Source organism: Mustela lutreola, chromosome 2, assembly GCF_030435805.1.
Source record: "Mustela lutreola isolate mMusLut2 chromosome 2, mMusLut2.pri, whole genome shotgun sequence".
NCBI classification, from domain to species: Eukaryota; Metazoa; Chordata; class Mammalia; order Carnivora; family Mustelidae; genus Mustela; species Mustela lutreola.
The window spans coordinates 130,780,325-130,840,420 of NC_081291.1; the positions used below are offsets into that span (position 1 = coordinate 130,780,325).

The 60,096-nt window shown below is 41.1% G+C and overlaps 2 protein-coding genes and 1 non-coding gene across 3 annotated transcripts; 1 reads left to right on the forward strand and 2 right to left on the reverse strand.

Moving 5' to 3' along the window:
• Positions 1–284: 284 nt before the first annotated feature.
• Positions 285–357, reverse strand: TRNAV-AAC (transfer RNA valine (anticodon AAC)). The gene has a single exon. It is a non-coding gene; the product is annotated as a tRNA-Val (tRNA).
• Positions 358–1,990: 1,633 nt separating this feature from the next.
• On the forward strand, positions 1,991–4,172 carry ACTRT3 (actin related protein T3). The gene is made up of 2 exons (XM_059165230.1): positions 1,991–2,314; positions 3,072–4,172. The coding sequence occupies exons 1-2, from the start codon at positions 2,115–2,117 to the stop codon at positions 3,988–3,990; spliced, it is 1,119 nt and encodes a 372-aa protein (XP_059021213.1). The 5' UTR covers positions 1,991–2,114; the 3' UTR covers positions 3,991–4,172.
• A 15,978-nt stretch (positions 4,173–20,150) lies between these two features.
• Positions 20,151–21,453, reverse strand: LOC131824887 (heterogeneous nuclear ribonucleoprotein A1). The gene has a single exon (XM_059163527.1). It carries the CDS (start codon positions 21,393–21,395, stop codon positions 20,433–20,435), a length of 963 nt encoding a protein of 320 aa, XP_059019510.1. The 5' UTR covers positions 21,396–21,453; the 3' UTR covers positions 20,151–20,432.
• Between the last annotated feature and the right edge of the window lie 38,643 nt (positions 21,454–60,096).

A 60,096-nucleotide genomic window follows, 5' to 3' on the forward strand; every position in this document is an offset into this window, starting at 1 on the left:
GCTAACAGTTTTTAACACCGTGTTTGCGCTCCTCTCTAGGTTGTACATTACATTATTTATCAGTAGTTGTTTGGGAGTTGAAATTTTTTTTTTCTAATTTTGAAACATTTCTGCGTCTCCAGTGGTCAGTGAAAACATTTGCTGAATAAAATAACCAAGGTGAAAGTTCAAATTTATACTGTTCCACAAGTTTGTATTTAGATTGTCTTTTAGAAAGCTAGATTGGTAAAAGTGACACGGCCCTGTTTGAGGAAACCTGGTAGTAAAGAAAAATGTGCAGCATTTGTTTCCGCCCGGTTTCGAACCGGGGACCTTTCGCGTGTTAGGCGAACGTGATAACCACTACACTACGGAAACCTCGCTGGCTTCTCAGCTTCAGAATGGCCTAGATATGGATGTAGTTCCATGGACTTCCCGGCACTTAAAGCAGTACTAAGGTAGCTTTTATAGAAAAAAATACAAACAAACAGAAAAGGAAAAATGACTACACTTTTAATTGTGTGATGCTGAAAGTATTTTGAAAGTTGGAATTTGCGTGCGATACCCCCCCTCCGCGCCCCCCCCCCCCCCCGCCCCCGGCCCCTAGGGACGGACCGCTGCAGAAACCTAGCACTGGCTCCTTGCACTTCCTTTTGGTACACTCTCTTCTGTGGGAAAGAAATGTTTTATTTGGCATTCTCTCCCCGCCACGCAGTGCTGAGAAGCCCGGGGCAAGTGCGGGGCTTCGTTGGAGTCCCCCTTCTTGCAGTGGTCTGCAGCAGCAAATGCCACCTCTGTTACTTAGTAACTTGACCCTTCCAGCCTCTGGTGGAAGGACGGGCTTTTTTGAATTTCCTCCCCTGCTCTCATAGACCAACCAGAGGTCCGAACTTGCCTACTTTAAAATTCTCCACACAGTGTGTAGAATTAAGGGGATAAAAAAAATCAAACACCAAGATGCACGTTTTGGCACGCAGTGTACTTAAATTATTCTAATCTTGCACTTCACATGACCGAGGGAATATCGCTTTTCTTGTAAACAGGCAGGCACGTCCTTATGCCTAAAAATCAAGTATTTTTAGGAAATGAGAATGACCTTACATATCACACAAGGGATAACCAGCTGAGATTCTTAAAAATCAATCAATCAATCAAAAGAAAAAAAAAAAAAGCAAGACTCTACCATTTTGGTTTTGAGTACATTTTGCTTAGAAACTGCAGGAAAGAAACACAACAAAGTATTTGCCCATCATATAGAAACAATAATAAAAGTATATAAAACCCACTTTTTTTTTCTTTCAAGATTTTATTTAAATTCAAGTTAGTTTACATATATTATAGTATCAGTTTCAGGGGCAGAATTTAGTGATTCATCTGTTGCACATAACACCCAGTGCTCATTATATCACGTGCCCTTAATGCCCATCACCCAATTATCCCATCCCTCCCCCGCCCAGCACCTCTCAGTTTGTTTCCTATATTTAAGAGTCTTAAGGTTTGCTTCCCTGTCTTTACCTTATTTCATTTTTCCTTCCCTTCCCCTTTGTTCATCTGTATAAAACCCACGTTAAATCACAGCATTTTTTTCCTTTTTCTTTTCATAAGTTAAGGAGGGTTTCAGAAGCTTCTTCTGAAATTCAGCTTCTTCGACAACTTTCCCCTGTTTCTCTCCACCTTTTCCTACTTTCAAGGGCACATTCCAGAGCTTTCCATGGACAGATGCCTATTAGGCGGAATTTAAAGCCTTTGGAAAAGAAAATTGTTTTCATGGCCCACCCAGGTATTAGAGAAAGCCACTTGTAAAGGGCTAGATTTGTATCTTCAGGGAAGAAAGTTGGGTTTTCCTGATACTGGCATCTCTGGATTCCAGGGGGTGGCAAGTGACCCAGCCCCTGTGAGAGGCAATCGGTGGGCAGTACTTTGGAGAGTCAATGGGCCAGGCCTCTCCCTGCCCCCTGCGCGCCCTGGCCAGGGCGCAGGCCTAGTGGGGCAGGCCGGGGCCTTTGTGACGCGACGTTCCTGGCGGTGGGTCTGTTAACTCTGTCCAGGGCCTGTGCCCCCGCACTTTCCGCCCCACTGGCGCAGCCCACAGGCAGGGTGGCCGGTGTGGCCAGGCGACAGGAGGCAGCGGCGGCATGAGCTACTACCAGCTACCAGTGGTGATCGACAACGGCTCAGGAATGATCAAGGCGGGCCTGGCTGGCTCGCGGGAACCCCAGTTTGTATACCCGAATATTATCGGCCGAGCCAAAGGCCAGAACTGGGAGGCCAAGAGCGCGCTAGAACTGTGTGTGGGCGATGAGGCGCAGGAAAGAAGACACTCACTGTCCATCAGGTATGGCCTTCTCCCAGCAGGCAGGACCCACTAGGGGCAGGGGGAATCCAGATGAGGGGCTCAAAGTTGCCAGGATATGGAAACGAGGAACAGGAAAGTTTCAGCCCGCTGGTGCAGGCCACAAATCTCCAAGGGGTGCTAAACATCCAAGAGTGAACATCACTTGCTCTTGGTATCTAAACAGATGTATTCAAATGTATAAAGTTATTCATAAAATATAAGTTCATTAAGAATATCACTTAATTCATAGTACCCTCATCATGTGGGTTTCTTTAATTAATTGATTTTAAAACTATACTATTATGTAAAGATTCCCTGATTTTTTAAAAATGATTTTTGTGGGGGCGCCTGGGTGTCTCAGATGTTAAGCATCTGCCTCCCACTGGGGTCATGATCCTGGTCCGGGGATCAGCCCTTCATCGGGCTCCCTGATCCCAGGGAAGCCTGCTTCTCGCTCTCCCACTCCCCATGCTGTGTTCTCTCTCTGGCTGTGTCTCTCTCTGCCAAATAAATAAAATCTTTAAAAAAAAAATAAAGGATTATTTGTCTTCTAAAGGTGGGAAAAATGGAAATCAACAAAAATTGCGGAGGAAGAGAGTAGCTATGCTAACTGTTGCTGGCAGTTACCTTTTCTGCCTGGCTGTCACTGCCCTAGAAAAATTAAAAGCTGTCATTGTAAAAAAACAAAAACAAAAACAAACAACAAAAAACAAAAGAGCAAAACCTGCTGCCATTTATCTTATTGCTTTTCCTACAGCTATCCAGTGGAGCGTGGTCTGGTTACTTCCTGGGGAGACATGGAAATCATGTGGAAGCATATCTATGATCATAATCTGAAGCTAAAGGCCTGTGATGGCCCAGTCTTGATTACCGAGCCAGCACTGAACCCACTGGTGAACCGGCAACAGATCACTGAAGTGTTTTTTGAGCATTTGCAGGTTCCTGCCTTCTATATGTGCATCCAAGGGGTGCTTGCTCTCTTTGCCGCTGGCTTCACAACTGGCTTTGTGTTGAATTCAGGTGCTGGGGTGACCCAGTGTGTGCCCATCTTCGAGGGTTACTGTCTGCCTCATGGCGTCCAGCAGCTAGATCTGGCAGGCCTTGACCTCACCAACTACCTCATGATGCTGTTGAAGGACCATGGCATCATGTTGCTTAGTACTGCAGACAGAAAGATTGTTGCAGACATTAAGGAAACCTCTTGTTATGTGGTAATGAACTATGAAGAGGAAATGGCCAAGAATCCTGAGTTTGTAGAGAAAGTTTACCACCTGCCTGATGGAAAGATGATCAAGCTCCAGGACCAGCTCTTTCATTGTCCAGAGGCCCTCTTCTCTCCACATCTTATGAACCTTGATACCCCTGGCATCGATAAGTTGTGTTTCAGCAGCATAATGAAATGCGATACGGACCTGAGGAATTCGTTTTTCTCTAATATTGTCCTTGCTGGGGGATCAACCTCTTTCCCTGGTTTGGACAAGCGGCTAGTTAAAGATATAGCAAATATGGTACCTGCCAATACGCCAGTGCAGGTTACAGCTCCCCCAGAAAGGAAACTGTCAGTGTGGATGGGAGGCTCTATTCTTGCATCCCTGTCTGCCTTCCAGGACATGTGGATCACCGAGGCCGAGTTTAAAGAAGTTGGACCCAACATAGTACATCAAAGGTGCTTCTGAATACAGATGAAATGGTTAGAAAAAAATGTTTTGAGTATTTGTGACAGAAAACTGTATATTATAAGTACCTGGGGGAACAGGAAGTATTTGAATTATTGGACTGTCCATGTCTCTTGCATTTCTATGTTGGGGGAAAATAATGGTAAAGTAAACCATTGAGTAGAGCCAAATTAAATGCTAGAGGAAACTATTCTTGACCTTGGAGATCTTGTACTTCCTTTGGAAAAAGAACAATTTGTAGTACAACATGTGTGCCAAATGAGTGATATAGATTTAAGTTTGTTAAGGTTTATGGAAAGAAGGTTGTTGTGAGGAAAGATTTTATAGCAAAGGTATGCCATCATGAATGGAGTGGCATTAGAATGGGTGTGTGGTAGAGGAAGAGGAAGAGGGCAGATATCCAGAAAAGCATAATGGAAAAGAGCCAGGGTCTCTGGACGAGAATGAACAAAGCATATTCAAAACACGCTTACCAGACTGGTGGTAGTGAAACGAAGGTCTCACAGGGAACAGGCTAAGAACAAGTCTTTGTGTTAAATGTCCCATAGACAGAGGGGAATAATTAAAGACAAAAAGCAGGAGACACAGGAAATTAAGATGAATGTGGTTGTAGTTTGGAAGATAAATTGGACTGGGAAGGCCCTGGAGATTTGATCAGTTAATTTATTAATCTAGATATAAAGTAGTCAAGTTTTATACTCAAGATTATAGGCAATAGGAATTAAAAAGAAGAAATTGCAAAAAACTGACAAGTCTTGGTGTCAAATTAGATATGAATGGTAGAAGAAAGGTGTAAAATGACCTGTATTCCTGATAATGACGGCACTATTAACATAAGTATTTCATATCTGCTCTATACACTGCACTGTGCTAAGTGCAATGAATGCTCAATTAGGAGTCAGAGCCTTTCCTTAAGAAGCCAGCAGTCTAGTATTAGAGGTGAAATTTTTACCTTAATTATAGTAATACTGGATAGAAGTGATTTAATGTTCTCAGAGAAATATGAAATGCTCTGGGGCTCAACGGAGGGAAATACCTTGAAGGCTCAAGGTAGACTTTTCTAGTAGACTTAGGTTTGGGGCTGGGCTTGAAAGACAGCTGGAACTGAAACCCAATGCAATGCCCTTTCCTCAGAATTTAGGGACAGCCTATATGGATTTCGGTCCAGGCTCTACCACCTACCAACTGCACCACAATTTGAAGATCAATTTCTTCATCCATAAAGTGGGGCTGCTGATCTCTGTCCGTCTCACAGGGTCGTTGTGGGGTTCAAATGGGATAATGTCCCTAGAGATATTTTCAAAATACAATAAAAGGTTTTCTTGGTTATAGAATTAGATAACTTAGAGGTCCAACTTAGATGCTACTTCCTCCACGCAGCCAAAATTCATTTTGTACTCCAGCATATTGCATTACTTGTACTTCTATTGACCACTTAATTTATGCAACCTTACTTGGTTTGCTTGTCTTTCTCCTGCACTAGCTATGTTCTTAGAAGTTAGGGATTGCAGAATTTCCCTTTTCATCTCTATCTCCCTCCCTGATGCTCTCTATGGTGCACTCCCGGTAAGTATGTAGAGATTTAGAACTGACCAGAAGCATACTCTGGGCAGTGGGAACGTTAGTGCAAAGGCTCCAAGGTGTAAAAACAATGGGCACATTGTACAAGTAGCAGTAAGTAGACCTGAGTCAAGCATTTGTGAAGAGATGCATTTTGTTCCTTGGTACTTCTCTCCCACTTTAGTGATTGTAGGCAAACCTAGATTGGATAAAGTGTGGAAAATAATTCTCTGAGGGCAGTTTGAACAGTTGATGCTGCACTCACTAGATTCAAAATCACTGTAGAGAGCATGAACTCACTTTTCACTTTAGAATTCTTAAAGTGCTTTTTTTTTTTCTAAAAGAAAATAAGGCTACCTAATTATCTGACTTCAACTTTGACATCCCAGAGAGATGGGCAAGACAAGTCTTATTACCATTTTACAAATTAAGAAATTGAGATTTAAACAGGTTAGTAGTTTAGACTTAAGTTTAAAGTGATCCCAAAGTAGCTTGCTACATTAGGCAGGCCAACGATCCTTAAGCATGGTCTCAGGTAGTTAACCCAACCACCAATCTGGACTATTCTGTACTGACTTCAGCCTCTAACATGGGGTCATAGATGATCCTTCTCAAATAATCTAGGGATAGAGAATAAAGTTAGAAAATCACGTTTGTATTTTCCCCGCCCTTACAATCTTTGGAAACCGATGCCCCTAACATTTAGCTTTTCTCTCAGATTGACGTGTCCACAGCGACAGCTCCCCAGAATTCACCCAATGCAACATGAATTCAACAATCAGGATCTGCCAGTTGTATGTAAAACAGTATTACACCGGCTATTATGGAAACCCGCTACAACTTATGGTGGATTGTTCTTTTTTAAACTAGTCACAATATTAAAGCAAAGTCAACGACTGAGAAGCTTTTATTCGTAATAAAAGGTAGATTCCATCCTGAATGTTAAAATTAAGAACGAAGTAGTTATACTTAATAAAACCCACTCTTTGTTCAAGGAGAAGTTGGAAGAGCGGCATTCTAATGAGAGAGGAGCAGGGTAGGAACTCCAAGGCGGTCCAAGGAGCTGCGCCAATATTCTGGTTTAGTCAAGGCTGTCCGAGAATCTATTTTCTTAAAGATCTCTAACAAATGTGAGTTACGAATCCCTGTTCTGTTTCCCCGGCCCTAAAATTTTTCTGTGAACTCCACTTTTTAAGATGGTTGAGCGCACCGTGTCCGGTCCGTAGGGGATGGAAAACGGAGCCGGGATTTACTGCAACTTTCCACTTCTGAAGCACGGACGGGAAAAAACACACAACACGCTCCCTAAGGAACGTGGAGGAGGGGCGCGAGGGTCCGCATGGCAGGAAATAGAACTTGGCGGGGGATGGGGGGGGGGAGTGCCGAGGCCGGCTCCGGCTCTCGCGAGAGCCGAGACAGGGGCTCCGGCCAATCGGCGCGGGCCGCGGCCGCTCCCTTTATAGGGAGACGCGGCCGGGTGCAGTTCGGGTTGCGGAGGGTGGGCTCGGGAGGGGTGGCGGTCATTTTCTGTCTAACCCTAACTGAAACGGGCGTAGGCGCTGCGCTTTTGTTCCCCGCACGCTGTTTTTCTCGCTGACTTTCAGCGGGCGGAAAAGCCTTGGCCTACTGCCACACACCATCCAGTTTGGAGCAAACAAAAAATGTCAGCGGCTGGCCTGCTCGCCCCTCCCGGGAGCCTGCGGTGACTCGCCCGCTTAGCCCCCGCATCCCGCCTGGAGGCCGCGGTCGGCCCGGGGCTTCTCCGGAGGCACCCATTGCCGTCGCGAAGAGTTGGGCTCTGTCAGCCGCGGGACCCTTGGGGGCCAAGGGCGAGGCTCTGGCCGCAGGGAGAGAAACGGAGCGGGTCCCCTCGCGCGGTGCGCTTCCCTGAGCTGTGGGACTTGCACCCGGGACTAGGCTCACACACACGCCGCCTGCAGAGGGTCTGCTGGAGGCCCGCAGTCGACTTTCCCACGGGAAGGGGTTGTGGGCACTCCTTTTGTGCGCTTCGGTCTCCCTTTCCCCATCAGTGGTGGGCCTGTGGATCCCCAGACCTGCGGGCTGGTGGACCAGGATGCGTGCAGATTGGTAGAAAGATAGGTGGAAGGGCATTGAGCCAAGCAGCTAGCTAGCCATTCTTTTGCAGGATTTTTGTCTTAATGCCCCACATCAGGTTTTGTTGCGCATTTATATTTCACGTATTTTCTGCTCTGCGGATTTTGAACTTTCTGCCATAATAAAAGTAGATTTCTCTGTGTCCTCAATCGGGTGCGAGATTTTTAAACATTTCGTAAGCATTTGTTAACTAAAACTAGTGTGTTGTCAAAACATGAAAATTGCGTTCATAAATGGTGGTTGCGTTTGACTTTTCTTCTGCCTCTGGATGCGAAGTGTTAGGTGGTGACAAACAAAGAAGTTTACAAAGAAATACATTCCCTGCCCCCACTGAATCTGGTGGTCTTCCAGAAAAAATAAGCTGGTGGCCCACTAGGTTAAAAGAAACCACCTACAGGCCCTTTTGCCCACTCATCCCCAAAAGCTAATTCCTAATTCCAGGTTTACGTACTGGATTCTTACCAAATCTGTGCCTTCACCTCCTTAAGAGGGCTATTCTGTGGTCAGTTACTGGGAGAGATAATAGCCAGTGGCGTGCTGGCTTACAAAGGCAAATGATCCGGGTGATACCCATCTCAAATCTGACATGACAATGGGAACAGTAAGTCAGGAGGACCAGGTCAGCAAATTTGTAAATGTGTATGTCAGCCCATTACCCAAAATAGGACCCTCGGTGTTGTCTAACACAGTTTTTAACCCTATTAAAGGAAAAATGAGAAATGGGATATGGGAAAAAACTGAAATTCACTGTTGCTGGTAATGTTCTCTAAGTAAAATGAAAAAAAATTCCCCAGTCAGCATAGTTTTGTGGAAAGGACACAAGGTGAGTAACCAAGTGAAGTCTAGTTCTGATTTTTTAGATTCTTGAAGTACCTAAGCATCACTAAGTTTCCTTTTACTCAGAAGTTGATCTTTGAAGTCCCTTGAAGTTTGTCTGGGTTCCTTGAACTAAAAATAAGTCTTTTGTTCCTGCTCCCTCTAGTGGTACTTTAGCTTCTCCACATCCATAAAATTGGTGGTATTATGAGGCCTGAGGCAAGGATGGCCATCTACTGGGAATGTTTTTAGCTCATTTTTAAAAAAGAAAATGTAATTGAATAAATATAATTAAAAAATAAGTCCACAGCTGTTTTTTTTTTTTTGTTGTTGTTGTTGTTGTTGTTCTCATATTTAAAGTCCTCCCTCTGGCTAGTATCTTGTAAACATTCCAAAGGAAAGGTCTTCTTAGTATTATAAACACTTGACTTATTTATTCTATTTTGGCAAAATGATTCTCTTAAGTTTCATAGTTTTGGAGTAAGAAGCAGCCATCAAGTTCATTCAATAAGAAAATTTACATGGAAACCTTTTGTAGATAATTATGGCAAATGTAACTTAACTGCTACAGATTTAAATCCCTCTAGCAGATAAAGAAACTGGTGCTTAAATGGGTTTAGGTGACTTGCCTAATTAATTATTTGCAGAGTTGGGACCAGCAACAAGACCTCCCAACTTAAAGTTCAGTCTTCTGTTTAATATGTGGCATCTTACTGCTGCATTGGTTTGGCTGGGAGGAATGACTAGCATTAACTCCACCATCATTTGCTGGTTTAAAATAAAATAGCATCCTTAATGGTTAGTTGCCTGTGAGCTTAGTTTCCATCCCCACCCCCACTCCCTCCATGGTGTCTTTGATGTGATTTTGTGCTGTAAAGTCCCTTGTGTGTGTCACTATTTTACAAGTACAGTTATCTGTATCATTTATGGTACTTAGGTTCTGTAAAGTCATCATAAACACTGAATTAGGGAATACTGAACCATTTCTGTCAGGGAAAATAAAGAATTTAGTTTCTGTGAGCCTCTGGTCACAACATCTTCATTAACTGATTAATACATAATCTTGTTTTATGTGTGTTTCTGTTTGAAGAACTGTATTAGTATACTCTATATTGTTGACTTACTATTTTTAATATATTATTTAATATATGTTGTTAATTCATTAACACTCAACTCATGTTAACACTATAATCATGCCTGTACAAAGCTTATCTGGCACACTATTTTCTCTTTAGGTCATACCAGAGTTTTCTTGTACTTGGGAACACAGGATAGCACTTGAACACTATGCTTGAGGGTCGTTTTAAATGGCAAAATCATTAAGAAAAAAGCACAAAAATCCAAAAATAGTGCCACTAAATAGAACACAAAAAGGGAAGTTAGTTACAGTGTTCTTTTGGAACAAGAATGTATAGTGTCACTTTGGCCTCAGTGGGGAACCTTCATAATCAGGTGACTCAAATTTTTCACTGCCCTGCACATGTTTGTGATGACTGATTCTGGCATTACAAATTTTAGTGAGTAGATGAATTCCAAATAGGAAATTCACAAATACTGAGATCAACTCAAGGGCTGTTTGTGACACCTGTACCTGAGAGAGATTAGAAGTGTCCCCATGGCCACTGAAGTAGATGGGACTTGTTTCACGCCTTTTATGTTCTTTAAACAAGTGATTTACAAAGGGAGAAGGAGTATGTAAAGTTTGAAAATAACGACACTTGTCCCACTTACTTTCATTGAATGATGTTGAATTTCAAAGAATAAAGGAGGATGTGAGAATTTTATGCTCATGAAGGAAGCTATAGCTTTGAAAATACTGAGAAACCTAGGTTTTGGTTTGTTTTTAGAATGAGAGTCTTCTTTTGTAAGTTCCTGGGTGGGCTATTGTTGACTCTGAAAATGACGCAATATTATATTTAGCTTGTCCTGGTTCTGCAGTCAAAAATGTCATGCTAGCCTGGCTCAAGACATAGGAGACACGTACATGGTACAGGCATGCATATGTGTGCACATGTGCCCAGCCTCATAGAAAGTGTAGAGGAGGAGAAGTTTGCAGTGGAGAATGAAATGAGGTAATTGTCATTCCTTCGTGATTTATTCCTTGAAGTTAATTTGTGTGATGCAGTAAAAACAGCCAGGCCTAGGCCAGAGTTTGCGAATTTAAATGTTTGCATGAAGGAAACAAAGGAGCGATTCACTCCAATAAGAAAACAGAGAGGAGGGAGATGGCAGGAAGCATGAGTCCCTTCTAAAGGGGGCAGCAGCTTTATGGGAATGGAGGCAGAAAGTTGCCGAGATGTTAGGGGAGGACGACACATTTAGTATTTTATGTGAACACAGATTTTTAAATGTTGGTAGCTTGTGTGAAATAGAATTTAAATATTGCATGGGTTTCTAAGTAATTTGGCTAGTCTTTGTTTCTGAGTTGTGGGGAGAAGCTTTTATACCCTTGGAATTCCCCGAGTGGTAGGAGTGCCTTTCTTGTTCATGGCGGGCCCCTCACAGTTTGTGAGGTGGCTAATAGTATGAGGTGACTCAGTCCGGGGCTGTTCATGCCAGGAAGAACAAACATGGGGTTATCAGTCCAGCCTCCTGGGAAGGGGGGAGGGGTAGGCTGGGTGGGCAGAGACTGATACATGATTTAGCTGATCATACTGATATAATGAAACCCCAGTAGAAACTCTGGACACATTGATACTTGAATGAACTTTCCTGATTTGTAATAATCTGTCTTGTCACATAGCAATGAGTTGGGAGAATAAGTCCCTGAGGACCCAGGAGAGGACAATGGAAACTCCACATCTGGGACCCTCCCAGACCTCACTCTATGCATCTTTCCTTCTTACTGGTCCCAATTTGAATTCCTTTGCTACGATAAGACTGTAATTATAAGTATTGAATTTTCCTGAGTTCTGGGAGTTATCCTACCAAATTTTCAGACTTGAAAACCCCTAAATTTGTAGCCAGCAGCTTAGAAGGGAAGGTGGCCTGGGACCCTCAAACTTGTCGCTTGTATCTGATGTAAAGGCAGACTTGTGGAGGACTGTGCCTTTTTAACCTGTGAAGTCTGGCCAAACTTGGGTCGTTGGTGTCAGAAGTCATTGCAATGGGCCATTCGAAAAGCCTTTTGAGGTAAAATCTCTCCCATCATAGGCTAATTTATGTCCTTTGGCCTAGGCAAATTCCCCAGTACCAGAGGTCAGTTAGGTATTCCCTAGAAGTGTAGGGGTTTGGGCCATCCCACCAGTTCAAGGTCTACCCAGGATAATTGAATTTGAGAAGAAGTTTTGCTGTTGGTATCTATTATAGGCCCTTGGGTATATTGCTGGAGACAGAAATTTCAAAATTAAACTTAAATAATATTCTGAAATAGTAATGCTACTCCTTCCCCCATATATAGGGCCTATGGTATTTTCCCCAGTGTTCTTCCTGAGGGATGGGCCTATTGTCCCTCAGTGTCCATTCTGTCAGATCCTGGTAGGACCGTGAGCAGGCTTCCACCATCACTTGGTGGAATTGAGTCCATTTTCTCTCTCCTATTCCACTTTCCTGGTTAACTCTCCCCTCCTAGAAAGTTATCAGAGTGTTCAGTGTCTTCATTTGTGTTGCCTCAAATTCTAATTTCTTCCTGGAGAGAAAAAGGAAACAGGAAGAAAGGGTATCATTGTGGTCAAGCATTTTTATTTAGCCTGTGTTCTGACCTCGCTAGGAGATTAGTGTAAGGCACCCCGTTTCAGATGCCACGTCTGTTGAGTGGATATATTAAGACTTACCTGGAACAGTGTTACCTAAGAGAAGAGAAGTAGGCCTTATTCTCTTACTTTGCAAAGAACAATTTTATAGCACTTGACTGGGAGTGTTTTGGCTACTCGAGCAGAGAGAGTTTTGATTTGTGTTAGGTGTATAGGTAAGAGATGTGTGGATAAGGAAGGAAATGCTAATGGTTTGAGAGTTTTTTAAATATATTCCTGATGATGAACCTGATGCACGTCTATTATAAGAAATGTTTGTTCTCTAGATGTATGTTAGTGTTGTCAAGAAAGGCAGTCTTGTTTCGCGTGCTCTAAGGTGGGAGAAAAAAAGCTGAGAATTAACAAATGATTGGTTCTGCTTTTTCCTGGAGTTTTGTAGTAAGTGGGTGTGGCTAGGATCTTCCATCTTTTAGGGAGCTTTTGTAGATAAGGAAGAACTTTACTGTTTGTTCTTTCATTAATGCTAATTTTGAAAAAAAAAAAAGTTTCATTGATATTAAGAAAAGCTTTATAAACCCAGTTGTTAAGTGTCGAAACACTGATGACCAGCTGATTTCTCTTGGCTTTTAGTTAAAAAGAAGTCTGTTATATTTCCAAGAAACAAACCAAAAACAAAACCAAAAAAACCAAAGAGTTTATGCAATAATTTAATATGTGTTATTGGGGTGTATATTTAATTTGGAAATAAATATTAAGTCCTAGGAATGCATATAAGAGATTTATGAAATTGAAGAAATGTATACGATTTATTTGCTTTCCTCCCTAATCATAAAACTAAAATATGTTTGTGCATAAAGAGTATTTAAATGAAGAAATAAAATAATCTGGAAAAAAAAAAGAAATGTTCTCTATGTTTACTATCCTGTATTCTTTTTTTTTTTATAAATTTTCTTTTTTAAAGATTTTATTTATTTATTTGACAGAGAGAGAGAGAGAGGAGGAAGCAGGCTCCCCCGCTGAGCAGAGAGCCCGATGCGGGACTTGATCCCAGGACCCTGAGATCATGACCTGAGCCGAAGGCAGTAGCTTTACCCACTGAGCCACCCAGGCGCCCCTGTATTCTGTCTTGAGGCCTATACATTTTTACTTTGGTGATATTTATCGGTGTACCCTGGCTGTTGATATAGATCTTTCTTAACTTAAGATGGGGCTATGTCCTGATAACTGCATTGTAAGTTGAAGGTATCATAAATAAAAAATACACTTAATACATCTAACCCAGCAAATATCATAGCTTTCCCTAGCCTACCTTAAATGCGTTCATAATACTTACATTAGCTTACACTTGGGTCATATCTCTAAAGTAAAGCCTATGTTATAATAAAGTGTTGAATATCTGTTATTTGTTGAATACTGTGCAGAAAGTGAAAAAACAGAATGACTATGTATGGATACAGAATGGCTTTAAGTGTATTGGTTGTTCACCCCTGTGATTGTGTGGCTCACTGGGACCTGTGGCTTGCTGTCACTGCCCAGCATCTCGAGAGAGCATCTCACCATATATTGACAGCCCAGGAAAAGATCAAAATTCAAACTTTCAAGTATGGTTTCTACTAGAAGTATCCGTATCGCTTTTGCAGCTTCCTAAAGTAAAAAAGTTGTACGTCGAACCATTGTAAGTCATGGACTGTCTGTATTTATAATGTTAAAATGCATAATTATCGCTATTGAAAGCAATTTTAAGAAAACATCAAAAAATGCAACAATGAAGAAATTAAAAATACTGAATTTTTCATATCAATTTTTGAATGAGGATATTGCAGCTAAAGTGAAAAACATTATACATATCTTTTGCATAAAATAGTTACATTCACCTCACAATCACTTTTTAGAGTGCAAGTAGCTTACCAAAGGACTTATTTTCAACCTTGGAAGAAAAACTCAATTAAAGCTGCAGTTGAACTATAATGGCACCAAAGAGTTCAACTTGACCTCACATGCTAGATGATAATCATCTCTCAAGTGTACAAACAAGGAAGCGTAGTTATCAAAGAATGAGAAATACATTTGTTCAAAGACCATTTACTGCTTTAACAAGAGGTGAAAGCTTGCCAGAAATGTATAAACACCTAACACAGTGCTATTCATAGGCTTAACGTGTTCAAAGACTTGGGGGGCAATTTAAAAATATCTTTGAAGTTGTGAGTATTCATCATCATATCTAATAATGCTTACTTTCTAGAGCCCCTTTCCAAGGAGGGCAAAGCAATTTATCTGACTTATATTCATGACATCCTTGTGAGATAAGGCAACTACCATTATCTCCCTTTTGCAAATGGAGAAACTGAAACACTGGGAGGTAAAATCACTTGAAGTAGGTCAGTAGCTGGCCCAAGAATTTAAGCACACACATTAAAGCTTTTAATTCCCATTTTAGTTTAACTACAGAAAACTAAACAAAGAATCAAAAAACAAGAATCTCATACTTTTTCTCTCTCTTTTTAAGTTAAAGGATAATTAATGGTCAATCAATTTTTTTCTTGTCAGCTTTGGTTAGGAAAAGGGTCGTTGATCAGGCTTTTCACAATAAGTAGTTTCTTATTACATTGGAATGGATGAAATAATTGCAAAGCTATGACGTTCGCTTAACAAATACTTAATGAATAATGGTAATCTGTAACATGTTGCATTGTTCAGGATGTTAAGGTTTCAAAGGTGAAAAACATTCCCCATTTTTAAAGGTCTTCCTGAAGAGAAAGATTATATAAGTAGATTATATATGGCAGTTCAGTATTATTTAAATTTAACTAAATTCTTCATTTTATCCCTCCAATCTATTTCTTCCTCTATTATCCCATCTCTGTAAGTACCACTGCTGTAGGCTCAGTTGCTCAAACCATTAACTGGCCATTACCCATGACTAGCATTCCCCACATTCCACCATATGCTCTGGTCTATTTTGAAAACATACCCTGAAGCTTTTTAGTCTAATTTGTCTCTTTGCAGGTGGCTGTCAACACCCCTGACTAGCCTCTCTGCTTATCTTGTCCCCTACTCACCACCAAATCATTTTCCAGAATATAAGGGTGATCTCTTTTTTAGATTTTATGTATTTATTATTTGACAGAGGGTGGGGGGCGGGGGAGAGGACAAGCAGGGGGAGAGGCAGGCAGAGGGAAAAGGAGAAGCAGACTCCCTACTGAGCAGGGAGCCCAATGTGGGGGCTCCATCCAAGTCTCTGGGATCGTGACCTGACCCTGAGAACAGGATCTGAACCAAAGGTAGATGCTTAACCCACTGAGCCACCCAGGCGCCCCCAAGGGGTGAGCTTAATTATAGTGCAAATTGAATCATGTTTCTTCTCTCTACAACCCATCAGTGGTTTCACGTTGCATTCACAATAAAATCCAGAATTCTTGTCAAGGTTTTGAAGGAGCTGATCCTTGCTTACCTCCCGACATCATTTTACCCTTCTCCTCTTGCACTGTGCTCGAGCCACTCGGGCCTCCTGCTTTCAAGTTCCCAGGACTTGCCAAGCTTTTTGTCACCTTAGGTTCTCTGCTGAAATTTCCCTGCTCCAGCACTTGCAGTTTGTGGCTACCTTCTCATTCTCATCTCAGCTTAGATACTACTTCCTTGGAAGCCTCTCTGACCTTCTTTTCAAATAGGTTCTCCTTCCTATTATGACCTTATTTGGTTATCTTCATACTATGTTTTCCTCGTTTGTAACAAATTATTGGCCTACGGTCTGCCTTTCGTACCAGGCTGTCAAGATAGGAGCAGGGACCACATCATTTACTCATTGATACATCCTTGATGCCTAATAGGTAATCGTTGCTCAATAATTATTTCTTGAATAAATGAGTGAGTGCTGTCAGGACAGAGGACAGACCACTTAAATGTCATTGCTGTGTTTTTTTGTTTTTTGTTTTTTTGTTTTTAAGTTAAGTAATCACTCACCCAATGTGGGGCTCAAACTCACAAACCCAAGATCAAGAGTCACATGCCACTGAGCCAGATAGGCACCCCTCTAATTACATTTTTACCAGCATAGGGGCAAGCGGCTAAGTAGATATCTGCCAAGTAATAATGCCTTTTTTTTTCCAGTTATAAGGTTAATGTAACAGTATCACAAGAAAAGTTGAGAAGTGGAGAACAATCACATTTCAATAAAACTCAAGTATTATTTGGTGTATTTCTTTCCAATCTCTTTTTAGATGTGTGTTTTACATGATTATATCTGATAGGTACATTTTTACATAATTATTTTCCAAATTCCAAATTCTGCTTTTTTCACTCAGTAATAAATCATAAGCCTTTTTCTGGTGATATTACAGCAACTTCAGATCCATTAGTTAATATTGCTGCTTAATGCTCCATTGAATGGATGTACGAAATCGATATAACATTTTGCCTATTGATGGATACTTAAGTTGTTGTCAATCTTTCCTCTGCTATTGTGAATATTATTATGCACAACATTTGCCGTGTTTTTAGATTATCCTCTCAATTACTAAGAGAGCCTGATTAACACGAGGGGTAGTATTTGGTTTGAAGGAGAATCACCCATGCTTGTATAGTGTCTTTGGATAATCCACCTATTTTGCTTTGTCATCCAAAATTTCCCCAAACAGAATTTTTCTTGATCACCATAAACATCTGCTTATGTACAGCATTAGATCTGGCCACAGCTGCAGGCCTTGGGTAAATGTGCAGATTGAGTCACTGAATCTTTCCCAGAGTCTTTCTACTAAAATGAGAGACACATTATACATTCCCTGTCTTATTTCTTCATTCTCTTTCCTATCTTGCTTTCATGGTCAATCAGTTTTAACAAAGCCGGAGATAAGAGCTGACTGGGAGAACAAGATAGGGTGGGGAGTGTGGGAGGGATGGAGGGGGAGAAAGAAAGAGAGGGTGTGGAGGCATGGGGGGGTGGAGAATGGTTAAAAATGCTAAATCTGTTTCTCAGAAGGTTTTGTTTGTGGTTCTAAGTTATAGGGACTGAGGAAATGAACACAGAGCCTGGATATGGACATGGACATTCTACTTTATTCTCTCCTCCTGCATTCATTTGCAGCTATGCATTATAGGTGGAATGGACTGACCCCCGCCTTATCTGGGTGGTTCTGATCCCATCTTCCTTGCCATTGTGATTAGTTCCGGGATGGGTCCAACTGGAACAAGTCCAGCTCTTCACTTTAATGGTTGGGTGAAATTAAGGTCTCTCTCCTTGGATGGGAATGAAGAAGCAAGAACTCAATGTTGCTGCTACTGGTGATTAGAAGGGAAGCCACCGTGAGGACAGAGTCACCGCTTAGAGGCAGAATCCAGAGAAACACAGAGGAGTGGGGGTGGAGCTCCTGATGGACTGTACTTAAAAGTTTGCTCTGCTTCTGGAATTTCCGAACGCATGAACTGATACATCACGTTGTTTAAGCCATTTGAGGTTGAGGTTTTTGTTGCTTCCACTCAGAAGTACCTGTACAGTTGCAGAAGGACTGGCATGACTGCTCTATGATTGCTATCTTGCCAAGTAATCTTACTATGGCCCTGTCCCAGAGAGGGGTGACGGTGGCTTCTGTCCTAGAATGGGATGTTCTCTTCAGCACAGGAGGCCTGCCACAGAGTTTTTGGACCTGCTCTTCTCCCACTTTGTGTTCTCAGGCCCTGGACACAATGATAGGTGGCATTGCCATTTCTGAAGACAGGACTTGCAACTTTTTTTTCTTTTTCTTTCTTTTTTTTTTTTTTTTTAAAGATTTTATTTACTTATTTGACACAGAGAGAGAGATCACGAGTAGACAGAGAGGCAGGCAGAGAGAGGAAGGGAAGCAGACTCCCTGCTGAGCAGAGAGCCTGATGCGGGACTTGATCCCATGATCCTGGGATCATGACCTGAGTGGAAGGCAGAGGCTTTAACCCACTGAGCCACCCAGGCGCTCCAGGACTTGCAACTTTCAGATAGTGTATGTTTTTTAAAAAAGATTTTATTTATTTATTTGACAGAGAGAGATGCGCAGAGAGAGAGGGAACACAAGTAGAGGGAGTGGGAGAGGGAAAAGCAGGCTTCTTGCTGAAGAGGGAGCCCAATGCCCGGCTCGATCCTAGGATGCTGAGATCATGACCTGACCTGAAGGCAGACACTTAATGCCTGAATCACCCAGGCACCCCTCATATACTGTATTTGCAAGTAAATGTTCTCCTCTTAGAAAGGTTTTATAACTACCAAATGCCACGGATATGGTTTGTGAAGATTTATAGTATATAATATTTATATAATTTAACATAGACATATTTTATTTTAAAATTGTACAATAGAATTTATAAACATATGAATAATAAAATATATCAAATAGCAGAGGCACAGAGGCTGTAATTCTGAGGCAGAAGCAATTAGGACAACAGCCCCAGGCTATTCAGGGATATAGGTCCAAAGGCTAGGAATTTGGAACCACAGGGTGAGCTTGGAGTGTTTGTTCTTGGAGGTGAAAAAAATGGTGTGTGTGGGTGTGCATGAGACACGGGAATGAAAACTCGCAGTTCTCCTGCCCTTCTCCGTCTCCCACTCCCATTCTGTCCTTTCCCCATTACTAGCTCTCACCTTACTCAGCTGGTTGTTTCCAAAAGAGAGATTGACATGAAGGACGTTGTAACCAAAGCAAGAATACCCGTCTAGTTTAATTTTGTCTTAAAGTTAATGTTTTAAGAGTTAATGCATGTTATTGGGTGACTGTCCAAGGTGTTATTCCTGTGATGGAGTAAGTCTTCCTCTGGTATTTTTTTGCAACAAACTGACTCTAGCAAAAAATGGCACTGCTGATGATAATGCTTCTGCGTGGTGACTCCCAAATCAACAGGGCTCCCCTTTGCTGCCAGACATAATGGTGTTCCTTAATCAGAAAGATTGTTTTGGGGGTGCCTGGGTGGCTCAGTGGGTTAAAGCCTCAGCCTTTGGCTCGGGTCGTGATCCCAGGGTCCTGGTATGGAGCCTCACATCTCTCTCTCTCTCTCTCTCTGAGTACTCTCTCTCTCTGAATACTCTCTGAGCCTGCTTCCTCCTCTCTCTCTCTGCCTGCTTCTCTGCCTCTTTGTGATCTCTGTCTGTCAAATAAATAAATAAATAAAATCTTTAAAAAAAAAACAAGAAAGAAAGATTGTTTTGACCTGTTTATTGATGGAATTTTCTCTTATAGTGCAAGATATGGAATTCAAACTGAGTTATATAGAGAGCAAAGGAGAGGAACAGAGGGAATGGTTTGAATTCACCAGTCTCTCTACTTTTCTCCATGCCAAGCTTCACTTTGCCTTTTCCCAGCACTAACTCTGATCTTTCTTGGTTGTTTGGTCTTTGTCTTAGAGATTCAGATGTTGATTTTTTAATAGGGCACAAAGACCCAGCTATATTATTCTCAATTTCACACTATTTATACCAGTATTTCCCAAAGGTGTTCTGTAGGATGTTTGATTATTTTTTTCTGTTTGCTTATTCATGTATTCGTTCATCTAATAAACATTTATTGAGTACCTGTTATGTTAGGCGCTGTTATGTTAGGGAATGCCAGGCACTGGGTGATCAAACCTCAGGGTCCCTGGCAGTAAACTGGAGAAGACACATAGTGACAAGGAAGCCAGCAAATATGTAATTACAGAGTATGAACGAAGTGAACAGGGTGATGGGCTAGGGAGGACTTATGGAGTGGGTGGAGGAAAGAAGTATATGTATTTGGATCATATTTTGTAGGAAGATCTATGAGAGAAATTTCATGAAAAGGTTGTGAGAGAGTGGAAGAGAGAACTGGGCATGATTCCAGGTTTCTGGCTTGAGCAAATGGGATAAATACAGATGGGATTTAATAATATGAGGAAAACAGGTTTTTTTTTTTTTTTTTTTTTTTTTTTTTTTTTAAAAAAAGACACATTTATTCAGCGTCATGATCAGACTATTACATTTAGCAATCAACAGCATGGGTGCAAAAAAAAAAAAAAAAAAAAATCTACATTAAAACCCTTTGTTGGAATGCTTTACACTTTCCACAGAACAGAAACTAAAATAACCTGTTATACAATTAGTCACAAATACAGTCCTCGAGTTTTTTTGCCCATACACATGAGTATTGTCTAAAACATGTCTTCTTTGTAGCAGCTAGGCCCTGCCACCACTGTGCTTGGCTGAGTTCACAAATCTGTTGTAACCTGTAGCTTCCCTGTCACTTCTCTGGCTCTCCTCTCCTGCTAAGCTTTGTTTCCTGGCAGTAATTAAAACCTTCTGCCACTGCCATAGCTGCTGCTGCTGCTGGAACCACCATAGCCACCTTGGTTTCGTGGTTTGGCGAAGTATTGGCCTCCACCACCATAAGGGCCAGAGCTTCTGCCTCCAAAATTGCCTCCTTTCATGGGTCCAAAATTTGAGGATTGATTGTTGTAATTGCCAAAATCATTATAGCTTCCGCCACCTCCAAAGTTGCTTCCATCATTACCAAATCCGTTATAGCCATCCCCACTGCCACCATATCCACCACCACCTCGACTGCCACCAAAGCCACCTCGACCACTGAAGTTTCCTCCGCGACCAAAGTTGTCATTCCCACCAAAACCACCTCCACGACCACCACCAAAGTTTCCAGAACCACTTCGACCTCTTTGGCTGGATGAAGCACTAGCCATCTCTTGCTTAGAGAGCGCTTTCCTTACTTCACAGTTGTGGCCATTCACAGTATGGTATTTTTGAATGACAATCTTGTCTACAGAATCATGGTCATCAAATGTTACAAAAGCAAAACCCCTCTTTTTGCCACTGCCTCGGTCAGTCATGATCTCAATCACTTCGATTTTCCCATACTGTTCGAAATAATCTCTTAGATGATGTTCTTCAGTGTCTTCTTTAATGCCACCAACAAAAATCTTTTTCACAGTTAAGTGGGCACCAGGTCTTTGAGAATCTTCTCTTGAGACAGCCCTCTTTGGTTCCACAACTCTTCCATCCACCTTGTGTGGCCTTGCATTCATGGCTGCATCCACCTCCTCCACAGTGGCATAGGTGACAAACCCAAAGCCTCTGGAGCGCTTCGTGTTCGGATCTCTCATTACCACACAGTCCGTAAGTGTTCCCCATTGCTCAAAATGGCTCCTCAGACTCTCATCGGTTGTTTCAAAGCTCAGACCTCCGATGAAGAGCTTCCGCAGCTGTTCAGGCTCTTTGGGAGACTCTGACTTAGACATGACGGCGGTGGGAGGGGAGACTTTAACGATGCTTACTCGGCGGCGTCCACAGGCAGAAAGCGAGGAAAACAGGTTTTTTAGAAAAATCAATGATCCACTGTTTTCTTGTTGAGTGAGATGAGAAATGTCTAAGTGGAAGTATTTATAGAGTTGCCATAAATCCTGGTTTGTATATAAGCAGGGCCTGCTTGTGCCGATCATTTCAGTGTAATAATTATTTTTTTTTAAGATTTTTTTCTTTGTTTATTTGAGAGAGAGAGAGAGGGCAGAGATAGAACCTCAAGCGGACACTGCACGGAGTGCAGAGCCCAATGTTGGGCTCAATCTCAGGATCCTGAGATCATGACCTGAGTTGAAATCAAGAGTCAGACGCTAGACCAGCTGAGTCACCCAGGCATCCTTATTCCAGTGTAATTATTAATCCTGTCCCTTCTTATTCTCAAGAATCTCAGTTTGTGCAATAAATTACAGGGTGATGTATTGTAAGACTAGATTTGGTCAACTGGAGAGGTGTGATATTGCTTATAATAAAAATACATATTGGTCTCCCACCCTATTTCTGGCACAGAGCTCCTAAAACATTTGGAATTTCCTGAGTAATAAGAGTGATAAAGATGTCTCGATATTCTCTAACAAACCCCTTTTAGCCATACCTTAGTTTACATCGATAAGGTAACTTTTGGAGAGCAGCTAAGGATGGGTCTGTTTGCTAGGGGAATCACCAGGTACTTAGGGGTTTGGAGCTTTCAGTCCCCTCTCCTCCCTGACCAGCGTATGAATTTAGAGCCGAGGTCATGTGCAAGGGCTCCTTCTTTCTTCTAATACTCAAATAACTCTTTGTTGAAAATTTGAAAATAATTATTTTATTTTAGTAGCATAAAAACATTATACTATACCTACTATTAATCTGAATTTTATATAGGATAAAATCTAGGGTGAGCAAGATCTTTGACACCCTCCTTTAAGTTATGTCACTTCTGTACTTCCAGCCTCACTATGTCCCAGGTGACTTGTTCTTCTTTCTAACCTTTAGTGGGTGGCAGGAGAGGAGTGATAGCCGTGCTTTCATTTTACTGAAATTTAGAGTATTAGCTTGAGTGTCTTATGGGATTTCTCCTTTGGGAGCTCTCCCACAGTTTGATCTTACTGTTTGAGTATTCTTTTTTTTTTTTTTAAAGATTTTATTTATTTATTTGACAGACAGTGATCACGAATAGGCAGAGAGGCAGGCGGGGGGAGGGGGGAGCAGGCTCCCCTGCTGAGCAGAGAGCCCGATGTGGGGCTCGATCCCAGGACCCTGGGATCATGACCTGAGCCGAAGGCAGAGGCTTTAACTTACTAAGCCACCCAGGTGCCCCTAGTACCTAGTATTCTTTTTTTTTTTTTAAAGATGTTGTTCTATTATTATTTTTTAAGATGTTATTTTTAAGTAGTTTCTACACCCAACATGGGGCTTGAACTCACATCCCTGAGATCAAGAGTTGCATGCTCTACTTACTGACTGAACCAGCGAGGCACCCCTAGTGCTTGTGTATTCTTAATTTGAAAACCAACTCTTATATTCCAACAGTTATGAGTGTGGTAATGCAGAGACTATGGCTTTACATGTGAAATCTGAATTCACATGTGAATCTGGTGCAGAAAATCAGATTTATTGTCCCTGAAAATAGAAGGAACATTGAATTGAGAGAGGATATCTGGGCTTAAATCTCAATTTTGCAACATAGTTTCTCAGTGACACTGGGTAATCCACTCAACTTTGAACCTGTTTCCTGATCTCTAAAATGAGCTTACTAATATCTGCTCTTTCTAACTCACAAAGATTTCTACAGATTAAATTAGGCAAACCATGTGAGAGTACGCTGCTATGCAAATGTAAGTGACACAACTTCTTTCCTTAAAAGAAATATTTTGAGTCATCCCTTCATGTTCTGAAAATGAGAATAAAGGAAATTCATCTATATCCATGCAAGTGGCCTGATACTAATGTTAGGAATCTGGGGCAAAGTAGAAAATACAAAGAATGATATACAGAATTTCAATTACTTAGAATTCAACTAACCCAAACCTTTAATTAATCAGGATTAGCTTTTAAATTTTATGATTCTAAACCCCAGAAGAAATTTCTTGGATCTGTCTTATGATTCATCCCGTGGTCCACCCATCTACAGTACGTCACAGCGGGTAAGTGTGAGGACGATGTTGGAGGGAAATGTAGGATGAATGGATCCTTGATGACACTGATGCACTGCTGTCTTTACTTACTCTGGAATCCCCTGCCCCTAGACTTTGTTACATGAGATTATAGATTTCTTTGTTGTTCGAGGCTCCTTCAGTTGGGTTTAATTATTATTTACAACCCAAAGCATGTCAGTATATTTGCCTCTACTCATTTTATATGAGATAATCTTTATTCTCGTTGAAGATAGGCTTTTATGAATCTTTGATCCCTTCCTCACTAGGACAACACCCAAAGCCACAGATCTTCCCAGAAGCAGCACATAGTAGAAAACATAAAAACAAAAGTCCATTCTAGAATGAGACATTTGTCTCCGCACTCACTTCATCTATTCTGTGGAACTCCTGATAATTGACTCTGGTCGTCTGAACTTGGGTGTATCTCTGCCTTTTTTTTTTTTTTTTTTTTTTTTTTGCCTCTGCTGCTGATTTGAGTTTGGCCGTAGATTGTCTAAACCAGGACAGTCTTTACCTATTTTAACCTCATCTTCTCCCACCTTCTCACTTGTATTTGGCCCAGCTCCTCTTTTCTTTACTAGATAACTGCATAATTACATATTTCATCCCTGGGAATCGTTCCTATCCTTACTCAAGCACAGCAGGAAATCATCATTCTAGTGTTTTCATGAAGCTGTTAAAAGATTATGGAAATTTACATGTGAGAGCAAATGGCATCGAAGTCTAGCAGGGTACCTCGTTTCCCAAGTCTCATGGTAGATGATGGCAGTGCTAGATTCAACCCTGAGTCCGTTTGTCTCCAAGTCTCTTTGGCTGCTAGTCATCATGTTTTTAATTTTTACTTTCAAAACAGGAATAAAATCATACTGAACTTGAAAGAGAAGTCTTATTTAATGTCTTAAAAATCTAAACATACACTTACCATGTGGTCTAGCAATCACACTCCTGGACATTTATCCCAGAGAAATGAAAACTTACGTCTTTACAACAACCTGTACGTAAGTGTGCCGAGCAGCTTTATTTTTGATAGCCCCAAATTGGAAATAACTCAAATGTCCTTTAGTGCGTGAGTGGTTAAAAAAACTGTCCATCGGTACCACGGGGTGTTACTCAAGAAAAGACCAATGATACATACAACAACTTGGACAAATCTCTGGCATTACGCTGAGTAGAACAAGCCAGTCACCCAATGTCAGGTATTGTATGATTCCATTTCCATGACATTCTCTAACAGAATTACAGAGGTGGAGAACAGATTAGTGGTGGCCAGGAATAAGGATGGTAGAGAAAGGGGAGGGTGTGTGTATCTATAAACTGGTAGCATGGAGGAGATTTTTGTGACATAGTGTCATGTCTTGATTGTATTGGGGTTACATTAAGTCATATGTAATAAAATGACAACTATAGACCTACAGTTAAACCAACATCATTTTCCTGGTTTTGATGTTGTGCCATAGTTATGTAAGATGATGCCATTAGGGGTAAGTAGGTGAGTGGTATTTGGGACTTTTTCTTATGAATTGATAATTATCTCAAAATAAAAAGTTAAAAAAACTTTAACTCCGCTCGCCCTTCCTACCCCACTCCCCTAGTCCAGCTTGTCACCCAGCCAGAGACCAGTATAAGGGTCCAGGACTGTCTCAAAATGTAGCCGGATGGCATACCGATTAGTTTTTGAGTTGAAGCTCCTCAGGGAAGAGCTGATGCAGGGACACTCAGACCCTCCTCTGTCCCTGCTTAAAGCAGGAAATATATCTCCATGTGAAAAATACCCCCCTTCCCCCCCGCTTTAAGGAGTAAAAAGATATCTTTACCACCAGAGTTAGGAACTTTAAAGCTGAGAGAGCTGTAGAAACAAACCTGATTACTTTTTAAAAAATCTACTATCTTGGGGCACCTGGGTGGCTCAGTGGTTTAAGCCTCTGCCTTCGGCTCAGGTCATGATCTCAGGGTCCTGGCATTGAGCCCCACATCAGGCTCTGCTCAGCAGGGAGCCTGCTTCTCTCTCTCTTGGCCTGCCTCTCTGCCTACTTGTGATCTCTGTCTGTCAAATAAATAAATAAAATCTTAAAAAAAAAACAACAACAACAACACAACAACCCTACTATCTCAGCCTAAATTCTGCTTAGAATTTCTTACTAATTAAAGCTCCCAAACATCTGTTTTCTTTATTCTGTCAACTCCTCACAGATTTATTGTCTCTTCATTTAAAATGTATGGAAACTGCCTGCCCTGGTCATTTCTTTTGGTCTCAATTTCACTATTGGACCTCCATATGTGTGTAATAAAACTTTGGCTTTTTTCTCCTGTTGGTCTGTCCCATGTCCATTCCTAAGCCAGTTAGAAGAACCTGTGAAGAGAAAAGGAAATTTCTTCCTCTGGTACATTAGACTCTGTTCTTTCCCTTCCCCCCAAGTGTAAGCAGTCTTGGAGTCCTGTCCACCCGTTCTACTCGTGAGGATGTGTCTTTCTGCCTCCTCCCTGTGTCATACCCCCAGCCTGACCTTCTGCTATAGTTGAAGGTCTGGTTGGCTTCCTATCCATCACCTATCTTTTACAATGCTGGTGACTTCGTTAAAATATGAGTCAGATTTCCTTATTTCCCTGCCCAAGAACTGTCAGTGGCTTCCTGATGCCCACAGCTTCAAATCAACTCTTGCTTGGCAAACAAGAGTCCTCAGTTCCTGTTCTTCCCACTTTTTAAGAGCAATAAATATGCATGTATAAATAAATAATTAAATAAATTCATAAATAAATCCTGGAGGTGTCTCCTCCCCATTTTTGGTAGATTAGAAGACAGTGGCTTAGCAAGTCAGAGTGAGTGCACCGGAAGGACGAGCTGACCCCAGTCTTCGGGCTTCAAAGTTTCTCCCTTTCTATCAAGGCCACTCTCTGACCAGGGAGTGTCCAGGAGACATTGCTGTTCCCTGTTTCCTAGAGTATTATGGGCCCCTTTCTCCTGGGATATTAGCCCTGGGCCATCTGTGCAGGACCTGAGCTGTGGGATAAGGAGAGTTTGGTGACAACGCACACTACACTACTTCTCTGCCTTTCAGCTGTTCTCCCATAACCTTTATTTTATATATCTTCCATGCATATATGACACTTAGGTGTATATGCCTGGAACTACCTACCATTCATGATGCACAGGCCCGCCAAGCATCTGGCATCCTATAACCACCCGTAATTATCAGCAAGTGTGCCCTCTGCTGGCTCATGCGCTGTGTGGTTTTTACCACCTACACTTTCCCGGTTCCCGCCTTGACCACCAGACAGAAACAGATGTGCTATGGTTCATTTTGACAGAACGCCCCCCTTCAGGGGCGTTCTCTGTCAGGGAACTTCCCACATTGTTTCATAAAACCAGTGGTGAGGTTGCTTCCTTCTCGCCTCGCCTAGACTGGGAAGCTCTTTGAAGGATGAGATGGTTTCGAGAGGAGTTTTGTACTTCGGATGCTCGTGGGAGCCTTGCACATGGCTGTTGCTCAGGACACATTTGTTAAATGAGTAAATAACTTGTGACATAGGTCAGGGCCCGTTAAACAGTGATTACTATCTATAGCAGTGCTGATTATGATGAGAAACCTTAATGAAATCAGCAAGATAAGCCACATGAACCAGAATTGTTGATACAGCAAAATCAATGACCAATACATTAACTCCTCTTCAGACACACACACACACACACACACACACACACACAGGCACAGGGCCACGTGAACACACACACGCCTGTCTGCACCATACCCAGCACATAGTGTGCAGCCCGTTCTCACACTTAGACTAACACACTGCAAGACTGGGGTCTCTGTCCTTTCTTCTCACAGATGTCCCCACTGGGGGTTTGCTCCCCTCCACCTACACATGGTGCTTCACATCTGCTTCTCGAGACTGAGATAGCTGACACGGGACGTAGTGTGGTGCTTAGCTGTTGACAGAGTTAAATAAATATTCCTTAAAGGGAAACCTACTTTTTTATGTGCAAAACCAACTGAATTTCGGCCACCAAATCATGTCCTCTAGCTCAACACCAGCCATCAGAATAAAGACAGGTCATTCTTCACATTGATAGATCTGGAGTCACAGAACTCTCTCTCCTTACTAGTAGGTGAGTTTTAATGTGCTGCATGGATTCTCTGACTCAGATGCATTGCTTTTGTAGTAGCTTTCGGCCCTAAAGGGGCTTTCTTGAAATTTGAACTTAATTATGTACAAGAAAAGCCTAAAGAAGGCTGTGTTAACTACCTTATTTTTCTAAGGAAAATTTATTTATAGCTAAATCTAAAGTTAAAAATTGAGTTAGTCTTATGCATTTCTAATGGCTTTATGAAAAAATAAGGAAAATAAATTAGATCTTAAATTTTGAAGTCAAGATAATGAAAAAGGGTTAACTTACTTATACTTCATCTTTATTATAGTATCTAAAATTGTATGCCAGATGGACACTGATGAAACAATGATTTGCTTTCAACTTCTTTTTTTTTTTTTAAGATTTTATTTATTTATTTGACAGAGAGAGAAAGAGAGAGAGAGAGAGAGAAAGCACAAGCAGGGGGAGCAGCAGGCAGAGGGAGAAGCAGGCTCCCCGCTGAGCAGGGAGCCTGACTAGGGGACTCCATCTCAGGACCCTGAGATCATAACTTGAGCCAAAGGCAGATGCTTAACTGATTGAGCCACCCAGGCACCCCTCACTTTCAATTTCTAATCTAAAGTGGGAATAATTACACACAGCAATTTTCTGATTTTAGGTAAGAAATTTTCCTGGTTTGTTATATTTTCTATCCTCTTTGGTTTTCAAACTACTTTATGAATACTAAGTAGGTGCATAAGCAAAGAGAAACTATTTTCACAAAGCCATTTTTTTCCCTTTTAAATTTATGATCTGTCAAAACCATAATAAGGCTGAAAAATTTTGCCTTAGCCATTTTATTTTTTCTCAACAGTAGATGGCAATATCTGTTCACCTGTAGCAACAACCTCAATCACAGTTCTGACCATAGACTTTGATTTTCCCTCTCTCTCCTATAGAGTGGAATCAGTCTATTTAAAACTGTAAAATCGAAGACAGAAGCAGTTTGCATGTCTTTTAAAATTTTGGTTGAAGGGACACAAAAGTATATGAGTAGATGAAAACTATGCCTTCTTTTACTCCAGGGTAGAGGGGCTGGCGGTTCTATGAAAGGCGATTAGATCCTGTGAACAAAGACAGCCTACAGGTAGACAGTCTGAGGCAAGAACAAGAGGTTAAGCTAACAGTTTTTAGCTAGTTCTCTTAAAATTTATGCTTGGATCTTGTTACATACCCATAGAGATTTTTTGCTTATTTAAAAAAAAATTCCAATGTGTGGTTTCGCCTAGAAATTTTTAGGCTTTACATGTTTTTATTTTTTGAGAAATAAAACAAGAAATAAAGAAATAAAACAATGCCAGTTTTGTACCCAATGCCCATGTTTAAGGAAGTAAATGGGGGTCAAAGAAGTAAGTGGGGGGGAGGGTCAAAACTAGAATTCAGGAGAAGCTTCCTTCACATCTGACTCTCCTGATCTCCTCAACCAGAGCAGCTGCATTTTTTTTTTTTTTTTTTTTATAAAGTGGATGTCTAAGGTGTGTTTAAAGAAACGGCTCCACAGTTTCAAACATTTCAAAAATGACAATTAATGGCCTATAAAAATAGCTGCTCTACAAGTTATACATCTTTTCTTCTGTGACAGAACAAGAAACAAATCTTTTTTTTTTTTAAGGGGTAATAGGTAATTGTGTCCTCCTTAACATCTAACATCATCTATGCCCTTGAGAACTCCAGTGTGTGGTATTGTGTGCTATGATGAGAGAAATAGATCGACATACCACAACATTCTAGATTTTACTGTAGGAATTTCCATAATGAGAGTTATCTTTGTTAGAATCTATCTTGAATATGGAACAGTTGGTATTAATTTGATTGTTTCTTGACTATAACTTTTTTTTCAACTATAACTTTTCTGTAACTCTTTTATTTATTCATTTAAAAATAAGTCAGCCTTTTACCAGAATAGTTCCATTGATTGCACAACTGAAACTAATATAAAACTGTATGCTAATTATATTGGAACTGACAAAAAAAGCAATTCCATTGATAGTTGCTCTTTGGAGGACTCTGGATAGGAAAACAGTTCTGTTTTGGACAGAACTGGGGAGAAGCATGGCAAGATCCTATTACCACATCGCCAAGCAGCAAGCTGTATGCAAAGTACAAAGAAAAATAAAAATAAAAATTGGGGGCATACCTGATGGTATCAGATAGGTCTAGCTTCTGTGACGTCACACTGATCAAGATTTCACACTTTTTCATGGACCACATTAATATCAGGTCAATTTTCATTAAAAAAAATGACTTAACTTTTTTTTTAAGTTTATGTATTTATTTGACAGAGAGAGAGTGAGAGAGACAGTGAGAGAGGGAACCCAAGCAGGGGGAGTGGGAGAGGGAGAAGTAGGCTTCCTACCGAGCAGGGAGCCCGACGTGGGTCTCTATCCTAGGAGGCTAGGATCACAACCCCAGCTGAAGGCAGATACCTAACAACTGAGCCACCCAGACACCCTAACTTTCCTTGTTTTGATAGTAATGATTAGCCTCTCAGAATAAAAATATCCAATTATAATATATAAAAGGATTATAGTCCTTTTAGATTCTTTTTAAAAAGTAGCTCGTTTTAAGGTAGATTTTAAAAATAATGTTTTGAGGAGTCAAGGAGGAATGAGATACAATCTATTTCTAGGTCAGTCTGTGTTGGTGACTGTTGATGTCAGTAGAAAATTCCTTAGGATTCTGGAGATTTGCACTGATACTTGAATTCCTATTAAAGAACAGGTCTGATGGCAGTCTGTCTCTCTCATTATTTAAGAGGTCTATGGCATGTGTGGTTAACTGAACACAGTTACTGCATAAATAAAGTAACCACATTCCATGAAGTTTTGATGGGTTTATGGTCAAATGAAGGAAATTATCTTGGCTATTTCATGGTGGATCTTTTCCATAGAGTACGGCTGTGTTTCTCTCATTATTTCATGTGAAGTGATGGGTTTCACAGTAGAAACTTAACTATTTTTAGGATCACTGGACATCTGACCAGTTTTACTATTTATAACAAGTCTTCCTTAAGCACAGAACCAAATTTCATCATTTCTTTTATCATCTTAATATGCCTGTAAATGAATGCATTATAGGATCTATTATACTTAGCTGAGGAATATCTACAGTGTGTATGTACATCTATGTATAGTTCATCATAGGAAGCAGCTTGAATTTCTTTATAACCCAGGGACTCTCATTTATCTTATTTCACAACAGCCTTTTGCTGTTCACCTAGTTTTATGGCCCCTACTATGTACAAAGAGAAGTGTTAACCTAAGAACAGGCCTTATGACTGTAAACTCCCCCACATCAGAATACATTAAAGGTTCAATTTAATATTATGCATCTGTGGGCAGCTTTGAACAAACAGAGCGTGATGGTTCTGAGTGTGAACTGGTAAAGCCTGCTAATTTCTCTTCCTTTCCATTCACTCTTATCTCAAATTCTCCAAGGTGGAACTTTTATCTGCATGTTTCCAAGAAGGAGTTCAATTAATAACAGAGAAGAATTAAGGCTGATAGGATCATTTCATGTCTTAATTTAACTCTTTTAAATAGACTGCTGGGAAGAAAATACCATTTTCATGTTGGCTTTTTTTATTTTCTAAATTCCAGGGTTTTTTTTTTTTTTTAAGGTTTTATTTATTTATTTGACAGAGAGAGAGAGATCACAAGTAGGCAGAGAGGCAGGCAGAGAAGCGGGGGAAGCAGGCTCCCAACTGAGCAGAGAGCCTGATGTGGGGTTTGATCCCAGGACCCTGAGATCATGACCTGAGCCGAAGGCAGAGGCTTAACCCACTGAGCCACCCAGGCACTCTAAATTCCAGGTTTTTTCCATTATTTGTTTTGTTATGTTACAGATTTATTATTTCCTCTCAGTAACTTATCCCAGGTAATGTGGTATCTGATCACTTAGCCACATAGCATAGACCGACTTTAACTTGAGATGAATAATATTTAAAATGTAATCTGCCTACAGCTTGCTCAAGCCATGGGTTCTCCTCCCTGTTCAGAACAATGACCTCCTGTTTGGGTGTCCCTGTTCGAGGCACCTCATGTATCATCCCCTCCAAGCTTTCTCTTTTAACCCCACCTTGTGTTATCCTTCTCCTGTCAACCATGCCTTATGCCCTGGGTCCTGCTTTAGCTTTTCCCCACCGTTGGGAGAGCCAGGGTGAAGGAGAACCATGCAGCCTACATGCAGCCTACATGCAGCTGGCTCACTCCATCTTTTGAGACTTACTTAAATGGATGTAGCCCTTCCTGCTGTACCTAGTGGGAAAGGAAGTATTGCTTGCCCACATCCCATCCCCCCTATGCTTGAAGGCTTTGGGGGGAGGCTATCTGTTTCTGGAAGTCTCTATGTTGTGTTTATCTTACTGTCTTTCCTGCCTGCTTTTGTATGTGTCTTCTTCCTAGATGTCATTCAAATCCTTTCATTGCCCCAAGTCCTGACAATTCAGGGTTACATGTGAGGTTTTATGAAATGTTTGGGGCCTTGAAGCTGTGTAAATACAGCTGAATTTCAGATATTTCTATTCTCAAAAGCCCTTGACCATTTCTGCCACCAGGCAGTTGGTGGTCTCTGGACTGAGAGGAGGACCCAGAGCTCCCTTTCTTCTTCCTTCAAAGTCCGCCCTTTTTCTCAGACTAGCATGTGCTCCTAAACTCCCCAAAGTCTTGTTCTCTTCTTATGTAGAACAATTTTCCTCCCTTTGTCTTATTCGTGCCTCATTCAAGCTGTACCCCAAGGGTTCTTTCCACAGCTGAAAGGGCACATCAGGATTCTGTGTCTCACCAAGCAGAGACTGTTCTCTTAGATGAATTCGGCTACTAGTTCTTAAAGTAGCATTTATTTCAATTGATGTAATATAATATTAAATTTATGTATTTAATGTTCTATGCTACATACTAATAGTTACTGGATTAATATCCCTCTAGAGATATTTATACAGGGGATTCACCTGAGGAATTGGGAGTCTTCCCAAATAGTTTCTGGACTACTTGTGGGCCCTTTTGGAGAGATATGTCTGAGAAGGAGAGTCAAGGTTCATAATGAAAATAGAGGTTAAGTAGGTACCTGTGCTAAACTATTTAGGTGCATTATTTTATTTAACCAACAATTTTATGAGGAATCTATTGTGTGTTAGGAAATAGTTTCCTGTGAAGTAACTCACCCAAGGTCACATAGGCAGTGGATTCAATCTAGATGGGTCTTACTCCAAAATCCCGTGCCCTTCACCACTAGGCACTATGGAACTTTTATCCATAGACTAGTTCATTACATTCTTTCAAGGGCACAAGTCCACTGACCTCAATGTGTTATTTTTTTTCCTAGTCAGTAAACAATGCATTGTTTAAACACACTCATTCCGTATATACAAAAAAGAATCAATTTGTTGTGGGATATGTTGGTTGTGTGACAAGTTTAAACCAATGATGAAGTTTTGAGATAGTGTAATATTGCCTAAAAATTAACTTCAGTTCCTTTATAAGTATGTACTGTGCATAATACACAATATAATATAAAATGTATTTTTCTCTTTATTTTCCTGAACCTGTCTCAATATCAAAAAATTGGAAATTTTTTCTTTGTTAAACTATGGTAATGTGGTACACTTTGTGTTAAAGTTAAATATGAGAAAACAATACTTCTAATTATAATATAATTGCCTTTATCATGGTAAAAAACAGAGATTTTTCACAAACACATTTATAAAGTCATCCCGTGGCACGAAGAAGATGATTTTCAAGTAATACATAAAGAAAAAGTGTCCAACTAAAATTTAGTTAAAAATTTTCCAGTAGGTAGTACATTCACACTATTCAAAAATCCAAGTTATGAAAAGGTAAATCGTGAAAATTTCCCTTCCCACCTCTAGCCTTCTCTTGTATTTCCTGAACCCGGTCACAATGGTTATATTCTTATGCATTCAAATATATATTTTTATTTTTATTTCCCCATATACATAAATATTAGCATATTTAAACGCTCTCATGTACTTTGCTTTCTTAATAATATATCATGGAACTTTTCCCATATCAGTACTTAAAGAATTTTTTCCTTTTCTTTTCAGCTGAATTATATTCTTATACAGATGTTCCATACTTTATTTAGGCAGTCCTCATCTAAAGGACATTCAGCTTTTTTCAATCTTCTGCTCCTTTAAACAGTTTTTCAGCAATTAATTTTGTATCATTTTGCATGTATGTGAGTACATCTGTAGGAAGTGGAATTATTGGATCAAATACATGGATTTATCATTTCTTTTTTTTTTTTAAAGGAGAAAGGCATTTCTTTCTTTTTTTAAAAGATTTTATTTATTTATTTATTTGACAGAGATCACAAGTAGGTAGAGAGGCAGGCAGAGAGGTGGGGTGTCGGGGAAGCAGGCTCCCTGCTGAGCAGAGAGCCTGATGCGGGATTCGATTCCAGGATCCTGAGATCATGACCCGAGCCGAAGGCAGAGGCTTTAACCCACTGAACCACCCAGGTACCCCTGCATTTATAATTTCAATAAATAGCATGTAATTGCCCATGATAGAAATGTAACTAATCTGCAACATACAGTATAACTAACAGTATAGTAATACTCAACCAATGTATAAAAGTTCCTATTTACCCATAGCCATGTTAATAGAGTGCTATCAAACTTTGGTTTTTGCCAACCTGGTAAGTGAAAAATGGTACCTTAGATGTGTATTATTTTACATTTCTCTTGTTACAAACGAGGCCAAACTTCTTCTCATGTATTTAAGAGCAGCTTATATTTCTTCTTCTGTGACTTGGTCATCTCTTTTGTCCTTACCCAGAGGAGCTCTGGGTCCTCCTCCCAATCCAGAAGAGAGCAACTGCCAGTGACAGGAATAGCCAAGGGCTTTTGAGAACAGAAATATCTGTAATCTGAATATTACAAATTAAATTATAAGTGAACTTTTTTCTATAAAATTACTGTTTTTTGGGGTGCCCCAGTGGCTCAGTTGGTTAAATGTCTGCCTTGGGCTCAAGTCATGATCCCAGGGTTCTGGGATTCAGTCCCGCATCAGACTCCCTGCTCAGCGGGGAGTCTGCTTTTTCCTCTTGTCTTCCCCCCTGGTCATAATCTCTCTTTCTTTCTCTAAAATAGAGAAATAAAATCTTTAAAAAAAAAATTACTGTTTTTTTTTTTTTCCTTAGCAGTTACTATTTGGAAGATTTGTCTGTCATATCTGTATTGCAAACATTTTCTCTAGTTCCACTCCTCAGAGGTAACCCGAAAATCAGTTTGGGATTAGAATAAACATATAGATCAGTTTGGTATTATTACAATTTTTTCAGGGGGTGCCTGGGTAGCTCAGTTCGCTAAGTGTCTAACTCTTGATTTCAGCTCAGGTAATGATCTCAGGGTCCTGGGATCAAGCCCCATGTCACCCTCCCTGCTAGACAGGGAGTCTGTTTGTCTCCCTCTCCCTCTGCCCCTCCTTCTCTCTCTCTCAGTCTCAAATAAATAAACAAATTTAAAAAAAAAATAATAAAAATTTTTCAGAATTGCTCTTTCCAATCTAGAAATAAGGTCTGTTTCAGGTTTTTCTAACCTAATTTATTATTTTTGTTTATTTTATTATTGTGATTATAGCAGTCTTGAACATTTCTTTTATATTTATTTCTAGGTATTCTGGAGATTTTTGTTGTTACTATTTTCTTTTTGATTCAGAAGTATCCTCTCATCTTTCTCTAGTTCAATGTTTTAGTGTTCTGGTACATAGATCTGCGGGTTTGTAACTATTCTGAACTTTTTGGGGGGAGGAGGATCTCCATGCCCCACGTGGCTATTGGTGGCTGAAGAAGAGCAAAGAGAAAGGCCAGCATGGTTCTTATTTATTACTGTTAAGATGAAGAACTTCATCCCTTTTAACCTTCTGTGGTTAGGAAGGAAATGTTCCAATTCTAAAAGCATTATTCCTTAGTATGAATGCCTAAATGCCTAAATGAAATTATGAATGCCTAAATTATGAATGCCTAAATGCCTAAAATGAAAAGGCAGTACAAGTCCTCCAATTTGCTTTAAGTGGGTTAAAAATGAAGATAGTGGTTTTGGAAGTTTTTCCTTGGATTAAGATAGACTGTGAAATAGAAGTATTTTGGGACACCTGGGTGGCTTAGTCAGTTAAGCATCTGCCTTCAGCCCAGGTCCTGATCTCAGGGTCCTGAGATTGAGCATCAGGGCTCTCTGCTCAGTGGGGAGTCTGTTTCTCCCTCTCACTCTCCCTCTGTGCTCTCTGTCTTTGTCAAATAAATAAATAAATAAATAAAGTCTTAAAAAATAGAATTATTTTTGTGAAATCAAGATTTTTTTTCCCCAACGATCATATTTCCAAAAAAACTGTCTTATTTTAAAAAGTGTGAGCCTTCATTTTATTCTAAATACCAGCTGTTTTGGACAGTAAAAACCCATATCAAGTTAGTTCTGTGAACTGAGTATTCTCCATACCCAGAGCTAGTGTAAAGCTCATGACATTTAGGACTTTTAATTGGTCAGATGATCACAGTTAAGGCAATTTCTTAGTCTGTGGGAATTCCAGTGCATTAAAAACAAATAATAGCAGCAGCAATATATTGTGGGGGAAAGTTTCAACACCTTTGGCTATGGCAAATTTTTACTTTTGTCAATACCAAGTCACCCTGCTTTATTAATTCATAATGGACTGATTTTATGTTTATATAAGCAGCTGTGGGTTTTTAAAAAAAGATTTCATTTATTTATTTTGAGAGAGAGACAGAGAGAGCATGAGCAGGGGAAGTAGCTGAGGCAGAGGGACAAGCAGATTCCTGGCTGAGTGTGGGACTCCATCCCAGGACCCCCAGATCATGACCGGAGCCGGTCAAGACACTGAACTGACTGAGCCACCTGGGCATCCAAGCAGCTGCAGTTTTTAGGGATTATGCCATACCTTTTAGTTTATGTTCAACAGTAGTGTCCAAAAAGCTTTTATTTATTATTTAAAAAATCACCTGTGATAGTATGAATTCTGACTGTGTTGTCCTTTTCTTGTTGCCTTTTCCTTCTTCTTTTGAAATTCTTTATTCTGGGGATTTGCAATTGACCCCAGCTTTTCATATGGTCTGCTGGCCATGCCCCTTTGCTCACAATGTGGAGAACATGTTTTTCTGCAAGTGAATGGTCAGGTGGCAAGAATGCGGCTTCTGTACCTCAAACATGGTAGCTGGTTTAGTGATTTATCTGATGGGAAATTTTCTCTGGAGGAGTCATGTTGATGATGTTCCTATAATTCAGCTACCTCTGCTTCATTGAACACAACTAAAGCAGGTCTGAAAGCAAATGGGAGACAATGTGGTAAACCACAGGCAGAAAGACAGAGCTCTTGAGTATTCCTGACCAAATAAAGGCCTGACAAGGAAGAATATGTGTTGACAGCATTTCTTGGGACATGCTTCAAGGATCACATTAAAACATTTCCACAGGGTCCAGGCTTCAATCAGCAGAAGGTGTTCTTATAGCCCAAGTACCATAGGGTCGAGTTTTCCAGTGACCCCAGCCTAGCAGCCGATATAGGGGTTGTTGGAGTAATTAAACAGATTTCATTAAGTGTCAGCAAAAGCTCCTGGCCAGCTATTAGAAAAACTTTTATGCATTATTACAGTCAGGTCCTTCCAAAAACATCCAAGCTAATCTAATTGAATTGAATATTGCAGTAAGGAAACATTTATTAAAACGGAAGATTTGTTCTTCTGCCTTAAGTGACAATGTTTTAAGAAATTCTGCTTTATTCAATTTGTAAGATAGATAAGTGGCTGGCATAAATTCCTCTCAAGGACACTTTTCAGACAGATGTATGTACTCTCTTCTAGAAGTTTTACTGACCTTTGGATTCATATTTACCTAACGTTAATTATCTACTATGTTAGGCATTGAATTCTAACAAACTCTACCATAGCTATTGTTCTCTCAATTTTATAACTGAGGAAGGGGGACTCAGAGAGGTTAAACAATTTATCCCGGATCACACAGCTATTAAATGGGAATAAACACAGGTTGAAAGAAGCAAGCTAATTACATTCCCTTCTTAATTATTTTTTAAATACATTTTTAAAAAGCAGTTGGGTGGCTCAGTCAGTTGAGTGACCAACTCTTAATCTCAGCTCAGCTCGTGATATCAGGCTTGTGAGTTCCAGTCAGCATTGGGCTCTACGCTGGGCATGGAGCCTACCTTAAAAAAAAAAGCAGTTGGGGGGCACCTGGGTGGTTCAGTCGTTAGGCATCTACTTTTGGCTCAGGTCATGATCTCAGGGTTCTGAGATGGAACCCCTTGTCAGGCTTCCTACTCAGAGGGAAGCCTGCTTCTCCCTCTGCTACTCCCCCTGCTTGTGTTCCCTCTCTCTTTGTCTCTCTCTGTCAAATAAGTAAAATATTTTTTTAAAAAAGCAGTTGGTATTATGTCAGGTGTGTATTATCATCATCTCATTACCGAAGCCATATTCTATTTGATGTGAAAAATTCTTATGTTAACAAAATTACTAGGAATTTTTTAATGGAGTAATAAAACTACTTTTTAAAAATAGACTTCATTATTATTTTTTAAAGAGAGACAGAGAGACCACAAGTTTGGTGGGGGGGCTGTGGGAGGGGCAGAGAGAGAGAGAGAGAGAGAACCCTAAGCAGGCTCCATACTTAGCACGGTGCCCGACATGGGGCTCGATCTCATGACACTGAGACCATGACCTGAGCCAAAATCAAGAGTCTGGCGCTTAACTGACTGAGCCACCCATGTGCCTCAATAAAACTCTTTTCTTAGGGCACCTGTGTGGCTCAGTGGGTTAAAGCCTCTGCCTTCGGCTAAGGTCATGATCCCAGGGTCCTGGAACTGAGCCCCACATCAGGCTCTCTGCTCAGCAGGGAGCCTGCTTTCTCCTTTCTCTCTCTGCCTGCCTCTCTGCCTACGTGTGATCTCTGTCTGTCAAATAAATAAATAAAATCTTTAAAAAAATAAAACTCTTTTCTTATCCTGGTTAATGTACTATATATTTATCTTTCCTTTTTAAAATAAAGATTTTATTTATTTATTTGACAGACAGAGATCACACGTAGGCAGAGAGGCAGGCAGAGAGAGAGAGAAGCAGGCTCCCTGTTGAGCAAAGAGCCTGATGAGGGCTCAATCCCAGGACCCTGAGATCATGACTTGAGCCGAAGGCAGAGGCTTAAACCACTGAGCCACCCGGGTGCTCCGTACTGTATATTTTTCTATTGATTTTACCAACATGGAAGAAATGGGAACAATTTGAATAAGAAACATCTCTCCACAGGCAACAAGGTGAGATATTTGGACTGTGGCCATTATGATAATCTTTAGAGACCATGGCTTTTATTTTACTCTCATAACTCATGGAACTCTGGAGAGAAGCATCAAAGTAGGAACAGGCATAGTTGCAATGGTTGCGGGAGGGCAAAAATTTGACAGACAAGAGCTTATAAACAACTTCATAAACAACCTGGTTTCTCTTAGACATTCTTTGGGTTATTTGATGATATCTCCTTGATATTTCAGTCTTAAGAGCTCATTGAACTCAGAACACTGAAATGAGACTGTCGGTTCCTCTTAACTTAAGCTGTCTTCAAGTTAATGATATCGACTAGACAAATAATAATCTTAAAAACGAATTCTCCAATTTTTCTGGTAATCCATGCATTCTAGTGTCAGGTGGTTATTTATTTTTAGGTAGTTTTTTTTTTAATTGCACAGTGTCTAAAATAGTAGCTAGCATATGATAGGCATTTAATAAATACTGAGTGAATAAAAGACTAAAACATGAATCCATCTGTTATCATCAAAGGAGATGGAATTACAAGAAGCCTCCTTGAAAAACTGAGATTAATTGAGACTAAGGGAAAATTGGATTAAAATCAGTGTAAAGTGGTGAAAAAAATGCCCCTCCTTTGTATTGGTTTTTTGGTATTAAAAAACCAAAATTAAAAAAAAAATTCTTTCAACAAGAGAAGAAGATAAATTTTAGTAGTTTTATGATTTAAATAAAAATCAGTTAGGGGGATGCCTGGGTGGCTCAGTCTGTTAAGTGTCTGCCTTCAGCTCAGGTCATGGTCTCGAGGTCCTGGGATCGAGTCCTGCCTCTGGCTCCCTGGTCCACAGGAAACCTGCATTTCCCTCCCACTCAGCACCTTCCTTCATGTTCTCTCTCTAAAATGAATAAAGTCTTTAAAAACAATCACTACTAAGTAGACATGGTAGGAGAATTACAACAACGGTATAAGAAACAGCAATAAAAAATATTTTATATTATAACATCTATATCATGTTTAGACTTGATGAAAGCAAATGCCATATCACAATCTTATGTCTCAAACCTGAGCTTTGTATGCACAAGAAGGATCCACATTGTATAACAAAGATATTGAAAAGTGATCTATATCATAACTTACTGCACAATTCAAAGACTAATCCCTAAGAAGCATAAGTGTGGTATAGAACAAAGCAGCACAACAGAAGATTTGAAAACCGTACCAACACTGAAACTAATTGAACAATTTCCATGAACCAGTCATCTTTTCTTGGGTGTTAGTGCTTAATTAGGATATGAAAAGATTCAAGGGTGCCCAACGAAGGTCATGGTCAGGAATATAGAATGTGCCTCCACATTGGGCCCTCTTCAGTGGTACCCATGTAGCTGCTCATGTTTGAGTTCCTTGTTAAGAATGACAGTAGCTGAAGTGCCTGGGTGGCTCAGTTGGTTAGGTGTTCGCCTTGGCTTGGGTCGTGAGCTCAGGGTCCTGGAATTGAGCCCACATCTGCAGGGAACCTGCTTCTCCCTCTCCCTCTGCCTGCTGCTCCCCCTGCTTATACTCTCTCTCTGTCAAATAAATAAATGAAATCCTAACAAACAAACAAACAAACAAAAAAGATAGCAGCTGAAAAGCATATAGTCTGCCAGCACCAGAGAAATCCTGGTGACATCCCCTTTCTTCACATTAACATCCTTGTTGTAGTGCCAGCAGTAATTTCCTTGAATCCCCAGTGCCTTGAGGGTTAAATCCCCACATCAGAATCCAGATTGGCAGCTCTCCTAATTTAACTAATCCATGAGCTTTTTCACCTTCACTGGTATGGATGATGCCATCTTGGAGTCCTGGGTGTCTGACCTATTAACAATTTTAAAAGTCAACATTCTGCAGAGGATCTTAATAGTACCTGGAGTTTCATAATACAACATATACTCAAAATGTCTAGAATACAATCCAGAATTACTGAACATACCAAGGAGCAGAAAAATATGACCTATTCTCAAGTGAAAATTCAAGCAACTGATGCCAACTCTGAGAAGATCCAGGTGTTGAGATTATTAGGCTTTAAAACAGCCATTAGGGGGCACCTGGGTGGCTCAGTGGGTTAAAGCCTCTGCCTTTGGCTCAGGTCATGATCCCAGGGTCCTGGGATCAAGCCCCACCTCAGACTCTGCTCAGCAGGGAGCCTGCTTCCCTTCCTTTCTCTCTGCCTGCCTCTCTGCCTACTTGTGATCTCTCTCTCTCAAATAAATAAATAAAATATTTTAAAAAACAAAACAGCCATTATAATCATCCTTCATGAAGTGAAATTGAAAACATTTAAAATGAATGAAAAATAGTAATTCTAAGGGGAGAAATAGAAAGTATAAACAAAAGAACCCGATGGAGATTGTAGAACTAAAAAATGCAATGTGTGAACAGTAAGCCCACTGGATGGCAGAATTTAGGGACTGATCAATAGAAATAATCCAAAGTAAAGAATTGAAGAGAAAATATTTTTTTAAAAATGAACAGATCATCAGATACCTATGGGATAATATTTTAAGATTTAACATATGTGTCATTGCAGTCCCCAAAAGAAAGAGATTGGTTCAAAAAAATATTTGAAGACATAATTGCTGAAAACTTTCCAATAAGGTGAAACATACAATGTTACAAAATAAACTCAAAGAAAACCACACCAGGCACATTATAATCAAACTGCTGAAAACCAGAGGTAAATTAAAAAAGAAAGAGCTTAAAAGCAGCCAGAGAAGAATAACACATTACACAGAGCCTAGAAGACAGAGGCACAAGGTCTTTAAACTGCTTAAAGAAAAGAACTGAGAGAATTCTAAATCTACTAAAAACATTCTTCAGGAATGACAGTGACATAAAGATATCCTTAGAGTAAGAAAACTAACAAAACTCATTGCTGACAGACCTGCTCTAAAAGAAATGACAAAGGGCGTTCTTCAAGCCAAAAAGAAGTGATTCCAGAGGGAAAGGTTGCAAGAGCAGGAATGAAGGAAACACAAAGGCATGTTTGGATAGATGTAGTGTAATATTTTTTCTCCATAAGTTATTTAAAAATTTTATTTATTTTTTGAGGGAGGGAGGGGCAGAGGGAGAGGGAGAATCTCAGGGAGGTTCCATGCCCAGCATGGAGCTCGATGTGGGGTTAGAGCCCAATATGGGGCTCGATACCATGACCCCAAGATCATGTGAGCCAAAATCAAAAGTTGGATACACAACTGACTGAGCCATAGAGGCACCCCTCCTCATAAGTTATTTAAAAGCGATATGACTCTAAACAGCAAAAATATAAGATTGGTGGGGGTTTCCATCCATGTAGATGTAATGTAAGTGGCAACTGCAACATGAAAGGGGGGACTAAATAGGCAGCTCTAAATAGGCAGCTAAAGGTTACACAGGTATATTGTACTCCCTATAGACAGTATACACAAAGAGTGAATTTTACTGTATATAAATTTGAAACCCAGAATATTTTAAGGACTTTTAGAAGTAATTGAACTTGAAAGGAAAAAATTAGAGAAGAGTTTGCATTTTTGTAGTATTTGCTGAGAAGAGGAAGTTTTGTCAACTCAGGCATAAGAGGCACACAGGTTCTTACTCTGAAATCAATGAATTATCCTTGTGTTTTCACCACAGACTGTGTAGTTTCAGTGTTCTTCAAGTTCAGCTCAATAAAAGTGTTTGACAGTTGACATCGTATATCTGGCCAGATAATTAAGTGGTGTTACTTCCCATTATCAACCTTTGAGAAAGCCTGCAATTAAGCATTTTATAATAGTTGTTTTTTTCTTTTTGGTATTGATTTCTGGTGACTTTTATTCCTTGGTTTTCCTTTGGATTGAAAAATTACTGAATGGGAGACATTTGAAAGAGATGATGCTGGATTAATACATGAAGCCATATCATAGGATAAACTCTTATTACAAACTCCTATTATAAATTCCTATTATCTCTATACACTATTGTGAAATGGGCTCCAGATATGCTATTAAGTGCAAAGGACAAGATGGGGAAAAGTATATATTACATGCCGCTGTTCATCAAAGGAGATGTATGTATGTGTGGACACATTTGCTTTGTTTATGTAAAAACAACCAAACCTCAATGGCAATGGAAAGTGTGGAAGGCAGAATTCTAAGATCGCTCCCAGTGTTTTGTCCTTCTAGGATATATACCTTGTATCTGCTCCTGCCCTTTAGTGTGGATAAGGTTGGTCCACACAATGCTCTCCTGCTGGCCTGGAAGAAAGAAAACAGCCATGTTGTGAACTGCATTGGGGGGACCCAGGCTGCTAGAACCTGAGGGAATCCTCTAGAGCCATGAGCAACCCCAGGACAACAGGCTGCACTAAAGAAGGAACCCAAGTGCTACAACCCTAAGGAACTGAATGGGCTTCAAAGACCTGTCAGAGCTCTAGATGAGACTGCAGTCCTGGCCGTTCCCTCCATTTCAGCTTTGTGAGGCCTTGAATGGAAAACTCGGTCTTCAGCTCAGGTGTCTGGCCCACAGAAACTAGGGGATAATTGGTATGTTTTGTTTTAAGCCATGTAAGTTTGTGCCATTTGTAAACAAGCTGTAGCAAATTGTGAATACAGATGCATAGTCTAAGACTTGCCAAAAACTTAATGGAAAAGGGGGATGGGTAGGGGAATGAAAGTTTTATATCTGTATTTATCTTTTTAGCTAGTTTTGAATTTCAGATCATGTAGATATATTATCTAAGATAAAGTTAAATGAAGAAGAAAACAACCCAACAGTTGACCACTGCAGAGATTCTGAAGGCCATTCACGCATACAGTCCTGGCCCCCACTGTGAGTCCTCTGGATGCTGTGGAGACCATCATACACAGCGCTAGAGCTCATACAGTGTTCCAATTGGTGTGCCACAAGACAGTATCTCACGAAGGCTGGGATGTACTGGCTGCCAAAGAGAGAGTAGAGGTGAGATCTTAGCGTCCTTTTGATGACCGTGTGCAAGAGGACACAGAAGGACAGGTGTCCTTGCCATCCAGAATGCTTCTCCCTTCTCCATCACTGGGAACAACCCTCCCCTGTCCTCCTGAAGAACAAGGTCCCTCTCAAAGAACCATATTGGTGCACTGTGAGAAGTGCCTTTTGTGTGTTCTTATCAAAGACTACATTTTTAAATAGTTGTCTGATATTTACTCAGCTAGTACCAGTTATGAGTATGGGCAGTGGGGAAGAAGTCAATGGAAAAAGGGAAATGGATAAAACAAGGCCTCAAATGAAAATAAGACATAGCAGGAGAATTATACAAGTAAGAATGGTACCTCTGGGGGCGCCTGGGTGGCTCAGTGGGTTAAAGCCTCTGCCTTCGGCTCAGGTCATGATCTTGGGGTCCTGGGATCGAGCCCCACATCGGGCTCTTTGCTCAGCAAGGAGCCCTGCTTCCTCCTCTCTCTCTGCCTGCCTCTCTGCCTACTTATAATCTCTGTCTGTCAAATAAATAAATAAAATCTTTAAAAAGAAAAAAGAGTGGTACCTCTGAAAGAAACATATGACAACAAGTCAGAACAGGTAAAGACATAAATAAATTGGGAGATCGAGAGGAAGTTATAAATCAAAACCCTTGGTTGCAATTATAAGAAATGTGATTCCAACTGGCCAAAGTTAAAAAGAGAATTTATTGGATCATGGAATTCAGAAGTTTCCCCCTTGACCGGCAAGGTAGAATGTTACAACAACCAGGTTTCTTTCTTTCTTTTTTTTTTTTTTTAAAGATTTTTTATTTATTTATTTGACAGAGAGAGATCACAAGCAGGCAGAGAGGCAGGCAGAGAGAGAGAGAGGAGGAAGCAGGCTCCCTGCTGAGCAGAGAGCCCGATGCGGGACTCGATCCCAGGACCCTGAGATCATGACCTGAGCCAAAGGCAGCGGCTTAACCCACTGAGCCACCCAGGTGCCCAACCAGGATTATTTCTTTACAGGTTAGCAATCCCCCCCCAAAATTTTGTACCCTTCCCCCCGTCCCACCTCCCCCTCAAATAGTTCTGACAAGAGTTTCATTGGTTTGGCTTGGTCCACAAGCCCATGCCTGATTTGTTTACTGTGCACTGGCCAGCCATCCATACCCAGCTTTGGTGGAGAGGGGAGCCAGTCCACTGGAGCTACCTGGACTTAGAGGTGGGAGAGGGGCCATTCCTCCAAAGAAGACTTAGGTTTAATGAATCTGGGTGGATAAAAGCAACAGATGTCTGCTCTAAGGGGGAAATTTAGGGGCTACAAACGTGATCAACATTAAAAAGAAGGTCAACAATTCATTCTCTGGGTGTGAGCAAAAATTAAGAGGAAGGGACATAAGGAAACAAAGAGAGGAAAACATTTGGCATTAAGGCAGTGGGAGTCTACAGAGATTAGTACAATAATCACTGAGTGGCCCTGAGGGCCCAATTAAAGTTAGATAGCGTGGATTTGTCATTAAGTCATTAAACCCGGTTTCCAACAGACTCATAGCAGGAGGAAAGAAAGGACATTTTACTGTAGCTTTCCCAGGGCTGGGGATTGGCCTAAGGGTGGAGAAGTCAGGTGCTAGCAAAGTCATGGCTAAGACAGGGTCCCGGCTGAGGCATGACAGAGGGGAAACTAGATGGTGGCTAGAGGACTAAGAAGCCAGAAGGGGCAAGGACTGAAGGTCATGAGGCAGAGAAAAAGCAGTTTTAGCAGGAGTAGGGGCCTAGAGAGGTTGACGAACATGTTTTCTGGAGATGCAAGGAAGAAACAGAAGTTGTAGAGAGAGTCACGGCTGTCAGGATACTTCTGCTGACTGGGTTTTTCGGGGAGTAGGTCCTGAAATGGAGTTAGGAGGGCAAAAGTCTTATTAAGAAGTTGACAGCAGTCAATGGAGGAGGGTAAGGGTAGGATTGGGGGGTTGTGGGAGTCGGACCATGATGCAGACTTGTGGCCACACAGGAAAGAACAGGAACGCCCCATGAGCGCTAGGCAGACTCTGAAGGAGCAAACAGCTGGAGGCTGTCAGCTAATTGCCCTCCTCACAGCTGGACAGCCAGTCGGTTCTTGAATGGGAATCTGAGTGCCCCCCACCACAGGTACCTTTGTGCAAATTAGAAAGAAGTGCCTATGCTAGGAGTTTACGGCTCTGTGGGGCCATGGCTTGGTGAACATCAGGAGACTCTGATTGTATCTGGAGGGGAGGGGAGGGAGACCCGGGTGCACAGCTGGATGAGTAGGCAGCCCTTACTCATCTAGGCACCTTGGACAATGACCAAACTACCAAACTAAACTAGAAGCAGTGACCCGGGTGGATGCACTGTGAAGTCAGTGGCCGTAGCGGCCACCTCCCTTCCCTTCTCAGCAGAAACTGGGACATGTCCTCCCTCTCCCCACAGAGGGCAAAGTGATTTCCTCCCAGATCTTGAAAAATCTAAACCCATCATGGTAATCCCAGCTTCTTTGCCAGAGACTGGCTCAAGCCAATCACTTGGAGCCTTCTCCTGTTGCCAGAGCTGGGCTTACGACCCAAACCCGTCTGCTCCGACATGATTAGAGGAGAGTTCCCATTCGCACCCCTCACCTGCACCGGGACAACAGCAAGGGAACAAGGGTGCCAGGTGCTTCTAGCAGTCACCTCAAATGTTGAGAGGAGCCAGGCTTTGGATGAAGTTTACAGAGTGGGGAGGTCCTTGATCCTTGGATCAGTGATGGAAGCATCAGGTTGCTCAACCATGGAGCAGGGAGATGGGATCCACCCTTGACAGTTCTTAGTCTGGAAGATCGATACCCTTATCAGCTAAGCCAGCCCAAGTTGGAGTTTAGATTCCTGCCGCCCAAAGTATCCTAACTGACAGGAGTTTTCTGAGCTGTTAAGCTGGGAGGAGCCCCAGAGGGACAGCAGAAGAAACCCCGGAGGGCTAGCTTTTGGATAGTATCACGGAGTGGGGTGGCTAACTTTCCTTGTAGTTGGTAAATAATAGTGATCTGGGGAAGGGACAGTCTAAAGAGAGGGTGGGAAATTTTAAAAGAGGGGTGCTGCTAGGGGTTGGGAAACAATATACAATCACTCTTAAAAGCATGGGTTCTGGGCTTTCCTTAGGAAGCTGCAGTTTATTTTCTGGCTCTATCACTTAATAGTTGTGTCACTTTCAGCAACTTAATCTCTCTGAACCACAATTTCGTTATCTGCAAAAGGATGGTTATAAAGATTGAATAGGGTAATACTTATCTGGCATGTAATACATAGTAAAACTCAATAGTAATTACTTTAAAAACTTGTATCAGACGAATGGAGACTGTTTCTCAACTAAAATCACACCGTTGAGCAGAAACTCTTATAAACAATCTCTTTTGTATCCTGGATAAAGGCTAAGAGATTGGGATAAAAGAACTGGAAAAGCTGCTCCTGAGGTGGGCCCTGGGGAAAAGAGTGAATTTATGGGATTTGATTTTGTCTTGTCTGTGGGTTGGAAGTTGAGAAACCCCGGCCCAGAGCAGCGCGATGCAGGGGAGCTGACCCCGGCCTTGGAGAACAAGAATGAATGGAACCAAGTGAAGTGCGTGGGCAGGCGAGAGAGCACGGTTGGGGGGTGTGGCTACTGCTGTGTGGGGGGATGAGGCAACAGTTGCAGAAAGTGAGCTGGAGGGTCATGCAAAAGGGAGGCAGTGGTGGGGTGATAAACGAGGGGACTTCGTGTTGGAAGATTTCACAGACTGACCACATCCAGAGTTCCGGAGAGGTCAACATGCCAGCTGGGATCTTGGCTCTCACACTGGTGAGAGAATACCCACCCTAACATTAGTGACCAGCAATGGCCCAACAAGGGGATCCCATCTCCCATTTCGAGGCAACGTATATTGTTTTTCTAACTCTATTTGGGCTGTGGTGGTTTGCATGGCCCCAACATTCAGTGTCTGAAGTAGGCCCACCACATGGGGCACCCACCGTCGCTGCCGTTTGCAGGGCTGTGGGGCCAGCTGCCAGGGAGGGGAGGCTCGCTCTCCTTTTCTCCTCCAGGGGCCTGTGGTTAATGCACTGCCAGGTCACTAGCAGTTTGTAATCGTGTTTGTGTCCACTGTGGTGAGTTCCCTGGGGAGATGCGGGGAATTCCGGAGACAGCGGTGCTGCAGAGCTGTGTGTGTCCAGAGGTCACTCTGTTACTCTGCTTGGGGTCAGAGAAGCAGGGAGAAGAGTTGGGGGGACATGGAGTGTCGGCACGAGAGCGTGTGCCAAGATCAAAATGTTCCCCATTGCTGCAAGCAGATGAGATCTTGGAACCTGGAATCACACAGTCCCAGCTCCAGCAGGGCTTCTGGCAATAGCCCCAGTGTCTTCAGCTACAGACACCACCTCTGTGAGTGCCAAGAAAAGCAAACACAGGCCCCAGATCTCCTGTTGCACCAATTGGAACGAAGCCCACAGCAGAGGAGCTGAGCTGTGAGGACAGTCTTCCCATAGCTCTTGATTTTCTGCCATCCTTTCCCCATCCGAATCGAACAAACAAACAACACACTTGTAATAAAATTTGCAGGTGTGGCCGGTTTATATTCTGGGATTCTCTTTTGATCAAATTCCTGCAGGACACTGGGATAAAATGACGACTAAAGCTGGATAACGCTGACTGTCCCAGACGTTTGAGACTGAATAGGAGGGGAGGAATCCTGGAAAAGCAGAGATTTCATTCCGCTCCTAGGGGCTGGTTCTTTGTAGTGGTCCAGGACGGTATCACTCAAATGCCTTCCAGCCACCTCTTGGGAAACCTATTCCATGTTCTCTTCTTAGGAGTGGGGGTTGGGGGAAGAGGATGGCGGGGGGAGCGAGGGGTTCCGTAAAGCTTAAAGAATGAGGCAATAAAGTGGCATCTTAAAATCCTGGCCGTCCAAGATGGGCAATGAGAGCAAAAATCCATCTGGAGGGAAAAGCTCTTCTCAGCTTTAGGAGAAGAAAAGTAGAATTAATATCAAGAATTACAACAGCTACCAAGGAGAGGAATATGTCCATAGTTTACCAAAGAGAATTGTCAGCCTCTGGGGGCACACAGGTGGGCCAGGAATCTAAGACCAGAGGAGTCTGAATTTCTAAAAATCAAACTGGGGGTTGTTGGTGACTCGAGACTTCGGATATTCCTAAAACTTTAGTTTTCTGATTAGACAAAGTTCAGTTCTGTTTCCAGTCGGTTACCATGTTTCTAGACTGAGATCAGTCAACAAATGAACATTGGTCCCATTTAATGGGTGAGGCACTGGGTTTTCTCTGGATTATTGCTAACAGTTTGTTCTCCATTAGTGTTTCCATGAGCCCTGGATACGCTTCTGCCTCCAAGTTTTATAATTAGGAAAAAATCTCAAACATACAAAAAATATAAAGAGAATATCTCAAAGACCATATACCTCACAGCTTTAACAATTAACAACATTTTGTGAATCTTCCTCATTTTTCTCCCTTTTTACAAAAACAAACCCACCCATTATATCCTTTTCAGCCTTGGACATAATTTCTGCTTCATTACTTCTGTTCAAAAACCACATTTTTCTGTTTGTTGGAACAGTTTCATTGTGAAATATACATACAAAAGAGTGTTTAAAATGCATTAGGATTGCTTGAAATAAGACAAACAACAACAAAAATATAAAACAAAGACTCATGTGTCTACCTCCCAGCTTAAGAAATAGAACATTGATCCTTTTTTTTCAAAACCAAAGATGTAATTTAAGTCGCAGTTCCTACCATGACGGTAAACTTGCATGGATTCTTGGCTCCCTCCCCTGAAGTTGGCCTGGCAGAGACTATAGGTGTGAGGACCTCACTGTTGCTGCCCTCCTTCCCAGAAACACTGGACTTTCAGTTCTGCCACGGTCACCCAGAAAAATCAGACCATGCTTGCCTCGTGCATTATCGCATTGATATGCAAAAATCCCTGGTGGGGCATCTGACTGGCCAAGTCTAGGTCCCTGTGCCCTAGTTGCCAAAGAGCTTGGAAAGACAATGTGCTCCTTCACTGATTACTCTGATGGGAGGAGGGGCCCTGACTCCATTCATTTTATATTTTCCCCAAACAGGAAGGAGATTCAGACAATGGGCACAGAAATAATAACAGCCCACTCTACCTGGCATATATGGTCCAGGTCAGGCCAGTCTTCCGAGCTTCTCAACATTCTACTTCTCAACTCCACTTGGCTGTTCTTCACATGTCTTGGACTGATCATATTCAACTGTGAACCTATCATCTTCTCCTAAATCCTCCTTTCCCTCCTTTATTCCTTTTCTTAGAGAATGGCATTGCCATTCCCCAGTTACCCAAATAAGAAGCCTGGAGGCCATCTTGGGATTCCCTGATATTTTCCTTATTTCGTTTTAACATCTTTTGAATGTATCTCCAGCTCGCTTCCTTGGTCTCCAGCTCCTTGTTCCTGGCTTGAATCAGGCCCTCCTCATCCTGCACCTACAGTGGCCTATAGTTTGAGTTCCCCCAGAAGCAGACCCTAAAATAAATATTTGAGTCCAAGTCACTTCTTTGGGAAGTGAAGTATGGAGGACAGGGGAACGGGGATGTGGGACAGGGAAGAGAAAAGTCTAAAAGGCCTGTTACCCAGCCCTCTGCTGCTGTGAGTGACGGGAGCTGGATCCCACGGAGCCTAGCCTATGAGTAACACCCCAGAGTTAGGGGCCAGCCTTCCAATCCCAGATCCAGGGTGTGGCTGGAGCACCAATTCCCAGACAGGCAACAGAATGAGATCCAGCAGCAAAAGGACACTCTGGGGTACCACAGTGCAGGTGCCAGTAGATGGAGACCTGGTGTTGTGTAGAGATGTCCTGAGGGTGAGGCACTGGTGGCCAGGGACACAGGCCACCTAACTTTCTTTCTGCATATCTTGGACCCCTCCACTCATTCACTTTTCTACTTCCAAGCCACGGTGATTTTTTTTTTTTACATTGCAGTCTGATCATGTCATGGCCCCACCAAAAATGCTCATAAGGCTTTCCATAGCTTTTATGTCAGATCCAAATTATTTATTTATTTATTTTTAAAAATTTTATTTATTTATTTGACAGGCAGAGATCACAAGTAGGCAGAGAGGCAGGCAGAGAAGAGGAAGCAGGCTCCCTGCTGAGCAGAGAGCCCGATGCGGGGCTCGATCCCAGGACCCTGAGATCATGACCTGAGCCGAAGGCAGGGGCTTAACCCACTGAGCCACCCAGGCGCCCCAGATCCAAATAACTTAATGAAAAGTACAGGACTTCTCCTCCATCATTTGTCTCTTGCTTACTTCTTCAGCCTCATCTCTTACTACCCCCTCTCTCTATCTGCTCGAGAATACAATCCTCCCTTCTTATTGAACATTCTGCTGTTCTCAGAATGTGCCACATTCTTCCATGCTGCTGGGTCGCTGCTCCTTGGAACACTTCTTCTGGGTCCTCTGTTGGCTCCTTCCAGATGACAGAATGGCTGAGCATGTGCGGCTCTGGGTAGATAACCAGTTTCCATCAGAGCAGTGAGAGAGGAACAGAGGTTTCTATGTACCTACGTAGCTATGTGTGTGCTCCTTATGAGACTCTATCCTGAAAATGTGTCCTTCTGCTAAGAAAGTAGAAATAGAAATAAGAAATGACTCAATGGGACTGTCAAAATCAGTGCCATCAAACATTTGAATTGTATAGATAACTCCCTCAGTTCAAATTCTTCCCTATTCACCAAGCAACCTTCTGGTTATAATATGATTTGAACATTAACTATCTACAGGGAAAGTATAAGCCATGCTAAAATGAGCTTTCCTTTGTGTGTCATGGTCATACTTCTTACTTAAATGAATAAATGGCATTATATTTGCATATCAGTCCCCTGCGTGTTTGTTGTCATGAGTTTGTCTCCTTGAGTCCAGTAACACTGGTGCACTGTGGAGAAGAACACATTTTTGAATCTGTGAAGTCAAAATCCATACATATCTTTGACTCCTGTGATGTCACCAAGATAATTCCCATTTGTCGGGGAACCAGCCTGCTGGTTTTCCTAGGTGAACACTTTCTATTATCCTTTATTTAAGGTGCAAGGATTTAGGTCCAACTAATTTTTGTTGATTTATCAATCTCTGAAGTCATGTTTTAAATACCACCTTCTGTATCCAAAGATGTTGCCAGTAACGGCCTGAAAGACATTTTTTGTGAACTGCTTTTCTGAATGGTTATATGTGGAGCTAAACCATGAACATCTTCTCATTTAGTTGCTCCTTAGACCTATGTACCTTTGAGACTGCTGACTGGACAGGCTTCACTGTTGAAAAGAATTTGTCTTTGGGCAATATGCAAACTGGGTGATTCACACAGACTGACTCTGTGGTCTTATTGAACAAACCAGCTGAGATGAGATGACTGAATCCTCCATTTAAGGATAGAAGGGTTCTGATTTTTCATGCAGGTTAGAATATTAATGTGGAAGATTAACCTTCTATGATAATATGGTTCCATGGAGATATTAAACTAGTAAATAGCAACACTGAGAAGCACTTTTTAATCCCCCAAAAGAAAGTGAGCTGGATAATTATTTTATTTATTTATTTATTCATTTTAAAAGATTATTTATTTATTTATTTGACAGACGGAGATCACAGAGAAGCAGGCAGAGAGAGAAGAGGAAGCAGGCTCCCTGCTGAGCAGAGAGCCCAATGTGGGGCTCGATCCCAGGACCCTGGGATCATGACCTGAGTAATTATTTTAGGTTAGTAATATGTGGTTCTATTCACTAATTTTGTGCAAGCTAAGGGATATCTAAATAAAATGTAACCCATCCACAGTTTGTTTAATTAATTAATTAGTTTTCAGCGATGTTATTACCTCTGAATATCTACCTTGAGAAGTTTTGTGTTCTTCTTCTTCTTCTTCTTCTTTTTTTTTTTTTTTTTTTTTACCATTTATTTATTTATTTATTTGAGAGAAAGAGAGAGAAAGAGAGCATGAGTGAGAGGCAGAGGAAGAAGCAGACTCCCCTCCGAGGAGGAAGACCAATGTAAGGCTCAATCCCAGGACCCTGGGATAATGATCTGAGCCAAGGTACACTTAACTGAATGAGCCACCCAGGCCCCCAAGTTTTGTGCTCTTAAACACTTTAAGAAGTCCACACTAAATTCAGTTTAGGAAGCAATTCTACAGAGATTATCACTTCTTCCGTTAGATGTGGAACAGAAAAAATACTGATGCAAACACTAGACTTACAATAATCAGTTTGCTTCCTTACCAAATAAAGAGTTGATCTGCATTTGACCTATACAGCAAAGCCACCTTTCAGAAGAAATATCATTGAACAATAAAATGGACCCACTCATGTTTCCCTTTGTGCTTTCTTTTTCCTCGGGCTCGATGCAGATTATGCCCTAAAGAATGACAGTGGAATTCCATGATGTGGATGAAGCTTGGGTCTCCGAATGATCACGTGGAGGAAAGCTAATGCACTGGCCTAAGTTCCCTACCAAGACAGGAGCAAGAACTATTCTATTGTTGGAGCCATTTCACACTTTGGTCTATCTGTCATGTGCTTCAGTCTACCCTCACTGTTATATTATGAGAAATATAGTGTGTGAAGTTAGTGAAATCAGGGGGACGTGTAAAGTCATCAGGACCCTGTTGACAAAACAGAGAAACAGGAGAAGGGAACTTCAAAACGTGTACAAAAGCAAGAGTTTGACCAAAGAGAGTTAAGGTTGTGGAAATGTAAACTATACATACATCATCACTAGTTATGTTGGTAATTTGTGCCCAGCTGATATTATTAGAATGAGAACAATCCCATAAAATGAAGCAAACAGATATCAGAGGTCTGGCATGCACTTGCTCTAGCTAGCTTTATTTGGAGAAAAATTCTGGGGTGGAGTGTTGGTGGGGAGGGATTTGCGCTAAGACAGACCATGGGTAAAACAGGAAAGAAGTTGAGGGATGTACAAAAAGGTTAACTTGAGCATGTCTGCGATCTTCTTAGGAGTACTGGGGGCATGTTTTGCGACACAGTTTGTTCAAAGTCAGGGAAGATAATAAACCTTACACTTGCCATGTTCACCTGGTCATTATAATTGACATTGCTGCCAGGAATGAACCTTGGGCTAGAAAAGGGCGACTGTCCTGGGATTGTGGCATTTGTGGCAGCTACTGCTTAGATGGTAATCCGGGCCAACAAGAAACCGGGCCCATCGAGGGGTGGTAGAAGTAGAACAGGAAATCAACAGTATGTTTAAGTGTCAACAATTTAGCCACCCTCCTATTCAAGGGCATTTATGTTCTTACTCTTTTGCTGGCACAAACCATATTGCAGTGAACAACCCCGAACATTCATATATATCTCTTCATGGGATGTGAGTATTTGTGAAGAATGCAAATTCCTAGACATAAATTGTGTTTGGCTCTTTTTCATCTCGTCACTTTTTGCTATTATTTTTCTTAACCTCTCAATATTTTCTTTCTTTCTTCTTTTTTTTTTTTTTTTTTTAGATTTTTTCATTTATTTGACAGACAAGAGATCACAAATAGGCAGAGACACAGGCAGAGACAGAGAGAGGGGGAAGCAGGCTCCCCCCTGAACAGAAAGCCCGATGCGGGGCTCAATCCCAGGACCCTGGGGCCAGTATCCGAACTGAAGGCAGAGGCTTTAACCCACTGAGCCACCCAGGCGCCCCGACCTCTCAATATTTTAATATTTTAATAGTTTTAATGGTTAAAAAACCCACAAAATATGTATTAGGATCCTATGGCAGCTGGTAACAGAAAATATACTTCACGATTATTAAAAGAAGAAGAAAGGAGAGGTTATTATCTTATATAAAAGTGTCCTAGTAGGATGACTTCAGAATTGATTTATCCAGTGGCTCAACATCATTGAGGACCGGGGTTCTTTCCAACTGCCCACTAAGCCCCTCTCTGTATGATCACTGTCTTCAGGCTAGCTTGCCTCCTGGTGGTAAGGTGGTTGTAGGGGATAATACATGGTCCCTCTTGTGCCTCTTTTTTAAGAATGATTCCTTCTCAGGAAACTTCCCCTAAAATCATATAAACATATGCCTGGATCAATTGCTGAGAGTGAATGGGACCCTCGTTGTTAGACCAAACAGGATTTACCCCCTGGGACTGGGGCAGGGCCAACCTTTCCTAATGCAGAAGGCCTGGGAAGGAAAACATACCTGTAAATGACCAAGGTTCTATAAAATAAGAGAAAAGGGAGGAGGAATGGTTGTTGGTTAGACATCTAACAACATCTATAATAGATCATGTGTGTTCTGTCTTCTTCCAGAATAATCTGTGTTGTTAACATGCCTAAAAAATTTGAGAACAGAGGTCTCCTGGGTGGCTCAGTGGGTTAAGCATCTGCCTTTGGCTCAGGTCATGATCCCAGGGTCCCGGGATCAAGTCTGCATAAGGCACCCTGCTCAGAGGGGAGCCTGCTTTTCCCTCTGCCTCAGCCTGTCCTATCTGTTTGTGTTCTCTCTCTCTCTCCCTTTCTCAGATAAACAAGCAAACAAATAAACAGATAAATCTTTTTTAAAAATTTGATAACCATATGTTGATAGATGGTAGTTGGTGAGTGTTGGGTAATGTATAGAATTGTCGAATCACTATGTTGTACACTTTAAACAGACGTCTGTAACATTGTATGTCAACTATACTTCAATTAAAAAAAAAACCCAGAATTGAATTTCTTATCCATTTTGAGTAATATTTTTATCGGTGTGTCATTATGGTATTATTGAATTGCTGACAACCACATATACCTTCAGAGATGTATTCAAAGTAAAGTTCCTTCCATTTTAGGGGAGCAACACAACTAATGTAATTTAAAAAGATATTTAAAAAATTGTTTTCATTCTTTGAAATCAACTCACTAAATCTCTGTTATAATGGTCCTAGAAAAAAGAAAGAGCAAATTTGTGTATGAGAAATCTTGTTTCAAGTTTGTAAATCTTTATGTTGATTTAAAATAGAAATACCATCTTAATCTGCTTATATACTAACTCCTATTGTATTGGCCAACTCATATTTTAAAATACTAATTTGACCTTGAAGATTTATTTGTACACTTTTGGAGTAGACAAATGCTGCACATTAATTAAACTTGACTTAGGGACAGTTTATTGGCTTCATGCAGGTTCAAAAATTTAGATGTTGTTTTTCATTATAGCTGCAGGTTCCAATCACAATTCATCTCAAACTGTTGTAATTTAACCCCTTGTTTTGGTGGTTTGAAGACAGTGCTTATCTGAGAGGATTTAAGATTATTTAAGAAATAAAGTGTAGTAGAGATAGCTATGGTAGGAAGTTTTTGGAATAGTTTCAAAATCAGAGTCCTTTTCATATTATAATGAATGCATTTTTATTTAAAAAATTTTTAATTTTTTAAAAAAGATTTTATTTATTTATTTGACAGATAGAGATCACAAGTAGGCAGAGAGGCAGGCAGAGAGAGAGAGGAGGAAGCAGGCTCCCCCCTGAGCAGAGAGCCTGATGCAGGGCTTGATCCCAGGACCCTGGGATCATGACCTGAGCCAAAGGCAGAGGCTTTAACCCACTGAGCCACCCAGGTGCCCCCTTTTTTTTTAATTTTTAAAAAAGATTTTATTTATTTATCTGAGAGAGAGAGAGAGAAAGCATGAGCAGCGGGAAGGGGCAGAGGGAGAAGGAGAAGCAGACTCCCTGCTGAGCAGGGAACCCAATGCAGGCTCCATCCCAGGACCCTGGGATCATGACCTGAGCCGAAGGTAGACGCTTAACAGACTGAGGCACCCAAGGGCCCTCCCCGCCCGGTTTTTTTTTAAAGATTTTATTTACTTATTTGAGATAGAGAGATAGCGCGCATGCAAGCATCAACGAGGGGGAGGGGCAGAGGAGAGGACAAGCTTAACACATTTTTGAACATAAGCAAAGATAAGCATGAAGATTTTCAATATCATCATCTCCAACACAGTGGTCTGTTCTAAATTTTAAATCTAAATGTTTTCTTGCTCCCCACTGTCTCCTTTCCCTTGGCTTGCCAGGGAATGTAGTTGTTATAATTATATTGTAAACATAAGTAAATAATAGTAAATGATATTAAATAATATTTTATATAAATAATAATAGTAATAATAATTAGGGCCTTCAACCTCCTCAGCCCCCCTCCCATCCCCAACCTGGTTCTCTGTGTAAAGCTACCAGCTTGCCTACTGCCAACATCATATCCAGATACCCACGCCTCAGTTCCAGTGTCATTCAGATTCCCCCATGTCTTGTGCGTTACGCCTTCTACATACCACTAAAGTAATTTGGTCTCTGTAAAGACAATTCACTAGTTTGGCCTGCTTTATTTATTCCCAGTTTTCCTTTGGAGAAGCTTCTTTCTAGCTCTTAGTTCAAGTGGTTTGGGCAGGGCTCTAGAGGAGGGTATGGAACCCAGGCTTGCCCAGTCAGCAAATCCCATTTACCTGTCCACACTGAAGGTCAGAGTGAAGGGCACACAACCCAGTTCTTCCAATGAGATGCATACTCAGAACTTTTTGATGCTACTGGGGCTTTGATAGAGTGAGATATAAGCCTGGAGCTGCTTATTGACTACTATAGAATCAAAGAGATAGAAAGAGAACGAATTTCGGTGATATCATTTGAGCTGTTGGACTAGCCATACCTGAATCCTTGCCTCAGTACTTTTTGGTTCAAGTTGCATTTCTGCCAGTTCTGAAAATGTTCTGGTGGACCATCATTTTTCCATGCCCACTTAACCCCTCCTAGTCCCTCTCCTAAAGTAGTCTGTCCTTTTGTCTACCCTGACAATTTCATTCTTTCTTTGAAACAAGAGTGGAGTGTTGATCCCACGTGAAACCCTCAACAACATCTCCCCCTAATATGAGAGATGACAATTCAGTGTTCTGCAAAAATTTATTATGTACAAAGCATACAATGGTTTAATTGTCAATGTGATCATTAGTCTATGTAATTGTTAGCCTATTGTTAGACACTACTTATTGCCAATCAATCTTCCTTCTTTCTTATGGTAGAATCCCTATTTCGTTTGGAGTGGCAATATGCTTACCTTAAATACTTGTCTTTCCAGAATTGTTTGTGGTTGAGGTAGCCTTTCTGCACAATTTTGACCAGGAAACTTGGAGGAATGTCTAGGAGAGATTTCTATTTTCCTGATTCAGGCCATGTTCTTTTCCTCCTCTAGTCTTTCCTTTCCTTCTCTGCTATCAGGAGATATGAGATCAGAGGTGGAGGCCTTGAGTGACAAGCCATACACGAGTGATAGTGGAGCAGAAAGATATTTGGGGCTACATCCTGGATGACTCTGAACTGCCCATCTCTGGCTCTAACTTTGACTGAAATATACCCTATTTAATTAAACCACTGTAACTAGATTTTTACATTTGGATATTTTATTTGGATTGCATCCTAACAAACAATTCTGCTTAAGTCTATGATCTTCTTAAAAATAGAGCATAGGCTTTTACTTCTGAACCCTGAATATGCCCAAGTTGGTTTGTAGTCAAGCTTCCCTCTAATGCTAAAAATGGGATTCAAGCCTCAGATCCATTTCAATCCCCAAATCTCCTTGTTTTATTCTGTTAACCACTTACAATGCTAGCTCTCACCCCAGCATCTACCTCCTTCTCCAGCCATTTTTTTTTTTTTTTTTTTTTGCATGTTGTTTTAAAAGGAGGCCTGAGACCAGGAAGCAGAGATTGGTTTCTACTTCTTTATAATATGGATTGTTGTTGATACTACCTTCTTTGCTTAATAAACTCCTAACCATTTATTCAAATTTGTTCTTGTTTCCATTTCATATATGGGACCTGTAAAGACTCCAATATGAGACCGAAAGTTCAGATTCCTTAGAATATGGTTTCACTCAGAAAACACTTAAAACAATAATTCTGACTTAAGAATTCAATATATTAACAGCTGCCAGTATTGGTCATCAAATTCAGCTCCTTGAGAGGCTGCTTTGGGCCTTAGGTAAAATTCTTCATCATCCTAGATAAAAATGCATTTCCTTAGGCCCTGACTCTTGCCCCAGGGGACCGATCAAGCTGATGGTGATGATTATTGTAATGAGCAGTAATTACTGTTGGCTGAACACTGATTCCAGAATTTCTGAAGAAAGAAAAAAAAAAAAAGCCAGCTATTATTATAGCGAGGAAGAGAACTTTATTCCATATGACATGCACTGTTTAACTCCCATTAGCAGTAAAGGAAAATTATTCACGTATATTTCTCATTCATCAGTGGTATCAAAGAATTTAAAATGGGCATCCTCCAATTAACTTCTGAAAGCACAAGTGGTGTTATCACCCTGAAGGAGGCAAAACTAGTTATGTCCTTTCATTAAAAAGAAGTTTACTGGAAAAATAGTCATGTCTTAAATTAGCCACACAAGGGCTTTTACTCTATAAGAAGCAAGGACTAGATTCCTTAGCTCATCACTAAAGTCACTCAAAGTCAGAGGTGCTGATAGGTTAACCAATTGCAAGAGAAAAGAAAGCCCCCAAATTGGTTGGTAGCTTCTTGCTGAGATGAAGGAACATAGAATATATGATCCAAGATTCTTTGGGCCATGTGACTTAGAGAACCTAGATGCGACCTAGAGCCAAAATAGTGATTATAATCATCAAATTTCAAACCTCTTCAAAGGACATTCAAGAAAGCCAATGACACTTACTTGTGCAACCTTGGTACTGCCCTTAGAGATAAGGTATTGTTTTGGGGTGCCCAGGTGGCTCAGTGGGTTAAGCCTCTGCCTTCGGCTCAGGTCATGATCTCAGGGTCCTGGGATAGAGCCCCGCATCGGGCTCTCTGCTCAGCGGGGAGCCTGTTTCCCCCTCTTTCTCTGTCTACCTCTCTGCCTACTTGTGATCTCTCTCTTTCTGTCAAATAAATAGATAAAATCTTAAAAAAAAAAAAAGGCGAGATATTGTTTTTCGATTTCCTCTGAGTTCATCTTACCCAAAGTTTTTTCCTTATTAAACTCTACTCCTGGAGAATATCTTTGAAACTAGTTTTACTGACTCTTGAGATGTCAGCTAAAATCACCTCATTTGTTGAAAAAGTGCCACAAAGAAAACTAAGTAACACCATAAAAAGTGATGGTTGGATGGTGGCTGTTTTA

Coding starts and splice junctions, on each gene's coding strand:
- ACTRT3 (XM_059165230.1), top strand. CDS start 2,115: ATGAGCTACTACCAGCTACCAGTGGTGATCGACAACGGCTCAGGAATG. Junction 2,315..3,071: donor AGACACTCACTGTCCATCAG/GTATGGCCTTCT, acceptor CTTTTCCTACAG/CTATCCAGTGGAGCGTGGTC.
- LOC131824887 (XM_059163527.1), bottom strand. CDS start 21,395: ATGTCTAAGTCAGAGTCTCCCAAAGAGCCTGAACAGCTGCGGAAGCTC.